The 61,390-nt window shown below is 34.8% G+C and overlaps 4 protein-coding genes and 2 pseudogenes across 4 annotated transcripts; 5 read left to right on the forward strand and 1 right to left on the reverse strand.

Annotated features, from left to right (window-relative positions):
- Positions 1-3,197: 3,197 nt before the first annotated feature.
- LOC120193590 lies at positions 3,198-4,064 on the reverse strand (annotated as a pseudogene).
- A 2,506-nt stretch (positions 4,065-6,570) lies between these two features.
- LOC120193591 (long chain base biosynthesis protein 1-like) lies at positions 6,571-7,167 on the forward strand. Its single transcript, XM_039196058.1, has one exon. The coding sequence runs from the start codon at positions 6,571-6,573 to the stop codon at positions 7,012-7,014; it is 444 nt and encodes a 147-aa protein (XP_039051989.1). The 3' UTR covers positions 7,015-7,167.
- A 26,707-nt stretch (positions 7,168-33,874) lies between these two features.
- Positions 33,875-35,701, forward strand: LOC120193592 (annotated as a pseudogene).
- Positions 35,702-43,628: 7,927 nt separating this feature from the next.
- On the forward strand, positions 43,629-45,750 carry LOC120193703 (zinc finger CCCH domain-containing protein 12-like). Its single transcript, XM_039196138.1, has 2 exons — positions 43,629-44,672; positions 45,300-45,750. Exons 1-2 carry the CDS (start codon positions 43,895-43,897, stop codon positions 45,584-45,586), a joined length of 1,065 nt encoding a protein of 354 aa, XP_039052069.1. The 5' UTR covers positions 43,629-43,894; the 3' UTR covers positions 45,587-45,750.
- A 453-nt stretch (positions 45,751-46,203) lies between these two features.
- Positions 46,204-47,213, forward strand: LOC120193705 (RING-H2 finger protein ATL29-like). Its single transcript, XM_039196139.1, has one exon. It carries the CDS (start codon positions 46,267-46,269, stop codon positions 47,206-47,208), a length of 942 nt encoding a protein of 313 aa, XP_039052070.1. The 5' UTR covers positions 46,204-46,266; the 3' UTR covers positions 47,209-47,213.
- A 2,254-nt stretch (positions 47,214-49,467) lies between these two features.
- Positions 49,468-51,217, forward strand: LOC120193706 (transcription factor bHLH71-like). The gene is made up of 3 exons (XM_039196140.1): positions 49,468-49,968; positions 50,391-50,816; positions 51,106-51,217. Exons 1-3 carry the CDS (start codon positions 49,567-49,569, stop codon positions 51,202-51,204), a joined length of 927 nt encoding a protein of 308 aa, XP_039052071.1. The 5' UTR covers positions 49,468-49,566; the 3' UTR covers positions 51,205-51,217.
- The last annotated feature ends 10,173 nt before the right edge of the window (positions 51,218-61,390 follow it).

The following is a 61,390-nucleotide window of genomic DNA, read 5'->3' on the forward strand; positions in this document are numbered from 1 at the left end:
ATTGACTGCTTCTGCCCAGAATGATTTTTCTAGGCCTGCATCCCTCAACATTGCTCTTGTTCTTTCTAACAAAGTTCTGTTCATCCGCTCTGCCACTCCATTTTGTTAAGGAGTGTTCGCCACTGTGAACTGTCTTTTGATGCCTTCTTTCCTGAAAAAGTCATCAAATTCTTCGCTTGTGTATTCTCCTCCATTATCTGTTCTGAAACACTTGATCTTATTTTCAGAATCAAGTTCCACCCGCGCTTTGAAGTTTTTGAAAGTGGAAAACACATCTGACTTCTCCTGGAGTAGTCATCAATAAATGAGACAAAGTATTTTGCTCCGCCTAGGGATGTAACTGGTGCTTGCCATACATCAGAGTGAACCAATTCTAGAACATTTTTGCCTTTAGAATTTGATGTGTTGAATTTCAACCTGTGATGCTTACTTGTTATGCAATGCTCACACAAAAGAAGTGATACCTTTGTTAAGCCTGGAAGTAGCTTTTGCCCCACAAGGACTTTCATCCTTGTTCTGACATGTGTCCAAGTTTCTGATGCCATAGCATTGCCGAATCTGAACTACATGAGGCAACAGAGGCTTCTGCTTCTACCAAAGTCTCTCCCTTCAGCATGTACAAGTTTGTAGCTATCTTTTCACCTTTCAGCACCACAAGCGCTCCACGGAACACCTACATGATTCCTTTCCATGTTTTAATCTTGCTTGCATTATTATCCAACAATCCGTAGGATAATAAATTTTTCTTCAGGCCTTTCACGTGCCGCACATCTCGAACAACTTTAATTGTTCCATCATACATCTTCAATTTGATGGTTCCCACGCCAATGATCTCTAAGGCATGATCATTGCAACTATACACATATCCTCCTGAGAAAGGTTCATAATGATGGAACCATTCTCTTCTTGAGGTCATGTGATATGTTCCTCCCGAATCAATGAGCCATATGTCTGCATATCTCTTTCTACCTTCCACGGTGGTTGACGCTTAACAACATAGAGCATCTCCATCATCTGAAGTGTTTGCAGTATTGCCTTGTGGATTGAAGTTTTTATTTAGACTCCAACAATCCTTCTTCAAGTGACCCTTCTTTTCACAATTGTAGCACTTTAAGTTCTTCTTGCTTCTTGACTTCGATCTACCATGTTTGTGACTGCTGCTTTGGCCACGTTCTGTCGATCTCCCTCTCATTGTTGTCAACGCTTCTGCTTGTTGTAGATTTACTTGTCTGTCTTCCTTATTCTTGCGTCGATTTTCTTCTTGTAGAATAACAGCTGCAACATCATTGAAGACTAGACTGGTGACATTACTATTTGTCAAGTTGATGATGAGTTGATCATACGAATCCGGTCGACTTTGAAGTAGAAGTTCAGCACGTTCTTGTTCTCCTATTTTACAACTTAAGGATGTAAGCTGAGAAAATAAAATATTCAGTGTATTTAAGTGCTCCGTCACTGAAGTAGATTCTGGCATACGGAGAGTGTACAATTTTCTCTTAAGGAAAATTTTATTGTGCAGCGATGTGGCCTCGTATAATTTGGTGAAATGATCCCATATCTCCTTAGCTATCTTCTTCTCCTCGATGCTTGACAATACTTCATCTGCTAATGCTAGATGAAAGTTTGCAATAGCATTCCCGTCCATTTCAATCCATTTATTGTCATCTGTAAAATCCACCGGCCTTTCACTGATAGCTTCTAGACAACCGTCTTTCCTCAGGATGGCCTTCATCTTCAATTTCCACAATGAGAAATTTCTCCCATTGAATTTTTCAATATCAAATTTCGTTGCCATAGCTTCTTTTACAGATAGCTCTCACTATTTCACTATCGTGAATAGTTCTCTAGAACCTTCAAAAAATGGGTAATAACTTCTTATTTTCTTATGTTGGAGGATCCACCTTTTGATGGCAACCACAAAGACAATAAGCATATATTACACACTCAAATATGGCTCGGATACCAATTGTTGCGGAAGACGGCTATCGGATAGAGCAAAATCGTAACTGATAATTTGAGAAAATAAAAAATGAAGATAAAAAGAGACAAAATTTACGTGGAAAACCCCTAAATAAAATAGGGTAAAAACCACAGGCAACGGTAGAAGAATTTCACTATGAGAAAATAGGAATTACAACTTCTCTCGATCTATCAAGGAGAAAACAATGATAATTCTCTCTTGATAAAAAGGAGAAAACAACTCTCAAGAAACTCTCTAAATTCTCTCTAGTATTGGAAGAAAGCTAGAATGCTTTGGGATAGTTTTGAAGCTAAATGAGCTAGGGTATTTATAGTTGAAGCTTAAAGACTAATTTGTAAATACCCTAAATTTTAGTGACTAGAGTTTGTAATTTGCCCATATAAAAAATCAACAATTTCTACACCTAATTTTCGGTGCCTACAATTGTTGACAAAATTCAATATTTTTTCTCTTCAAACCATGCACTTTCGGTGCATTGATTTTCAACAATCTCCCACTTGAAGATTTGATTGGAACAATCATATCTTCACACCATTCTTTCTACCATGTACCATCATGTTGTTTATGTCTCTGACAGGCCACAAGAGGATCGACACCAAGTAAATTTATCAGTATTGATCGCCTTCGTCATGAAATATGCTATGTTGTCTTTGGTATGGATCTTCTGCATATCTACTGTCCATTCTTCCACCTTTTCACGAATGAAATGGTACTGAACTCGTATGTTCTTTGTCCTTGAATGAAATGCTGGATTCCAGCAGACTATTGTACTAGATTTACTTTTCTCGTACTCTTTCTCCACCTCTTCTCTCTTCCTTCTCATAACTAGGCCATTTAGCATTTTGGGCGTTTCTTATCTTCCTCGCTTAATTTGTTTTTTTGCATAAAGACCTGAACTTTCAACATTGCCATCTAAAGGACCCAAATTTAGGTTGTCTTGGTTCCTCACTTTCTTTATTTCCGAGCCATCTAAAGGACCCAAAATGCTGAACTCGTATGTGCTTTGGTACTGAACTCGAATGAAACGGTAGAAGAATTTCACTATGAGAAAATATGAATGTCACAAAACAGTAACTTGAAAAATAAGAAATCCAAATTTCTGTCGCTGAAACAAACACATGCATTTGCAGATAAGATAAATTTAGATCAAACTATTGTACTATCCAAACTAGATTAGTTGCACTGAAGTCCTCCAGTAATACATAGTGAGATTTCCTGGTTCATCCTGCAATAAGTTTTAACATTGTATTCAGATCATAGTATTATTGGCCGGTAATGTTAATCTTATACTAGAACCAAGATCGAAATATCAGACAGAAATTATCACCTTCACATCAAATGGGAGATTACCAACAAAAGCAGTCCTCTTGTTATCATATAGAGGAACATTCTCTGCTTTCAACTTTTTCCTCGGAGGGTATGCCCTATCAACACGAATGTGATTTCCTGCAATCTATATCCATGATAGCATCTTCACCTTAAGCATTACAGTTGTTCAGACATCAATAATAACAAAGAATACCACTGCCATGTTATTGGCTAAAGATGCCTCTGCAGATTGATCGGTGTTGAAAACAATGTATTCATGAACACTGCAAAAGAAAAAGTTTATCAATATATGTGAGTTGAGTGAAAAAAATAAAAACAAAGTAGTCCTCCATTTCTGATTTAACAAAATACCTATAAGTTTTCTCATTAATTTGCTTCAACAATATAGCTCATTTTCTTGGCTTCTTAGTCCAACAGGAAAGAAAACAATTAGTAAAATCATTTATTAAAGAATTTGAAGACCCAAAAGAGCAGAAAGAATCACATAACACCTCTTAGAGGAATAGATCGAATTCTAACAGCAGACTCAATCTCTCCAAACTTACTGAACTCCTTTACCAACACTTCCTTCTTGACTTTAATAGGCAAATTTCCTACAAAAAAAGTCCTCAAAAGTTTACTCTCATCATCAAAACCTTCTTTTGGTACCAAAGCAACCACCCCAACGTCCTCTGGCTTCTTCCTCTTCTTCCCCAGGACCACCTCCTCCTCTGCACCTGACGCTTCCGCCCTTCCGCCGCCACCGCCGTCCCATATTTACTTTCCTCGTACTCTTTCTCCACATCTTCTCTCTTCCTTCTCATAACTAGGCCATTTAGCATTTTGGGTGTTTCTTATTTTCCTCGCTTAATTTGTTTTTTTGAATAAAGACCTGAACTTTCAACATTGCCATCTAAAGGACCCAAATTTAGGTTGTCTTGGTTCCTCCATTTCTTTATTTTCAAGCCTCTGTTACTTCTTCGCTTGAAACCAAGGTCGTCATTTCAACCTTCTCTTTCTTATTTCGCTTAATGTAACACCCCAAATTAGGGGTAAAATTACGAGTTATAGAAATTTATAAACAGTTTTAGAAAGTATAAAATATTAGGCGACCTATTCTTGAATTTACCCATTTTCTGTTAAAGTTGGAAAATAAACATCTCCCCGATCATTTTCTCCAGTTGAAAATAAAACACTCAAAATTATCTCCCCCACCGACCCTTTTTGTCACTTGATTCCTCCGTCTTCCGGCCATCGTTCGTCTCTCTGAAGCTATCAATAGACTCACCGTCGAACGGTGAACAAAACCAGACTCTTAGCCCATCATGAATCGCCGTTGTTCGCTGTGAAACTCTCTGGGAAGTTTCGTCGAAAACCATCCGTCGCCTAGTGTATCTTCGTTGATTTCGGTCGCGTCCGGCATTGTTTTGACTCACTACCGCCTCCACTGCACTCACCGTCGTCATGCGCTCAAAACCCGACTGATTTTGTTCGGCGTCGACGCACTGTCGCCGATCACCGATATGGGTAAGTTACCAATCGATTTTTTATTATTTTGTTATGTTTTGCGTTGTAATCTGAGATGATTTTGGTTTGTTATTGGTTTTCGTTGTTTTCCGATTAATCGGTCATCCAAACCGACCTTTTTCACCGCCGCACGCGTTGCCACTCGCCGGCAGGGCGCGTGGACTTACTCTGCCAGCTCTGTAAATGTTCTAGAACTGGTCCAGCCGGTCTAGACCAGTCTGAATAATCCCAACCCGACCCGTCTGCCCGATCATCTTGACCCGACCCTAACTATTTTGACATGACCCGAACTGTTAACCGGTCAGACTGTTGACTTTGAATGAGTCAACCCATTGGTCATTGACGTTGACAAAAAAATCAACTTTTTCGAAAAGATCTTATTTTATGTTTTTCGACGTGCTGGGTTTGAATCTAAAGTCTGTTTTTCCAAATTCGCACCTGGCGAGCCGTTTTTCAATGTTTTATCTTCGGATTCAAGTTGGTTTCTAAATTAAGTTCAGTTTCTGACGTAAATTTGGTTGTTTGGCATCCGAAGGATTATTGGACGTTGAATTCAAGTTCGAGAGTGATCAAATGGAGTTTAAAAGGGTTGATCGATATGGCATAAAAATCAAGGTAATATTCTACTATCATTTGTATGCTTTTTAGAACCAATTGATAATTGGTACGAGCATGCATGGAATTGATTGGTCCATTAGATGTAATTAATTATCATTGGATTGAGGCGGAAATTGGATTAAGGACAGAACACTGTAAAAGCCTAAGATGACTCGAAAAAGAAATAGGTAGAATGACCGAGAATAAACCTCAATTCAATGATTTAATCAATAAATCTCTGAATGTGTAAATTCAAATTAATCTTGTTAAAGGTTAAATGTTGGAAATTTTTGGATATGAAATTACCGATAAGAGTGCCATATATAAATTATGAAAATACCCCTAAAGTGTAAAATGACCAAACTGCCCCTAAAATGTAAAATGGCCTAAAGTACCTCTAAACCCTGGAATAACTAATACCCTCAGCTCTGAAATGAACAAATCCACCTCGAATATCAATATGACTTTATTATTATGACTAAATTGAACTGAACGGAAGTATCATATGTATCCTAATTTTAGAAACGTCCGAATTAATCTGAAAAACTCTGAAATGACCGGGATAGACTTGATTACTAAATGAACTAAGTAGCCTCAATAATTGAGGATTAAGTAAGTGATTTGGATAAGTCTAGAAACGCGGATGAACTTTCATGATGTATTGTTCCTATGGGTTAAGAACCATAAATCAAGTACGTCGACATTTTCTGATATTGTTACAACATGGAAATGAAATAAAGACCATTGAGACATTTGTTCGTTACCTTAAGATATATCCAACTATGATTCTAAAGGTGATCTATGGATAAAAATTATTAGTATTTGTAGACACTCGTTTTTGTCCGGGTTTTAAACTTTTTTTTATATTAATAACATTATTATTTATTATTATTATTTTATTTTATTTTGCAGGGCCCATGTTCAATCCTATTTCCAACAAACTCTCCACCATTCCACTACCCACTATCATCTAAAATGTCCACTCAAACACTACCCAACAACTTTTCCCTTCCTTAAGCCCCACCACATATAACCATTCCCAAATTTAAAACAAATGCAGCCCACGTGCTTGAGGGAGGGGATATTTAAAATCCTTTTCACCTAATAGAATTGGAGAGGTGACCAATCATTCGTGGAGACATGCCTTACAAGTAGCAATGGAAGCATCTGCTTTATGTTTGGTTAATGCTACTTTAAATTGGGTCACTTGGGCTTTGAATGCCCCCTCTGCCCGAGCTGTAGTGTTTGGAGTCCATATAGGCGGGCATTTATTCGTTGAGGTTCTTCTTTTGGTGGTCATTCTTTTTATGCTTTCGCAAAAAAGTCACAAGCCTCCTAAGAGGCCATTAACTAAGAATGAAATAGACGAGCTCTATGATGAATGGGTCCCGAAATCTCTTATTCTTCCTATTACAGAAGAGATGCAGAGTGAACCTCCGGTGCTGGAAAGTGTTGCAGGGCCTCATGCTAGAGTCAATGGAAAAGAAGTTGTGAACTTTGCTTCTGCAAATTATCTTGGATTTGTGGGGCATGAAAAACTGCTTGATTCTTGTACCTTTGCACTGGAGAAATATGTTGTCGGTTCTTGTGGTCCTCGTTGATTCTACGGAACAATTGATGTCCACCTTGATTGTGAGGCCATAATAGCAAACTTTTTGGGAACGACTGATTCCATCCTCTATTCTTATGGGCTCTCCACCATGTTCAGTGCAATCCCATGTTTTTGTAAAAAAGGCGATATAATTATTGTGGATGAGGAGGCAGAGATACAACGCTTATGCGAGGAAGTTGGGATAGCCAAGCGAGTGTTCGTCGTTTGGTTGAACAATAACCGACACCAGAGATATCTGCGTCCCAGTACATGTCATTTGGCTCAAGAATGGGAGATGATTAATGATCTAAGAGCTGATATGCAGTTGGAATTGCAGCGATCCATCAGACAAGAAGTCTCTACGGCTTTGAATCGTTCAGCTGGTGAAAAAGGTTCATAAATCCTTTCAACATTTCTTACGTGGAAAGCATTGTTTCATATTTTTTGTGGTCGTTTTGATTGTTTATGTGTACTTTAATTTGTAACAATTTGATCCCTACTGATAATTTATCTTTTTTGCAATTAAACCCTTTTAACTTCTTATTTTTTTCTTGCAGCCCATAATTAATGTCAATTAAGCCTTTAATGTTTAGTTCCTTTCAATTTAATCCTTTAATTCGAATTTTATTTTTTTTCTTTTATTTCATTTTCATTATTAGTTTATTACCCTTTTAATATTATTTTTATTTTATTTTTTATTCTTACTGTTAACATAATTTTATTTATTTTTTTTCTAATTTTTTTAACCTTTTTTCCTCTTTTTATTTAATATTTATTTTTTAATTTAACATTCTTTCTTGACTTTTTCAGTAGTAATTTCAATCGATCAAAGGTGAGCAATTTGAATTGAATTTTTAAATTTTAATTTTAATTTTCTCAACTAAGACAACCGACAAATTAATTGGTACCGAAAGGGCAGTACAAGGGTGCTAATCATTCCTTAACTGTAACCAACTCCCGAATCTGACACATTTCTGGTGAAATGCAGATCAGGTAAGATGGTGTCCGACCCACCTAAATTCGTTTTAAAATGGTCGGTGGCGACTCTAACCCAATTATTTCAAGTCGAAGCCCAATTCCGGGTCCAAAAGAAAGACGGTCGCGACAGCTTGGCGACTCTGCTGGGGACAAGTAAGTGAGTCAGGCCGAAATTAATTTTCGGTTATCTTTTCGAGCGAAAATTGCAAATTTAAATTTAAATTTATTTATTTGATTCCAATTATTTATCTTTGATTATTTTTCAAATAAATAGTGGTACTGACGTTTTTCTCAATGATTTCATATTTTCAAAATTTTCATCTCAAGCTCTATACCCAAGCTTCGAACCCTGTTTAAGTGGGGATAAAAGCGATGCCTTCGTGGGAATTTATTCTCCGTATGGGCCTAGCAAGTAACCTTCGGGATTCATATACCTTATGTCTTCGTGTGAATTTATTCTCCGTATGGGCATAAGGGAATGTCTCTCATGTTTAACTTAGTCCACCCAAGCTTGTAATGAGCTTAGGACTAAGGGTCTGGTAAGCCTAAGGGGGTACCAGCAAAGAGAACTCGGGTACCTTTTTTTAGAACCTAAACCGGGAGACTACAGGAATTACAACTCACCTCAAAACCTCATTTCAAACCCTAGGCTACTTTGATATTATTTCCTGCTTTATTTTATGTTCAAAGCATGTGAACTAGAAATTTATGCGGTTAGGACTTGTTCAAAATCAACTTACGGGATAGAGATCATGTCCGGGTAGGAATAATAAGAATGTTGGGTAGATATCATATGAGGTGGGACTTTTTATTTTCATTATTATTTTTTTATTATCCTTATCTCATTAATTTTTTTTCTCCTTTTATTTTCCTTTTTTTTTATTCTTTTTTATCATGTAAATCATTCAAAAGGGGTGTTGATCCACTAAAACATGTTTGTTAAACATAAATAATTTGCATTAATGGAGAAAGGGTTTGTAATACAATAGATGAAAATGCAGAGGACAATCTACAAGGCGACTATGTGTCACATTCAATCCAGAAGACGTGGTGCCCACAATTGAAGTGTATATCACTCTACTGCATTATAAAGGACTCAGAATGAACCGGGTCTACATCAAGAATAATGAAAGTTTATCTTTGACGAATTGACTAGCAGAGGTTCTAGAGGCAAGATAAAGGTTACTGATCTTGGGAGTCCCTTCAAAGACAACAATGGCAAAATGATAGCTGAAATTGGAGACCATTGCTGACGAAATCAAGAAATAGACAAATAAACTTCACATAGTTCCTATCAATTAAGGGCTCCAATGACGTATTCGTTGGGAACATGTTCAACAAAAGATAAATGCCAGAGATGCAGTCATTTGAGACTTCTTGGACCAGTACAAAAAGCAACTCAACATTTGCACGGTTCATCCAGAGAAGCCGAAGCGGTTCGACAAGTTATTCAACAGGTGACAGACGAAGGCAGAAGACTAGTCAACATGTCAGAAGCTGTCAGGATATTTTTTGTCTCTTAAAAGATAAAACACTTTTGTCCCCAATAAGGATTATTTATAATAACAGACATGTTTTCGTATCAATGCATCGAGCATTTCATGCGTTTTTTCATTTATATTTCATTTTAAAGCATTTTCATAAACATAAAATTTCTTCATGGAGGATTCGATGAAGTGGTCCTAATCACGTGACACCACATGGAATCGAGATTTTAACAATTAAAAAAATTGAAATCAATACAGTGGAAGCCTGATCAGCTAATTGTAGGATAAAGCCTGCCAGGATGATCTGAGAATAGAATCCCCATATCCTAAGGGCTACGATGTTGAAGCTGTGTGTAGTTACAACATAGGAAGCTTCAGACACTCCTCAAAGAACTATAAGGCACCGAAGCGCAAGATCCAAAACCTGATGGATTCAGGGGCATGGACAACCGAAGAAGGGGGCATTTTATATACCATTTGCACTTAGAGCATTGTTTTGTTTCAACACGTCTTTGATCTTTCATGTTTGTTTAATCTTTTAAACGATTGAATTTGTGCTACCTTCTAAGGTGGAATAATTGAACAAATTTTAATATTTAGTTCTTCGAATATTAAATGAATTAAGGATTCTTTTAATTCTTCAAGAATTATAGATTTTTGACATATGGCAAGATTAGACATTTCTTATCCTGCCTCAAATCCCAAAATAAAATACCTTGATTCTTTACCCAAAATAATTCATGATCATTACCATAAGACAAGATTTTGACATTACCACCCTTTGAAACTTTTGAATCTTTCTTTGAGTCAATAAAGTCACACCACTGTCTTTTTAGACTCAAAATTGACTTTTTTTATACCACTAATACCTAAGGCATTGAGTTATTCATTTGAACATGAGGTTTCTTCTAACTCGGGGTATTTCGCAAGGAGCCTGAACATTAAGACATGTCGGGACCAAGAAGCAAAAAGAAGAATTCATTCGAAATAATTCTATCATGCATTAATTACACTATTTTCATGTAAATGAAATTAATCCTGAAAATCTATCCCCCTGGGATACCTCTTCTTTGAAAACTTCCATGTATGAAATGATGAACGACTTTCTTTCTTTATCCCTTCACAACAGGAGAAAATATATATCCCTTGTGTCCCCTTTTAAGCCTATAGTATTTTTCTTCTAATTCAACCCTAACCAAGGATCACTCCACACTAGGGGGTAAGGTGGAAGAAATCTACTCACATGAGTGAAGACATCAATCCAAAGGAGATACCAAATGCCAAGTGCGAAGATTCAATCAAAACAAAAAGAAAAAAGAGAAAAAACAAAGAGAAAACAAAGAGAAAATAAAAAAGAGAAACAAAAACAAAGGAAAAAGTGAAGAAAAAGAAGACAAGACGCATATGCAAAGATTCACTCGATTCAAATGACGCGTCGAGATTCAAATTATAAGATTGATCAAGCACAATTATTCTGGAACCACTTCACTCGAAGATCATGGAACATCCAAAGAAAATCAAGAGAAACACATACGAGTATATTCAAATTGGGTAAGACAGGATTGAAGGCATCAGAATGAATTGATCATTGGTTCGATACCCTAAAACACTTGTTTGGGCCTATATATCATTTTCTTTCATAACCATGAACCATGACCTACATTACGTGTCTTAAAAGTCCCTTCTAATCATACATGAAGTTCTGAACAGAAGAGAATATCCTCATATTTCATCCCGCCCATCAGGATTAATCTTTATTTGCAAAAAATAATGTAAATACATGATAGAGAAAAATAACAAAGGGGGGTTCACTACGTAAATTTCGAATGACGTCTTAAAACCAAAGGAGGATTCGAGTTGAAAACCTGAAAAGGTGGCTCGAATATAAAAATTGGACAGCTGAGGCGATCACACAAATTCCTTGATAAGGCATCGCACAATCCGAGCGTGACCATGAAAGCTGGGAGTCGGAGAAAAATTCTAGTAGAGGAGCATACAAGCTACCCTATCATCAAATAAAAAAAATGTCAAACCTTTGACCAAACACAATAACCTGAGACTTTTTTATCCTTTCCTTATTTAACCATTTCCCAAAAATAGCTTTGATCTTGGCACGTGTCAAATAGCTATAATTTATTGAAGGATTAACAATGTAATTAATTCTTTGATATCCAATGAACTCTAGTTTTATGATTCGTCTTAATTATAAAACTGTGAAAGGGGCAATATTTTCAAAACTTCTGATTAAACATTTTTCGAAACTCTTTTAATTGATATTTTCAGAACTTTGAAAATAAAAGAGAAAGAAAAACATTTTTTCAAAAAGACAATCTCTCTAGAGTGGAGTTGAGTTAATCGATTGACAAAATCGGCCAAGAGGGGGTGAATTGGTAATTAAAAATTTGGTGGAAGCTTTTCCAGAAAATTGAAAGTAATTTCACATCGATTTAGAGTGGTTCGAGTTTCTCAACCAAAGTCTACGTCCACTGCCTTAGCTATCCACACTAAGGATTTTCCACAAATTCACTAATTTGTCTTTCTTTTGAGGAAAAAGAGTAACCTTACAAACCCTCAAGAATTATACCCTAAATTCTTGAGAACACTCTCTCCCAAAGAGAACAATACAAATTTGCAAACTTACAAGGAAATCCTCATAAGGTAGATTGTTTGCACAATTCTAGAACAAAGAAAAGAACACTCAAGAATGAATACAATTGAGTACAAGTAGTGTTCTTGAAAGCAAAATGAATATTGAATGAAAAATAGGCTTGAAATGCTCAAACTTAAGGTTTGATGCTTTCTCTTTGATTCTCTCTTGATTCTAGTTGCTTGTTGTTTCTTGTTATTGATCAATAGCTTTTAAGCTTATTTAAATACACCTTGAATCACTTCTGAACGTTGGGGATCATTAATGAAGTTATTGGAGCCGTTTAAGTGTGAAAATAATTAATATTTCTACTTGGAGCGTGGGGGGAATCGGTACCCCCTCATGGGGAATCGGTTCCCTAAGTGTAAAATTCAAATATTTCGACCGTTGATCAGGGGGAATCGGTACCCCCTTGAGGGGAATTGGTTCCCTCCGAGCATACTGGAATTTCTCGGAGCCAAACCATTCAGGGGGAATTGGTACCCCCTTGGGGGGGAATCAGTTCCCTCTGAGCAATCTGGAATTTTTGGCTTTGAAATGGTTCGAAATATTTTGTAAAATTGTTTTGAAATTATTTTAAGATTAAAACTTAATTTTACACTTGAGTAAGGATTAAAAATGACATTTGAAAGATTTGAAGTAATATTTTGATATTCGAATAATTATATCGAATATACTTAGAAAATCTTTTTGGAAAATCTTAAAATTCATTTAACTTAATTTGTTATATCGAAATATCAAAATGTTTTCAACAATCTCCCCCTTTTTTATATAACAAAAAATTTGAGTAATTTTAAGATTTTATTTTGAAATCAAGTTTCAAGTTTGAAATTACTCTCCCTTACTTTAACACTACTCCTCTTTAAAACCCTTTTAACATTTCTCCCCTTTTTTGTTAAATAAAAAAGACTCGTAAAAGATTTTAAACAAGGTTTTGAAATCATTTAGCCAATTGATTATATATATATATATATATATCTTAAGCTGCTAAGATCACAATCAAGAGAAACGTTAGCCATTAGTTTCATAATCAATATTCATAAACAATGTGACATGGCAAAATTGGTCATATAGCTAACATGATGTAAATGATGCAATAATGAATACATTTAACCACACCAAATATATAGAAATATAAGTTCAAACCATCCATAAATCCAAACAAATTCAAAGTTAATCAATCCACAAATTCAAACATTCCAAAATATTCAAAATGTTAAAACAATAAGCTTTTAAGTTCAAAGTACTAAAACATAACACAGAATCAAGCATCCGTAGGAGGATCGGGAGGAGGAAATGAGCTCGCGTAGCGGCCATCTCATGTGAGATTGCATCAATGCGTTCATTCATAGAAGCGTTGTTTGTGCGCATCTCCCGGAGAATTTCCAATTGTTGAGCTCCCATTGTGGATAAATGAGATTCTATGGAAGTGAAGCGAGAATCCATGGAAGCATATCGGAAATCGAATGTCTCCATAAAGGATCGAAAGTATGGAGGCATTTGATCCTCTGGTTGTGCTTGTTCCTCTGCTCGTGCTTGTTCCTCGTGCTGTTCTGGTTCATCGTCAGAGTCGTCAACTTTATGCGGTTGCTCACCGGTACGAACCCAAAGACCAGTTTCTTCATTGATCTTCCATCCTGATTTAGTTAAAGAAAAAAGATTGATTTGGTTTTTGTGGGGAAATGAAGCATCAAGACCAACTCTAAGCCCAACCTGCTTAAACAGATTACTAAGAATACAACCGTAAACTAAAGAAGAACACAATTTCTTATTGGGAACAAGATTTACAGTTTCGATAAGTTTATCAAAAATAATCTGTGGAAGGTCAATTTTGTGATTATTTTGGACACAATGAAGCTAAAATAGATCTAAGGCACGAAGAGTAGAGTAACGACCCCCGGATGGTCGAAATCACCAAGAGATCATTAGGTGAAGAAAACTGTCATGAAGGTCTAGAACACTTGCACTATTCCTTCGTTTATACTGAGATCGTACCGTAAGTTTTTCATTATCTAACCCTTCATTATCTAATCCTAATGCTTTGGCAATGGATTCCGAGTCAAGATGAAAGAATCATCCTAGAAGATAGGATCGGATCCCTATGGTTAAGGTTTTCTCTCGGTTTTTAATGCAAACATCATTAGAGTAGAAGATACGAACAAGTTGATGGTAGACAATGGGTTCAAGCTCAAAGAGTTTGTCAAATTTCCACTCATGAAGAGTAGGAAGATGAAAAAATTGATGTCTAACATGGCTTGAAGAGATGGGATACGTTCTTCCCGGATTTTGTAGGACTCAAAGTATTGACAAAACCTATAGTAGAGATTTTGTTTACGACCGGGTTCATTAAAACAAGAATTGAGAATGGTCATGTTTGGATCATCGGGATTAGGAATAGGAATTTGTGAGATAGGTGAAGGATTTGGAGGTGAGTTTGGAGGTTGGCTAGAACGACTAGAGGCGGCCCTAGAACGTTTATGAGACATGGTTTAAGATAATTGGAATGAAAAGATAACCTGCATTTTTAAAAACATATGTATGCAAAATAATCAATCCCAAAACTCAATTGAGTCCTCAATATTTCAAGGTTCTCTAAACCAATCCTAATGGGAAAAGTTTTTGAAAAACTTATTGAAAAATAAGGTTTTGAAAATCAATATATGTATATTTTTCATAACAACAACGTAATTCAATCAAAACACAATAATTTGAAAAATAATTTTTTTTTATTTCAAAAATTTCAAAGAATTTTGGAAAATTCTTGTGTTTTTTGATGAAATTAGTTGTAAAATCTAGTTTCTAATCACTAAACAATCAATGCCAAATCTAAAGTTCAACCTATAACTAATTAAAACTAGTTCTAAAATCAAAAATTGATGAAATAGAGGTTTTAGAAAAATACCTTGAAGAATTTCGGATTTGAGTGAGATTAGATGAAGTTTGCACGTTTTTGATTATTCCAACAGGTTTAGGAGATGATATTTGAAGAGAATTCCGATTAAAAACGATGTTTTGATGAAATATGGAGATAGGGTGAGTGTAGAGAGGAGAAACGGCGTGAAGAGAATATTTGAGGGTTTGAGTTTTTGGGTGTTCTACCCGTGTTAAAAACCAGAACCCCAGGGGGGTATCGATTCCCCTAGGGGGAATCAGTTCCCCTTCAAAGGGGGAATCAGTTCCCCTGTAAGAGGGTATCAATTCCCTCTCCCTCTGCCCTATAATTCAAAAATCTGTATTTTAAACACTCAAAATGCTAAATTAATCTTCTCTAGTGGTATTGGCAACTCATATATAAAAAATTAATTATGCTCAATCAATCAAATTAATCCTCAAACTACATTTGAACATAAAGTTAATTTTTCATCAAGAATCATAAACTCCCCCTAACTAATAGCAATGAATGTAATCAGAAATTACTTTTAGTAATCAGAAATTATTTTAAACACTTAGTGAAGATAGGTCAGTTAAACCTTATTCTCTCCTAAGTGTCCAAAAACGTTCCTTGTCTAAAGGTTTTGTAAAGATATCCGCTAATTGATGCAAAGTATCAACAAATTCTAGAACTACGTCTTCCTTAGTGACATGGTCTCTAATGAAGTGATGTCTTATTTCAATGTGCTTAGTTCTAGAGTGTTGAATGGGATTTTTAGTGAGACAAATAGCACTAGTATTGTCACACTTGATAGGAATGGTACATACTTCAATTCCATAATCAAAAAGTTGTTGTTTCATCCATAAACTTGTGCACAACAACTACCAGCTGGAAATATATTCCGCTTCAGTGGTAGATAATGCAACACAATTTTGTTTCTTTGAAAACCAAGAAATCAACATATTTCCAAGGAATTGGCAAGTACCGAAGGTGCTTTTCCTATCTAATTTGCATCCTCCATAATCCGCATCAGAAAAGGCATGCAAGCTAAAGCTAGAATCTCTAGGATACCAAAGTTCTAAACTAGGAGTGTCCTTAATGTATCTAAAGATTCTCTTAACAGCTAGTAAATGTGATTCCTTAGGGCATGATTGAAATCTAGCACATAAGCAAACACTAAACATAATGTCCGATCTACTTGCAGTTAGATAAAGTAAAGATCCAACCATTGACCTATATAATTTAACATCTACACATTTACCTCCTTCATCTAAGTCAAGCTTTGTTGAAGAGCTCATTGGAGTGTCATGAGGCTTGCCATTTTCTAGTCCAAATTTCTTGAGCATATCTTTGACGTACTTACCTTGATTGATGAAGATGTCATCTTTTCTTTGCTTGATTTGGAGTCCCAAGAAAAATGAGAGCTCCCCTATCATGCTTATTTCGAATTCGTTTTGCATTAGCTTAGAAAATTCTTGGCAAAAAACATCATTAGTAGAACCAAATATTATATCATCAACATAAATTTAAACTACTAATAAATCTTTACCTTTATGCTTTAAAAATAATGTAGTGTCAACCTTCCCTTTTGAAAAACCTTTTTCAATTAAAAAGTTTGACAATCTTTCATACCAAGCTCTAGGAGCTTGTTTTAAACCATAAAGTGTTTTTGTCAATTTAAGAATATGATCCGAGAATTTTGAATATTCAAAACATGGAGGTTGTTCCACACACACTTATTCTTTTATAAAACCATTTAAAAATGCACTTTTAACATTCATTTGATATAATTTAAATTCATGAAAACATGCAAATGCTAATAACATTCTAATTGCTTCCATCCTAGCTACGGGAGCGTATGTTTCACATAGTCTATGCCCTCTTCTTGAGTATACCCTTGAGCAACAAGTCTAGCCTTGTTTCTCACTATATTACCACTCTCATCAAGCTTATTCCTAAATACCCATCTAGTACCTACAGTAGATTTATTACTAGGCCTTTCAACTAATGTCCATACTTTACTTCTCTCAAATTGATTTAACTCTTCTTGCATAGCCATAATCCAATGTTCATCATTTAATACTTCTTTAATATTCTTAGGCTCTATGCATGAAATAAATGCAACATAATTACAAATATTTCTAAGAGAAGATCGAATTGTTACCCCTTTGGATGGATCACCTATAATCTCACCATCCTTAACATAGTTGTACTCTCTTGGATAAGATACTTCCCTTTCTTCAATGGTTGGATTCTCGAGGATCATGGTTCCTCATCTTTCGTTTCTTCCTTTGATGATGATTCTCCAACGTCATGTCTAACGTCATTCTATTATAATACCTACATCATCATTAACACAAGAACCTTCCTCGGAAGGAGATTATCATCGAAAACAACATGTATAAATCTTACAACTAAAGTTCTTTATTAAATACTAGATAAGCTTTAGAATTTAAGGAATAACCCAGAAAAATTCCTCATCACTTTTAGCATCAAATTTGCCAAGGTTTCTTTACCGTTGTTTAAAACAAAACATTTACATCCAAAAGGATGAAAATAGCTAATGTTATGCTTTTTATTTTTGAAAATTTCATATGGAGTTTTCTTTAAAATTGGCCTAATCATTACTTGATTTACAACATAACAAATGGTATTTGTGGCTTCCGCCCAAAAATATTTTGGCAAATTATTTTCACAAAGCATAGTTCTAGCCATTTCTTCTAAAGTTCAATTTTTCCTCTCAACAACTCCATTTTGTTGAGGGGTTCTAGGTGCTGAAAAATTATGGCTAATACCATTAGAATTACAAAACTTTAAATCCAAGATTTTCAAATTCAGTGCCATGATCACTTCTAATAGAGTGTAGTTTTTCGTTTTGGATTACTTAAAAAATGTGATGAAATTTTCTAATGCTTCTCTTAGTACTTAAGAATATAACTCAAGTATATCTAGAATAGTCATCTACCAAGAAAAAATGCATATTGTTTTCCACCCAAGCTAGTAGTCCTAGTTGGCCAAAAAGATCTATATGGATCAATTGTAATACTACTAGTTGACACAGTAACCTTTTTCGTTTTGGATTACTTAAAAAATGTGATGAAATTTTCTAATGCTTCATCTTTAGTACTTAAGAATATAACTCAAGTATATCTAGAATAGTCATCTACCAAGAAAAATGCATATTGTTTTCCACCCAAGCTAGTAGTCCTAGTTGGCCCAAAAAGATCTATATGGATCAATTGTAATACTCTACTAGTTGACACATCATTAATGGATTTAAAAAAAACTCGTCAAATTTTAGTTTAGGCAGCCCTCGAACCAATTCTCCTTGAACTAACCATTGTAAAACACTCATGCTAGCATGCCCTAGTCTCCTATGCCATAACCAACTATCATGCTCATCCCTAGCAACTAGGCACAAAATAGTCATATAAAATCTAAATGCATCATGTATATATCCCTATTTTATGACCAACAAGCATAATCGAAAATAGATGCAATGTAAATCAATTTTGCAATCATTTAAAATAAAACATTGCATATTTTATCAAATTTATTTTTCAAAAGATTATGCTTTTAACCCATTCACATATAAAACATTATGCAATATTGATTATAGAGATTAAGAGCACATGCATAAAGTTTTTGAAAATGTTATGCATTACAAATTTATAATATTTAAACAAAAATCTATGCATAAACATTAAGAAAATTTTCAGGTCAAAATTTTGCAAAACCAAAGTTCTTGAAAATCGATATCAATTGTTAACGAGATATCAATTACATTTTAAAAACAATTTTGACCAAAAAATAATATGATGAACTAGAGTTTATAAAACATTACAAAAAATTACCATGTTCATCATACAATAGTTTTTTTAACATACATGAGATAAAACATAATTCAACATTTTAAAACCTCATGCATACATAAACTAAATGAGCAACCAAATAATAAAAACATTAAGTTTAGAGGTTACCCACTCCCTTTTTATGTGTGGCTAGAGTATCTTGAATATCATCATCTTTATCACCATTGCTCTCACACACCTACAAGAGATATTTAAGTAGATTTTGGCATCCAAATTGTTTTGGATCCTTGAACATTAGTTTAAATGCCTCTTGTTCCTTTTGAAACCCATACTTGTCTAATTTTAAATCGTTTTCCTTTCTTTAAAGGACAAGTATGTTTCTTATGACCATGATAATGACAATGTGAACATATTGTCATTATTGAACTAGATGAATTATTTAGAATGATCTTTTTTTCTCTTGTTAAACATTCAAGCTTGTCTTTCAAATTGAAATTTTCTTTTTCAATACTTTCAAATTTCATTTTTGAGAGTTCTAAATCATTATTAAAGATTTCATTTTGATTTTCAAAATCCATTTTCATTTCTAGAAGAAGTTTGTTTAATTTGAAAATTTCTTTTTCAAAGTTTTCAGATTTTATTTTTGAAAGCTCTAACTCCTTTCTCAACATTTCATCTTGATTTTCCAAGTCTGTTTTAGCTTTCAAAAGAAAATCATTTTTAACAATAAATTTATAAATCAATTTATTGTATTTGGAGTTCATGGTCTCAAACTCCGAAAATAATTTATCATAAGCATCTTGTAACTCATTAAAAGATTTTGAATTTGATATTTGAGTTAGAAGATACTTTGGCTCTGTGAGAGCTAATAGAGACATCACTTTATGGTTTCTTCTTCCTTGTCTCTATAGATCTCCTCAAGCTTATCCCATTTCCTTGGCACTTGAACAAGAAGAAACTCTTTTATATACATTAGGATCAATTGCACAACACAACATGTGCATAGCCTTTGAGTTTTATTGAGCTTCCTTTCTTTCTTGAACACTCCACTTCTTTGCCTTCTTAGTAGGAGAGGAATATCCTTTCTTGATTATCATCCAAGCTTTCATATCAAATACTTTGATGAATATCATCATACACCTCTTCCAATGACGATAATTTGTTCCATTGAAGTGTGGAGGCACGTCAATAGGTCTGGATTCTTCCATGAAGAATGAACTGGAAGTAGACGACATCTTTATCGATTTAAGTGAGGCTCTGATACCAATTGTTGAGTTAATCGATTGACGAAATCGACCAAGGGGGTAAATTGGCAATTAAAAATTTGGTGGAAGCTTTTGCAGAAAATTAAAAGTAATTGCACAGCGATTTAGAGTGGTTCGACTTTCTCAACCAAAGTCTACGTCCACTACCTTAGCTATCCACACTAAGGATTTTCCACAAATTCACTAATTTGTCTTTCTTTCGAGGACAAAGAGTAACCTTACAAACCCTCTAGAATTATACCCCAAAGTCTTGAGAACACTCTCTCCCAAAGAGAACAATACAAATTTGCAAACTTACAAGGAAATCCTCACAAGGTAGATTGTTTGCACAATTCTAGAACAAAGAAAAGAACACTCAAGAATGAATACAATTGAGTACAAGTAGTGTTCTTGAAAGCAAAATGAATATTGAATGAAAATAGGCTTGAAATGCTCAAATTGAGGTTTGATACTTTCTCTTTGATTCTCTCTTGATTCTAGTTGCTTGTTGTTTCTTGTTATTGATCAATGGCTTCTAAGCTTGTTTAAATACACCTTGAATCAATTCTAAACGTTGGGGATCATTAATGAAGTTATTGAAGTCGTTTAAGTGTGAAAATAATTAATATTTCTGCTTGGAGCGTGGGGGAATCGGTACCCCTTCATTGGGAATCGGTTCCCTAAGCGTAAAATTTAAATATTTCGACCGTTGATCAGGGGGAATCGATACCTCCTTGGGGGGGAATCGGTTCCCTCCGAGCATACTGGAATTTCTCGGAGCCAAACCATTCAGGGGGAATCAGTACCCCCTTGGGGGGAATCGGTTCCCTCTGAGCAATCTGAAATTTTTGGCTTTGAAATGGTTCGAAATATTTTGTAAAATTGTTTTGAAATTATTTTAACATTAAAACTTAATTTTACACTTGAGTAAGGATTAAAAATGACATTTGAAAGATTTGAAGTAATATTTTGATATTCGAATAATTATATCGAATATACTTAGAAAATCTTTTTGGAAAATCTTAAAATTAATTTAACTTAATTTGTTATATCGAAATATCAAAATGTTTTCAACAAGTGTATCTTGGTAAATGACATGTGGCTCTCAGACACAAAACTCATGCTTAGAATCAATACTGAAGCAAGAAAAGAGAAACAATGGGGGCATCTTTGAAGATTCAATATCGAATATTAGGGTATCTTTGGTGATTCAACATCCTGATGCGAATTATCTAATCTTCTGAAGGTATTTCCTCAACATGCAAGAATAAGCTGACAAAGAATGAGGCTCCATCCAGGAGATAAAAAAGAATTAATTCATGTTGCATGCATCTTAGACATCACATTTATCATTTTTAGCATACATAATTTTTTGTAGCTTTCTGTGTCAAGTGTCAACTTCAAAACGTCAATTCAAAAGCACATTCAAAAGTTGAGGGTGGTTGCTCGACCTCACAGCGAAGGGGCGACTATCTGACGACAAAACAACTTTTCGAGTCTCGTTCAGAGTCAATTTCAACTTCACAACGAATGATATTGGACTCAAAGCGACATAATTTGCTCGAGATTGGATTTCAACTTCACGATGAAGGATATCTAACTCCAAACAACATTCAATACATGGATTTCAACTTCACGACGAATGCTATTCAAGTCAAAGCTCAACTTCACGATGAAAGGGCCATCCACGATTTCAACTCCATGACGGATGATATCGTACCCATGGATACACGATTTCAACTCCACGACGGAGGATATCGTGCCCACACAACCACGATTTCAACTTCACAACGAAGGATATTGTGCCAACTCTAGATTGGATTTCAACTTCACGACGAAGGATATCCAATTCAAAGCTCAACTTCACTGCGAAAGGGCTTCCCAGTTTCATTCAGAGCCAATTTCAACTTCACGGCGAAGGATATTGGACTCGAAATAATACAAGCTTGGATTTCAACTTCACGATGAAGGATATTCAAGTCAAGACTCAACTTCACGATGAAGGGGCCATCCACGGTTTCAACTTCACGACGAATGAAATCATGCACACAAGCAGCATTCATCTTTAGATTGGATTTCAACTTCACGACGAAGGATATCCAATTCAAGGCTCAACTTCACAACAAAGGGGCCATCCACGATTTTAACTTCACGATGAAGGGAATCGTACCCACCAGCAACATTCATCTTCAGGAACAAGCAGATAATCGATCGCCTTTGAGATTGTTTCTCTCAAAACAAAGGGTCGTCTCGCTTGAGACTAATTTACTCAAAACAAAGTTTTTTCTCTTTTGAAAAACAAATTCTCTCTCTTGAGACAGTTTCCCTTGAAACAAATATTGTCTCTCTTGAGACAGTTTCCCTTGAAACAAAACCTTTGAATATGTTTTACATTAAACAAATTTTGTCTCCCTTGAGACAGTTTCTTTTGGAACTAAGTTTTGTCTCTCCTGAGACAGTTTCTCTTGAAACAAATTTTGTTTCTCTTGAGACAGTTTTCCTTGAAACAAATTTTATCTCTCTTGAGACAGTTTCCCTTGAAACAAAGTTTTGTCTCTGTTGAGACAGTTTCTCTTGAAACACCAATCCTTGAATATGTTTCTCTTGAAACAAAATTTTGCCTCCTTTGAGACAGTTTCTCTTGAAACACACAAAAAAAAACCTTTGAAAATATTTCTCTTAAAACACCAAACCTTCGAGTTCGATTACACTCAGCTCCAAGGCACACCATTTGCAACATAGATCAAGGCAAGAAGGGCTATTTGACAACCAAAGACCTTCGAGTTCGACTACGCTCAGCTCCAAGACACATCATTTGCAGCATAACTAGATTATTTGCACTGAAATCCTCCAGTAATACATAGTGAGACTTCCAAGTTCATCCTACAATAAGTTTTAACCTTGTATTCAGATCATATTATCATTGGCAGGTAATGTTAATCTCATACTAGAACCAAGATCGAAATTGTAACATCCCAAAATACGGGTTAGTGACTAAATTGTAAAACTTTAGAATTTGGTGATTAAAGTAGAATAATTGAATAATTCAATGATTTATCTGGAAGTATTGTTAGTAATTATTAAAAGAATTAAAGGGAAAAATGGTCATTTAACCATTAAATGATTAAATTGTATTATGTTGAGGATATATACGGGGGAAAGGGATAAGAAGAATATCTCTTATTCTCCTATTTGTTCTTCCATACGAGAGAAAGCCACAGCAAAGGTGAATTTTCTATTTTCTTGGTTATTTGTTGTTTTAAAAGTTGGGTTATGATCACTAGATGATAATTAAGCTTAAGGAAAGCTTAATTTGTTCTAAAACAAAAAGATGAAGAAGTTATAAGAGATTTAAGAAAATGAGTTTTTATATGAAATCATGGAAAAGAGTTGATAAGTTGAATTTGAAGTTAAATTTGACTTGTCATCATGCTAATTAAGGAATATGAAGTGTTAGAATGGTATTTAGAACATATTGAAATTTGATTATGATTCTTGAATTACATATGAAGGATAGGATTTTGAAGTTATAGATGATTTTCATGGATATAAGTTGGTTTAAGTAATGGTAGTTGAGTTTAATGACATGATAAGGGTTTAAAATAGAAGAATTAAGTGAAGAATTGATGATTTTTGGGGTTAAAATACAATTTATGGGTAGAGGGAACCGATACCCTATGAAGGGAATCGATTCCCCCTTTTGGACGAAAATTCCAGAATGTACAGGGGGAACAGATTCCCCCCTGGGGGTATCGATTCCCCGGGAACAGATTCCCCCTGGGGGGTATCGATTCCCCCTAAATGAAAAAATGGAATTTGATTCATTAAACCGGTTTAAGTTATTAACATCAAGTTTAAAGTTTAGGCTTCTGATAGTTGTTTTGAAATGATATATTTATGTAGATATTGAGCCTAAACAAGTTCCGGAATAATCAAAGGATTATAATCGAATCAAAGCAAAGCTAAGGTGAGTGTAATTTTAATTGTACTTATATTATTGAACAAACATTGGCTTGCGATGAGCCAATGATGGAGTTACTATGGTAAGAAGTGACTCCTAAAATGTTATTTGATATATGATTCTTTTATGTACATGAATACATGATATGCATAAACATAAGAGCATGAAACATAAGATATATGATATGATATACATGATTATATGCATATGTGATATATGCTATGAGATATGACCAATGTGAAATGAAATAAGCTATGTGAATATATGAAATGACATATAAATATGCAATATGTGATATGATATGAAATATATGGTTACACATACATGTGGTATGTGACAGAAGAGAAAGAACAAGTGATGAGAAATATATTCATAATAAATGCCCATAGTATATGATAGGAGAGCTATAGGTATAGTTGGCATGCCAAGAGTCGAGGGTATTGTAGTTCTTCGGGATGTAGTCCTTCGGGACGTAGTGGTCCTACGGTACATATATAGCAGTCCTTCGGGACGAATACTAAACAAATGTTTAGTGCCCCATGAGGGAATTTATACGACCTGTGGTGAAAGCATTGGTGCACAACCTCAATGTACTCACATACCTCTATTCTCAATAATATACATGGGCAACAACAATAGCAACTGAAATATAAATTAAAGTGAAAGTGATTCAAAAAGGTAAGTTTCATGTGTGCATGACTTGATTATATATGTCATAGGAAATATATCCATGCATATTGAAATATCATGATCAAATGGTAAGAATGCATTTTCATGAATCTACTGTTACATGTTTATTTATTGCCTCACTAAGTCTATGACTTAGCGTGTAAGTGATTTACGCGTAGGTACCAAGAAATGTGAAGAGCAAGAATAGAAGTGGCAAGGACAATATTATTACTAGAAGATCAGATCAGAAGTAATCGACAAAGTATGTATTTTGTTGTGTATAGAGTGTTGGCATGTAATAAGTTGTTAATTATGAGTACTCTGATCAAGTTTGTATTTTGTGGTCTCTTTTATGTAAATTAAAGTATTTTATGTTAAACAAGTTTTAAATTCCCCGGGGTTTTTCTTTAAGTGTCAAGGTTTGAAAAGTCAATGTGACACCTCAGACTCGTATTCGGGTCGGGTACGGGTTGGGGTGTTACAGTTAATGGCATCAAAGCTAAGGTTTAGTCGATTCTCGGCATAAACCGGAGTCATGAGTGTTTTATAAGGTATACATGCCAACAAAATAGTGAAAACTTCTGATCTGATGGAATAGTAAGTATATTGTTGTGCTAATAGAACTATATGATTGTATTTTTATAGATGTCTGGACAAGGTAGTTCAAGAAATGAAGTGGGAGATGATATATCCGCTGAAAGTAATAATTCACCTGCCCTGGCCAGGCAGAGTGAAGAACAGACACCCTCTGGAGTGCATGTGAATGATTAAGATGTATTCTTTGGAACTTTAGATGCGGTATTGACGCGTTTTCAGCCTCCTGTTACTTCAACTCCAAAAATGAATGTTGCGAAAGAGTTGAAGGGATTAGGAGCTCCAGAGTTTAGAGGGCAAGTCGATGAAGGTCCTGTTACTGCGGACCTTTGGCTTAATGACGTGAATGTCATGCTTACGGGACTTCATTGTTCCGATGCTGAGAAGCTAGATAGAGTAATTTCCTTGTTGAGAGGACAAGCAAGGATCTGGTGGACCAATGTTACATTGAGGATGACTAACGCCCAAGTAACTTGGTCATTGTTTTTAGAAGAATTCAAACATAAGTACATCGGAGATCAATTTGTTCGTCAAATGAAGCAAGAGTTCATGAATCTGAAGCAATGGAATCACACTGTATATGAGTACGAGTGTGAATTTAATAAGTTGAGCCGCTTTGCTGCCGAGCTTGTTCCTACTGAGAATGATGCTTGTGAGTGGTTCGTAGAGGGGTTACGTCCTCGGTTAAAGGAGATGTTGATTGTATTGAATCTATCCTCATTTCAAGAGGTAGTCAATCGTGCCAAAGCTTTGGAAAGAGCTCAGAATGAGAGATTTGAAAATTTAAGGACTCAAACAGTTAAGAGGGTAAATATGGTGATAGTGACGAATCCGTTAGGACACAGTGCTCGGGTAAATATGGTGAGTCGAGGGTATCCCATACGAATTCAGGGAATTGAATTCCCTGCTAATTTGATGGAATTACCTTTTGAAGAATTTGAAGTGATACTGGGAATGGATTGGTTATATCGTTATTATGCTAATGTCAACTGTAGACTGAAAAGAGTAATATTGAGAAGTCCAGAAGATATAGAAATCGTGGTGTTTAGTGAAAGGTGGAATCCATTGGCAAATATGATCTCAGTGATGACGGCAAAGAAGTTACTGTTACAAGGATGTCAAGGGTTCATTGCTAGTGTGTTGGATAGAAGAGCCAAAGACAAAGAGATTGAAGAAATTCCTATCGTTAGAGAGTTCTCTGATGTATTTCCTGCAGAATTGCCAGGTTTACCTCCGGACAGAGAGGTAGAATTTCATATTGAGATAATGCCGGGAACAGCGCCCATTGCAATGGCACCATACAGGATGGCTCCAAAAGAGTTGCAAGAATTAAAGATTCAATTACAAGAATTGCTGGACAAAGGTTTTATTAGACCAAGTGTATCACCTTGGGGAGCTCCAGTTTTATTTGTTAAGAAGAATGACGGTTCAATGCGTCTCTGCATTGACTACAGACAACTCAATAAAGTGACCATCAAGAACAAGTATCCACTTCCCTGAATTGATGATTTATTTGATCAATTAAAGGGAGGTTCAGTGTTCTCAAAAATTGATTTACGTTCGGGTTATCATCAATTAAAGATTCAAGAGAAAGATGTTACAAATACGGCGTTTAGAACAAGATATGATCACTATGAGTTTATTGTAATGCCGTTTGGAGTTACGAATGCACCAGCTGCTTTCATGGATCTAATGAACATAATTTTTCAACCTTATTTGGATCATTTCGTGGTGGTTTTCATTGATGATATTTTAATATATTCAAAGTCAGAGGAAGAGCATAGTTCTCATTTGAGGATTATCTTACAGAATTTACGAAACAAGAAGCTTTATGCTAAATTCTCTAAATGTGATTTCTGGTTGAATGAAGTGACATTTCTTGGACATGCAATTTCTGCAGAAGGAGTTCAAGTGGATCCTCAAAAGATTAAAGCTATTCTGGAGTGGGAAGTTCCAAAGAATGTGACAGAAGTTTGAAGTTTTTTGGGGTTAGCTGGTTATTATCGAAGGTTTGTTAAAAACTTTTCGATCATAGCATTACCCCTAACTAAACTGTTGAAAAAGGAAGTAAAATTTGTTTGGACTCAAGAATGTCAAGAGAGTTTTGAAAAGTTAAAGAAGATTTTGACAGAAGCTCCAGTGTTAGTTCAACCTGAGTCTGGCAAGGACTTTGTAGTGTATAGTGATGTGTCTCATAATGGCTTGGGATGTGTATTAATGCAAGAAATCAAGATGGTGGCCTATGCTTCGAGACAATTAAAACCGCATGAGAAAAATTATCTGACACGCGATCTGGAGATGGCTGCAGTAGTGTTCGCTTTAAAGATCTAGCGTCATTACTTGTATGGTGAAAAATGCTACTTCTATACGGATCACAAAAGTTTAAAGTACTTGATGACTCAGAAAGAGTTAAATTTAAGACAGAGAAGATGGGTGGAATTTCTCAAGGATTATGATGTTGTGATTTATTTTCATCCCGGAAAGGCAAATGTGGTAGCGGATGCCTTAAGCCGAAAGACGTTTGCAGCCTTACGAGCTATGGATGCTAAACTATCATTAGGTGGAGATGGTGCAATTTGTGCGGAATTGACTATCAAACCATCATGGTTAGATAAAGTTAAATAATTGCAAGCTAAAGATGAAAAGTGTTCAAAGAAGTTGCAACAAATAAAGAATGGAGAATGTACAGATTATGAGATGAAAACTAATGGGAACTTATATTATCAAGGGAGGCTAGTGATTCCAGATGTTAATGAATTAAAGAATGATTTATTAATGGAAGCTCATTGTAGTCCATTGACGATGCATCCAGGAGGAAACAAAATGTATATGGACCTCAAGAGTCGATATTGGTGGATGGGAATGAAGAAAGACATTACGAAATTTGTATCAAAATGTTTGATTTTTCAGCAAGTTAAGGCTGAGCATCAGGTTCCGTCGGGACTGTTACAATCAATTTCAATTCCTCAATGGAAATGGGAGAATGTAATAATGGATTTTGTGACGGGGTTGCCTTTAACTCCAAACAAAAGATATTCAATATGGGTGATTGTAGACAGGTTGACTAAGTCAGCTCATTTTATTCCGGTACGAACTGATTTCTCTATGGATAAATATGCTGAGTTGTATATCAAAGAGATTATACGGTTACATGGTGTACCTGTTTCTATAGTTTCTGATCGGGATCCTAGATTCACGTCACGATTTTGGAAGTCTTTACATGGATCATTGGGACAGGACTGAATTTTAGCACAGCGTTTCATCCTCAGACAGATGGTCAGTCTGAACGAACTATCCAAATTTTAGAGGATATGTTAAGAGCTTGTGTTATTGAATTTAAAGGATCGTGGGAAAAATATTTGCCACTTGTTGAATTTGCGTATAACAATAGTTATCAGTCAAGCATCAAAATGGCTCCATATAAAGCTTTATATGGAAGAAGATGTCGTACACCCTTGAATTGGTATGAACTTAAGGATCGAGAAGTTATTGGTCCTGATTTGATTCAGGATACGGAAGAGAAAGTTCAAGTCATTCAGAATAATCTGAAAGCTGCAGTTGATAGACAGAAATCATATGCTGATTTAAAAAGGAAAGAAATTGAGTTTCAAATCAGAGATAAAGTGTTCTTAAAAGTGTCTCCGTGGAAGAAAGTATTGAAATTTGGACGTAAAGGAAAATTGAGTCCTCGGTTTATTGGACCATATGAAATAGTTAAGAGAGTAGGACCAGTGGCATATCAATTGGCTTTGCCACCTGAAATGGAGAAAATCCACAACGTCTTTCATGTCTTCATGCTTAGGAAATATCGATCCGATCCATCTCATATTGTGACTACCGAAGATATCGAAGTTCTTTGACTTATAAGGAAGAACATGTTCAAATATTGGCTCACGAAGTCAAGCAATTAAGGAACAAGACTATTCCATTAGTCAAAGTGTTGTGGAGAAATCACAAGGTGGAAGAAGCGACGTGGGAACGTGAAGAGGACATGAAGATTCAATATCCCCATCTCTTTGTACAATGAAAATTCAAGGACGAATTTTCTTAAGGGGGAGAGATTTGTAACATCCCAAAATACGGGTTAGTGACTAAATTGTAAAACTTCAGAATTTGGTGATTAAAGTAGAATAATTGAATAATTCAATGATTTATCTAGAAGGATTGTTAGTAATTATTAAAAGAATTAAAGGGCAAAATGGTCGTTTAACCATTAAATGATTAAATTGTATTATGTTGAGGATATATACGGGGGGAAAATGATAAGAAGAATATCTCTTATTCTCCTCTTTGTTCTTCCATACGAGAGAAAGCCACAACAAAGGTGAGTTTTCTATTTTCTTGGTTATTTGTTGTTTTAAAAGTTGGGTTATGATCACTAGATGATAATTAAGCTTAAGGAAAGCTTAATTTGTTCTAAAACAAAAAGATGAAGAAGTTATAAGAGATTTAAGAAAACGAGTTTTTATATGAAATCATGGAAAATAGTTGATAAGTTGAATTTGAAGTTAAATTTGACTTGTCACCATGCTAATTAAGGAATATGAAGTGTTAGAATGGTATTTAGAACATATTGAAATTTGAGTATGATTCTTGAATTATATATGAAGGATAGGATTTTGAAGTTATAGATGATTTTCATGGATATAAGTTGGTTTAGGTAATGGTAGTTGAGTTTAATGACATGATAGGGGTTTAAAATAGAAGAATTAAGTGAAGAATTGATGATTTTCGGGGTTAAAATACAATTTCTGGGTAGAGGGAATCGATACCCTATGAAGGGAATCGATTCCCCCTCTTGGACGAAAATTCCAGAATGTGCAGGGGGAACAGATTCCCCCTGGGGGGTATCGATTCCCCCTAAATGAAAAAATGGAATTTGATTCATTAAACCGTTTTAAGTTATTAACATCAAGTTTAAAGTTTAGGCTTCTGATAGTTGTTTTGAAATGATATATTTATGTAGATATTGAGCCTAAACAAGTTCCGGAATAATTAAAGGATTATAATCGAATCAAAGCAAAGCTAAGGTGAGTGCAATTTTAATTGTACTTATATTATTGAACGAACATTGGCTTGCGATGAGCCAATGATGGAGTTACTATGGTAAGAAGTGACTCCTAAAATGTTATTTGATATGTGATTCTTATATGTACATGAATACATGATATGCATAAACATAAGAGTATGAAACATAAGATATATGATATGATATACATGATTATATGCATATGTGATATATGCTATGAGATATGACCAATGTGAAATGAAATAAGCTATGTGAATATATGAAATGACATATGAATATGCAATATGTGATATGATATGAAATATTTGGTTACACATACATGTGGTATGTGACAGAAGAGAAAGAACAAGTGATGAGAAATATATTCATAATAAATGCCCATAGTATATGATACGAGAGCTATAGGTATAGTTGGCATGCCAAGAGTCGAGGGTATTGTAGTTCTTCGGGATGTAGTCCTTCGGGCAACAACAACAGCAATTGAAATATAAATTAAAGTGAAAGTGATGCAAAAATGTAAGTTTCATGTGTGCATGACTTGATTATATATGTCCTAGGAAATATATCCATGCATATTGAAATATCATGATCAAATGGTAAGAATGCATTTTCATGAATCTACTGTTACATGTTTATTTATTGCCTCACTAAGTCTATGACTTAGCGTGTAAGTGATTTATACGTAGGTACCAAGAAACGTGAAGAGCAAGAATAGAAGTGGCAAGGACAATATTATTACTAGAAGATCAGATCAGAAGTAATCGACAAAGTATGTATTTTGTTGTGTATAGAGTGTTGGCATGTAAGAAGTCGTTAATTATGAGTACTCTGATCAAGTTTGTATTTTGTGGTCTCTTTTATGTAAATTAAAGTATTTTGTTTTAAACAAGTTTTAAATTCCCTGGGGTTTTTCTTTAAGTGTCAAGGTTTGAAAAGTCAATGTGACACCTCAGACTCGTATTCGGGTCAGGTACGGGTTGGGGTGTTACAGAAATATCAGACATAAATTATCACCTTCACATCAAATGGGAGATTACCAACAAAAGCAATCCTCTTGTTATCATAGAGAGGAACATTCTCTGCTTTCAACTTTTTCCTCGGAGGGCATGCTCTATCAACACGAATGTGATTACTGCAATCTATATCCATGATAGCATCTTCACTTTAAGCATTATAGTTGTTCAGACATCAATAATAACAAAGACCTGAACTTTCAACATTGCCATCTAAAGGACCTAAATTTAGGTTGTCTTGGTTCCTCCCTTTCTTTATTTCCGAGCGTCTGATGCTTCTTTGCTTGAAACCAAGGTCGTCATTTCAACCTTCTCTTTCTCATTTCGCTTAACGTAACACCCCAAATTAGGGGTAAAATTACGAGTTATAGAAATTTATAAACAGTTTTAGAAAGTATAAAATATTAGGCAACCTATTCTTGAATTTACCCACTTCCTATTAAAGTTGGAAAATAAACATCTCCCCGATCGTTTTCTCCAGTTGAAAATAAAACCATCAAAATTATCTCCCCCACCGACCCTCTTTGTCACTTGATTCCACCATCTTCCAGCCACCATTCATCTCTCCGAAACTATCAATAGACTCACCGTCGAACGGTGAACAAAACCAGACTCTTAGCCCATCATGAATTGTCGTTGTTCGATGTGAAACTCACCAGGAAGTTTCATCGAAAACCATCCATCACCTAGTGTATCTTCGTCGATTCCGATCGCGTCTGGCATTGTTTTGACTCACTGCACTCACCGTCGTTATACGCTCAAAACTTGACTGATTTTGTTCGGCTTCGACGCGCTGTAGCCGATCACCGATATGGGTAAGTTACCAATCGATTTTTTATTATTTTGCGTTGTAATCTGAGATGATTTTGGTTTGTTATTGGTGTTCGTTGTTTTCCGGTTAATCAGTCATCCAAACCGACCTTTGTCACTGTCGCACGCGTTGCCACTCACCGGCAGGGCGCGTGGACTTACTCTGCCAGCTCTATAAATATTCTAGAACCGGTCCAGCCAGTCTGGACCAGTATGAACCGACCCAACCCGACCCGTCTGCCCGACCATCTTGACCCGACCCTAACTATTTTGACCTAACCCGAACTGTTAACCGGTTAAACTATTGACTTTGACCATGTCAACCCATTGGTCATTGACTTTGACAAAAAAATCAACTTTTTCAAAAAGGTCTTATTTTATGTTTTTCGACGTCCTGGGTTTGAATCTGAAGTCTGTTTTTCCAAATTCGCACCTGGCGAGCTGTTTTTCATTGTTTTATCTTCGGATTCAAGTTGGTTTCTAAATTAAGTTCAGTTTCTGATGTAAATTTGGTTGTTTGGCACCCGAGGGATTATTGGACGTTGAATTCAAGTTCGAGAGTGATCGAATGGAGTTTAAAAGGGTTGATCGATATGGCACAGAAATCAAGGTAATATTCTACTATCATTTGTATGCTTTTTAGAACCAATTGATAATTGGTACGAGCATGCATGGAATTGATTAGTCCATTAGATGTAATTAATTATCATTGGATTGAGGTGGAAATTGGATTAAGGACAGAACACTGTAAAAGCCTAAGACGACTCGAAAAAGAAATAGGTAGAATGACCGAGAATAAACCTCAGATCAATGATTTAATCAATAAATCTCTGAATGTGTAAATTCAAATTAATCTTGTTAAAGGTTAAATGTTGGAAATTTTTGGATATGAAATTACCGAAAAGAGTGCCATATATAAATTATGAAAATACCCCTAAAGTGTAAAATGACCAAAATGCCCCTAAAGTGTAAAGTGGCCTAAAGTACCTCTAAACCCTGGAATAACTAATACCCTCAGCTCTGAAATGAACAAATCCACCTCGAATATCAATATGACTTTATTATTATGACTAAATTGAACTGAACGAAAGTATCATATGTATCCTAATTTTAGAAACGTCCGAATTAATCTGAAAAACTCTGAAATGACCGGGATAGACTTGATTACTAAATGAACTAAGTAGCCTCAATAACTGAGGATTAAGTAAGTGATTTGGATAAGTCTAGAAACGCGGATGAACTTTCATGATGTATTGTCCCTATGGGTTAAGAACCACAAATCAAGTACGTTGACATTTTCTGATATTGTTGCAACATGGAAATGAAATAAAGACCATTGGGATATCTGTTCGATACCTTAAGATATATCCAACGATAATTCTGAAGGTGATCTATGGGTAAAAATTATTGGTATTTGTATACACTCGTTTTTGTCCGAATTTTAAAAAAATTATTTTTTTATTTTAATAACATTATTATTTATTATTTTATTTTATTTTATTTTGCAGGGCCCATATTCAATCCTATTTCCAACAAACTCTCCACTATTCCACTACCCACTATCATCTAAAATGTCCACTCAAACACTACCCAAACAACTTTTCCCTTCCTTAGGCCCCACCACACATAACCATTCCTAAATTTAAAACAAATGCAGCCCACGTGCTTGAGGGAGGGGATATTTAAAATCCTTTTCACTTAATAGAATTTGAGAGGTGACCAATCATTCGTGGAGACATGCCTTACAAGTAGCAATGGAAGCATCTGCTTTAAGTTTGGTTAATGCTACTTTAAATTGGGTCACTTTGGCTTTGGATGCCCCCTCTGCCCGAGCTGTAGTGTTTGGAGCATGGTTTTCAGAACCGGACCGGTTAGAGAACCGGTCATGTTATCAGTTCACTGGTTCAACCGATCGAATCGATTTGATCGGTCGGAAAAACCGGAAGACGTAATAATTATTTAAAAAATTAAATAAAAATACTAAAAATATTTAATAAAAAATAATTTTTTATATTACAAGTCATATTCAAAGCAAGTCATAACATATATAAGTTAAAAACCATAAAATCAAGTGAAACAAAATGATTTAAATTAACTACAACATAATATTTAAGGTAAAACATATTAAATAATAAATATAATTATATAACTATAATTAAAAAATAAATTTGGTGTTAAAAAATCATAACAAAATGATATTGTTTGGTTTAATTTTTTTTTAAACAATTCCACATGGCTAAGAAACATAGAAGAGCATCCCAAAAGTCTAAAGAGTAAAAATATGAGAACAAAACAATCTCACATTGCTAAGAAACATAGAAGCGCATCACAACTAACTTCTATAAATAATAGAGGTAATTTGGCATTCAAAATCATGGAGCCTTTTGGTGAGCATTGAGTGAACTATTCTTTCACTTCAATCAAGCTCGAATTTTAGGCTTCAATCGAGCTTCTAATTTTTTTTTGAGTTCAAGCCTTTTTGAGTTCAAGTTTCAATATTATATTTCGAGTTTGAGTTGAACTTGATAATTTTTAGCTTGTGAGTTTGAGTTGAGTTGAGCTTACTTTTAAAGTTTTCAAGTTCGAGTCGAGCTCAACAATACTCGAGTTCGACTTGGCTCGTTTAACAAACAACGTTGTTTGGTTTAATTTTTTTTAAAAAAAAACAAAAATCCCTGTTTTTTTCAGTTTTCAGCCGGTCCGATTCGAACGGTTCAGCAGTTTTGGCCGGTTCACTAATAGTGGTTCAACCGGTTTAGATTGAACCGGACTAAGCAACGGTTCCAGTTGAACTGGTTGAACCGGCCGGTCTGGTCCGGTTTTCAAAAGAGAGGTTTGGAGTCCACATAGGCGGGCATTTATTCGTTGAGGTTCTTCTTTTGGTGGTTATTCTTTTTATGCTTTCGCAAAAAAGTTACAAGCCTCCTAAGTGACCATTAACTAAGAAGGAAATAGACGAACTCTATGATGAATGGGTCCCGAAATCTCTTATTCTTCCTATTACAGAAGAGATGCAGAGTGAACCCCCGGTGCTGGAAAGTGCTGCAGAGCCTCATGCTAGAGTCAATGGAAAAGAAGTTGTGAACTTTGCTTCTGCAAATTATCTTGGATTTGTGGGGCATGAAAAGTTGCTTGATTCTTGTACCTTTGCACTGGAGAAATATGTTGTCGGTTCTTGTGGTCCTCGTGGATTCTACGGAACAATTGATGTCCACCTTGATTGTGAGGCCAGAATAACAAACTTTTTGGGAACGACTGATTCCATCCTCTATTCTTATGGGCTCTCCACCATGTTCAGTGCAATCTCATGTTTTTTTAAAAAAGGCGATATAATTGTTGTGGATGAGGAGGCAGAGATACAACGCTTCTGCGAGGAAGTTGGGATAACCAAGCGAGTGTTCGTCGTTTGGTTGAACAATAACTGGCACCAGAGATATATGCGTCCTAGTACATGTCATTTGGCTCAAGAATGGGAGATGATTAATGATATAAGAGCTGATATGCAGTTGGAATTGCAGCGATCCGTCAGACAAGAAGTCTCTACGGCTTTGAATCGTTCAGCTGGTGAAAAAGGTTCATAAATCCTTCCAACATTTCTTACGTGGAAAGCATTGTTTCATATTTTTTGTGGTCGTTTTGATTGTTTATATGTACTTTAATTTGTAACAATTTGATCCCTACTGATAATTTATCTTTTTTGCAATTAAACCCTTTTAACTTCTTATTTTTTTCTTGCAGCCCGTAATTAATGTCAATTAAGCCTTTAATGTTTAGTTCCTTTCAATTTAATCCTTTAATTCGAATTTTATTTTTTTTCTTTTATTTCATTTTCACTATTAGTTTATTAGCCCTTTTAATATTATTTTATTTTATTTTTTATTCCTACTGTTAACATAATTTTATTTATTTTTTTCTAATTTTTTAAAATCTTTTTTTAACCTTTTTTCCTCTTTTTATTTAATATTTATTTATTTTTTTAATTTAACATTCTTTCTTAACTTTTTCAGTAGTAATTTCAATCGATCAAAGGTGAGCAATTTGAATTGAATTTTTAAATTTTAATTTTAATTTTCTCAACTAAGACAACCGACAAATTAATTGGTACCGAAAGGGCAGTACAAGGGTGCTAATCATTCCTTGACTGTAACCAACTCCCGAACCTGACACATTTCTGGTGAAACGCAGATCAGGTAAGATGGTGTCCGACCCACCTAAATTCGTTTTAAAATGGTCGGTGGCGACTATAACCCAATTATTTCAAGTCGAAGCCCAATTCCGGGTCCAAACGAAAGACGGTCGCGACAGTATTAAATAGTGAATACCCTAGAAGGGCAACGAATTGACCGATTGACATGCATTAGTTCTGGGAGTTGTTCAGCTCGAGATACTCGATATTTCGATAGATAGACACATCATAAATTTCGTTCTGAATCTTCGTTTCTCTCTTACTCGAGATACTTTGATGCAAAGGATTATGAATACCTTTATGATTATTTAGTGCCTCCGAAAAAAGTCCCAAAACTATGAGTTTGATAAATCACATTCTGAATAACTGATTGTTCTGTCAGTTTATAAACTCTTTCAATAGTGATTTTAATTTCCAACATTCTATCGATATACTGAAGATCCGTGTTTCTCTGCCCGATAAGATTATCCAGTATCTCTGAATAATATCTAGAACCTCTAGTGTGTTCTCTGATCACATGAATATTTTCTCTAATTTCTGATATCTTTATTTACTGACTAAAAATGTTTTATTTGGGGTACTCTAGGATCTGGTATGAAGACTCTGGCAGGTTCAGTCGCTGCGGGTAATTACTTGTATAGGTTATGCATCGACCGGTAATTCCTATCTCTGGTAGGTTCAGTCGCTGTTGGTAATTCATTTTATAGGTTCAACATCGACTGGTAATTCCTTATGGACCTAGGGCGACCCTTGGGTAGGCTTTGAGGCCCCGAAAATCTTTTTTGGGTAGGCTCTCAGGCCCCAAGGTGCTCCTTTAGGATACGTAGTTCTGGGGAGCTACATATGACGTTCGGTTGGAGGGCCTACTATGGTTTTGAAAACATGTTTTAAATGGTTATTGTTTTAAAAAGATATGTATATTTTCACTGGTTTTGTGGGAACACACTAGATATCCTATTCTGATCTCCTAAAACCAAACATTCGAAATATTTCCCTCAGAACTGAAAGCTTATTGTCTGTTGCTACCTAAGATATCAGTGGGACCTCAGCTCAGCCTAAAAATCTATAGATGTCTGAACCAATAAGGAATCATATGCTTATATGTTATCTGCATATTCTTCAGCATCATCTAGTAGTTCTGTATTACTGAGCTTCCCAAAGCTCATTCTGTTACTCATCTTTTCAGGTTAAGAGAATTGAATCAGTGCAGCTATCGATATCAGTAAGAGAGTACAACCGACGTTGCTTGTGGAGTACAATGTATATGTTTAGGGGGCATGTAGGTTGTATTTTGTTTTTATATCTGAGTCTGAAAATCTGTTTTATTTCTAAATACTGGTAAATTTTACTTTTGTATTTATAAATGGTTTTATTACTTTACGTGTTTTAACAGAAATTTTATTTTTTTTCGTGATTTTTACGGTGGGTCACTCCGGTGTCCCTAATGTGACACCCCGGATTGGATCGGGTCACCCGGATTGGATCGGGTCACCCGCATCGGTCTGAAGGGGTTACACTTCCCATGCTTCAACTCCGATGAACCCGAATCCAATGAATCGATATTTTTAGAGTCATCAACGAATTCAATGGGTTTTCTTTTGAATGGATTACCATCGGAGAAAAGGGAAGATTGAGCTGAAACGGTGTCTGATACGGCCACCGGTACCGGTTCTTTAGATTTCTTCTTATCCATGATTGAGGCGAGCAGAGGAAGATTGAGAGAGTAATAATTTTAATGAATCTTCCTTGGTCGAAGGGCTAGACAACTTGGTTCATTGCTAAGAAAAAGCCTATATAAATCACTCTTCTTTTCATTCTCTTTGATCTCCAAATGATTCGAATCAAATCTTTCATACGTATTCTTAATGATGAATTAAACGTCTGTTTCATACGAAGTTGAGGTTATGTGAACGATTTAATCCCTAAACAGCTTTGTTTACTTCATAGATTCAGTTTTTCTGTTTCTTTCTCTCTTATTTTTTATGGTTGGTTTGTTTTGTTTCTTCGTCGTTCTCTCCATCTGTTACTGATATTTTCGTTAAGTTGAATGAATGGTTGAAACCCCATTCTTCATTCAAGATGAGACAGCGTTTATTATTTCTATTTTCGTTTAGTTTTAGTTTAATTTATGAGTAAAATATCATGTATTAGTTATGTTTTGCATTACATCCATATGTTTTATATGATTTTTATTTTCATAATTAATTAATTATTTAATAAATGTTTATATAATTTTGTGTAGATTATAATAATTCTAAACGAAAATAAGAAAATTTAGAAAAAACAATGAAATGATTGAATTAAAAACGAAACTTTTGAATATTAATACTCATAAACTTCATAGAATCAAGTTCCGTGTGAATTTAAAATGATGGGAGTTAATCTAATATTAAAATTCAAGATTTTTCAAATATTGAATTCCTCGGCCATATCATTTACTGCAAAACTTATTTCTGACCTCATAGTCTTAATGTATAGGTTTGAAAGAAATTTATTTTACTGAAACACTTTATAACTTTATTTTATTTTGGGTTCTAGGAGTAACAATTATACTTATTTGAAATATTTATTGTTAAATAGTTTAAAATTTTTAAAATAGATATTAATATTTATAATTATTCTAGATTTATAAAACAAATTGTATGCTTTATTTTCTTCATAAATTAATAATTTTTTTAATTAAAAGATGTTTATGCTTTAGTTCTTTAAGTAATAGAGATTCAATTATTCTTTTATGTTCTTTATTCTCCTATATATATATATATATATATAGTTGGTACAACAATTGTTACAAATAGGGGTGTAAATGAGCCGAGTCAAGTTTGAGTATTACTGAGCTCGACTCGACTCGAAAACTCTGAAATGGAGTTCGACTCGAAAACTCGCAAGGTTAAAATTTTCAAGCTCGACTCAAACTCGAAATCCTGAACTGAAGCTCGAGAGTAGCTCGAAAAGGCTCGAAATAAAAAAAAATTCTTAAACTTAACTCGATTGAAGCCTCAAACTCAAATATAAATTTTAAATATATGAAATCTTACTGTATTTTTAAAAAAAAATCAATATATAAATATTAATACTATTAATAATTTTTAAAAAAAATAAAATCTTAATATATTATATTTTCGAGCTGCTCACGAGCTTTTCGAGTCGAGTATCGAGTAAGTCGTTTTGGCTCGTTAAGAAATCAAGTCGAGTCCATTCGATCCGAGTATTTATCGAGCCTTGATCGAGTCGATCCCGAATAACTCACGATCTGTCTCATCTCATTTACAACCCTAATTACATCATCAACACGTCAACGCCTTTGGTGTCAGCTTCTAACAAGTGAGTCAGCTCTGCAGGTGGGGTAGGCAGGCTGATGGTGGGGTGGGCAGGCTGATGAACTCTTCCTTCTAGTTAAATGTGCGTTTGGTTCACAGAATGTAATAATATTAGTGAAAATGTAAGATTATCAGGGAATATGATTACTAGGAATGTTGTATTTTGTGTTTGGTTGGTTTAACGGGAATGTAAGATTATCGTGTTTGGTTAAAAGAATAAAATATTATTAAAATGTATATTAGATCAAATTGTCCTTATTATATATTTATTTTTTTAACAAATTAAAAAATATTTATATATTTTCTTTCAAAAATTTAAATTCATAAAATTTATATATATATATATATATATATATAATTTTTGATTACATAAAAAGATTTAATGAAAATGTAAAATTTTATTTTAATTATTGAATTTTATATGATATTTTAATTATAGAATTTTTTATAAATTTAAAATAATTTAAAGATAAATTTGTAATTTAACCTTTATAGAATTTCTATTATTCAATGACAGAATAAGAATATTTAAAAAAATAATTTTAAGAATATTTTAATCCAAAACGCCAGTAATCTAATAATACATAAAGAAATAGAGGTAATGTCATTCCCGGTAATATACCCAAAAAAATATACTATTGATAATAAAACATTATCGGTAATAAAATTTCCGACCAACTAAACATGAAAATATGGATTATATTACATAGGAATCTCACGTTCCTTAATCCAAACATCCCCAAATGCCATATTGACCAACTGATCCGCACACCTATTTCCTTCGCGCCAAATCACTCACCCAGCCTTCCAATGGGAGTTCCTGCCAATCCCTTCTTAACGTGTCGGTTTGTTGATCATCTGTCTGGCCATCCTTCAAAAGGTCGACTACCCACTTAGCATCCATCTCAACGATTAGGTTATTTGCTCTAAGGGACTTGGTTAAAATCAATCCCTGACGTGCGCTCCAAGTTCCGTTGTTGCGTTGTTCGTTTGCCCTATACGTAACATGAAACCTCATAACCACACTCCGTTTTCATCCCGGATAAGACCCCCTGCTGTCGCTAAGCCTGACGTTGCCTTATAAGCCCCACCCCACCAGTATTCAGAATCCATGACCCTTTCGGTGGTTTCATCCATTTTATCCATCGTGGCTCATTCGTTATCGTTCTGTGAGTAGCCGTGTAAGCTAGCTTGGTATCTCTAGCCAACTTCCGGGCGTAAGAAATCAATTGATCCGTTCTATTCTCTTGTTCGATAAAATCTTGTCGTTTCTACCCCTCCATAGACCCCAGACTGTCGTCATGAACAACATGCCCCATTCTATCTCATCCTCCGTTTCACCACACGATCGACTGTTCCTCTACATCCAGCTTTTCATATCTCTAGATCTGAATTGGTTATCAAAGCGATGGGCTTCCAGCTCTCTCCAAACATCCTGCGCTAATCTACACTTCCGTAGAACATGTTCGATTGTCTCAACTGCTTCTGCACACTCATTACACGATATATAAATTATGAACATCCTATAAATATATCCTTTCAACTACCAATAAAAGATAAATTATATGATTTATAAATTGTCTATTTTAAAGTTTAGAGATTTTATTTAGAGTGTAATAAATTAGGGTTTAAATTTAAAATTTAGAATATAGAGATAGGCCTGTAAATGAACTGAACGTTTAGCGAACCGTTCATGAACCATGCGGCGGGAAGTTCGTTTATGTATGTTTATTTATTAAATAAATGAACATGTACAAGATTTTGTGTTCGTTTAATTAAACGAACGAACATGAACATAGGTCTTGTTCGTTCATTTACGTTCGTGAACGTTAGGTTATGTTCGTTTATGTTCGTTTGGTTATGTTCGTTTATGTTCATTCATTTATGTCTAACCCAATCTTCTTAAATCAATTTTGATGATCAATTTGTAAGTATCTTAAAAATATTAATTAATCTGATATTCTGATGACCAACTCCATAATTAATCCAATTTTATTTGGAGATTAAATCCAATATGTTAACCCGTGAGGCACTTCGCACCTATATTCATTTTCTCCCTTTTTTTCCCAAACCCTAGTGTTCACTGGAGAGTGGAGACAATCTCTGAAAGCTTCAAAACAAGTTATATTATAGTGCAATCTGAATTTTTACATGTCTGTTTTCATCTCTTTCTTTGTTTTATTTGACTTAATAGTTGATATGTAAAGTTATTGCGAGTATCTTCATATCTAAAACTCAAGAAAACATCATACTTCTTTCTAGAAATAGATGAGAATATAAACGTAATAATCGGAAGTATATGAGCATCATTAAAGAAAAAAATATATAGAATTTGTCAGAAAACAAAACAAAGGTTTCTATGCAATTTCTGAAAAAGAGTGTAATAGCGGAAGTAATGGGTTTTTCAAGAAGAACTTATTAATAAGTAGAAAATACACTTTGATAATGAACTTTTGTTTTCATAGTTCTTGTGTGACCTTAGTTGTGGAGTATACTTTAGGTACGTTAAAATTTTAAATGGTGGTTTAACAATAATATCAGTTACAATATGTAACATCGAATGGATTTCGGATCTATGTGATTGCCTTGTAGTTCAATTTCTACCGTTCGAAATCTTTATGATGTTAAATTTTCTACTCTGCCAACGAAAGGACCATTATTAACAAACATCACTAAAGTCTGATATTGATGTCACAAAACTTTTAGCCGACGAATTTATTAGAATAACGTAGTGGAAAATGATTGTTCATATGTAATCATGGACCACTAAGATAAATGTTATAGCGTTAAATTAAAGTCGTGCAAATCATTTAATATCTTTAAAAGATCGATCAAAATATTTGATATCTTCAAACATTTCATCACTGCTAATAAGCTCTTACACTATTTATCATTGTAGAATTGGTTGATTTGCATTGTCGACTATTTTTCATGAAAGAACAATGGAAGGTAGGGTCTCCAACGTTTATGTTCGTGTTCATTTATGTTCGTGTTCGTTTATGTTCGTATTCGTTTATTTATTAAATGAACGAACATGAACAAATTATATTCCTTAATAAACGAACATGAACAAAAAAATTTGTTCGTTTATGTTCGTGTTCGTTTATGTTCGTTTATTTATTAAATGAACGAACATGAACATACCTCCGTTCGTGTGCGTCGGTTCGTTTACTTGTCTATACAGAGATAATGTAAGATTTTAACTTTAAGATATTAAAATAAATAAATTATATAAAATAAATTTGTTTTCAAATATTTATCTTTAATAAAAAGCAATAAAAAAAGACTAGCTTTTTCCCCCTAAAAAGTAATCATTACTTATTTGTATTAATAAATACATCAATTTATACTTACAATTATTTAAGCACATTTATGAAATTTGGAAACTAAAATGTTAGTGTAGTAAAATATAAGGATAAACTATGTGAATAGTCTCTTTTATTTTAAGATATTATTTGGTTATCAATTTAAAAATGAAGGATACATGATCCTAACGTTATTGATCTATTCGATTTTAATCCCTAACATTACTGATTCATTCGATTTTAGTCCCTCAGCAATTAACTCTCGTTCGATTTTGATCCCTCAGTTATGTAACATATTCTTTAAGAGTTAATGGCGGAGGGACTTAAACTAGACAAATCAATAGTGTTAGGGACAATTTACCCTTAATTTTAAATTAGTGATCAAAGTCAGAGAAACCCTAAATAAAATGGACTATTCGCATAGTTTACCCTAAATCCTCCTTTTAACATAGAAAAAAATTGAGATAAGAAGGTAAAATGAGAGGAAAAAAGACAAAAGCGACGAGTTTACGCATGGTTTCTTTATGAGTTTACCTCTCCTTCAGACTCTGCTTGCAGAGGGTGTCTCTAATCTTCTATTTCATACATAAAAAGATAATACTTCAGTTTTTACACCTTCATTGTCTTCATCATATTTTTAATGTTGTAGATCTATCTCCGATTCTTTCGTCTGACTTTCCCCTTTCCCTTTATTTCTGTTCTTGTTTGATCTATTGCAGCTGTTTCCATTCTTCTTCTTATATTCCATGAAAAAAAGTTGGAAATTTTATGTAGATTTTAGTATCTTCGGATGTGTAACCGGATACCAATTTCTCAAATCATTAAAATCTCACATTTTAACTTCAGTTTAATCCAATCGATGTAATTTTAGCTTCTGGGTACATCTACTCCACGTTTTCTTATTAAAATTAGGGCTTTTTTTAAAATAAAAAAAAAGTTCCTTTTTGATCATCCTTAAATAACATGGATTACGGTAGAGAAAATGTAGTTCATGTGATTCCCACAAATGGACCCGATAATTGGGTTCCAAATTCGACAGACCCTTCAGTTTGGGCAACGGAAGAAGATTACCGTGCTTGGAACAACGAAGAAACATCCACAAACTCCAGCTACGACCGAAGACAACCTCAATCATGGTCCAATTCCGAGCTGCCACCGAACAAGAAACCAAGAAATTCCCAGGATTTAAATTCCAGGTCCAAAGCCATAGGCAAAATGTTTTTCAAGACCAAGCTTTGTTGCAAGTTCAGAGCCGGTACTTGCCCCTACGTTACAAATTGTAACTTCGCTCATAGCATTGAGGAGCTCCGACGCCCTCCTCCTAATTGGCAAGAAATAGTGGCTGCTCATGAAGAAGAGAAAGGGATTTCGTCAGAGCCAAGAGAAGAATTCCAGATTCCTTCTTTGGGGTCTAATATTTTTCCAGGGGAAACGCAGAGGTCGTACAAGGGAAGGCATTGCAAAAAGTTTTACACAGAGGAAGGGTGTCCTTATGGTGATAGTTGCACGTTTTTGCATGATGAGCAATCGAAGAATCGAGAGAGTGTAGCTATAAGTTTAGGACCTGGAGGGTTCAGTAGTGGTGGTGGGGGAGGAGGAGGTGCTGCTAGTGGCGGTGGCGGTGGCGGGAATGTTTCGAATGTTAAGCCTTCTAATTGGAAGACCAGGATTTGTAATAAGTGGGAACTTACTGGTTACTGCCCATTTGGAAATAAATGTCATTTTGCACATGGAACTGCAGGTATGGTTTATTCATTGATTGATTGAGTAATCGATTTTACTTTCTTTTAATCCCCTTTCGGTTTAGATTATGGAAATCATTTATGGCTGTAACTTGTCAGCTGAAAAGCTCCTATTTAAGGACAAGTACCATTAATTTTCAGTTCCCTCGGGTATGCTAGAATTCTGCTTGGTGAGCATGCTTCTCTGTTGCTTTTGTTTTGAAGTGGCTAGAATTCGAATTTAAAACCAGTACGATTTTACTTTTTCCTGGATGGCAGCCATACTTTTTTATCAATGAGTATCAAGCACATTGAATGCTAGTTGATGTTGGACTGTTATCATGGTGGTATGCACTTGTTAAGTGAGAATCATGAACTTAGTACTTACTGTAGGCATATGCTTGTAGCCTTGTTATTACCGTGCCTTTGAAATTCGAGAACCTTGGTCGCACTTCTACTTTTAAATTTAACTTAAAGCCTGTGCTCCATTGATGAGTAGCTAACCTGATAGATGTTTTTGTTGTTTATTTGTAGTTTTTATTCTAGTTGCGGGCATCTTCTGTTTATTTTATTTGATAGAAATAAGGTTTATATGGATTTTGGTCTCCTTTTGCTATAGGGATATATGTTTTTTTGTGTGAATGCAGAGTTACACCGATACAGAGGGTCCGTTGCAGATACAGAGGTTAAGGATTCTTCTGCTGCCCCTTCTGATTCAAATCAAGTGGTAGGAGGAGTTCCTTCAAAGACTCCAACAGATACTATGGCTGCATTAATCCCTTCAGTTTCACATTCAGATGTTTATCATCTCGGAGTTACTTCACAGTGGACATCTATCGTACTCCAGAAACCAGGACAGAGAACTCTCCACAAATGGAAAGGTCCGGATAAAATTAGTCGGATATACGGAGACTGGATCGATGATATTGAATAAACACCGTTCTTTCAAGAGCCGAGAAAAACAAAAAAGGAAACGAGAGCTGAGAGCTGAAATTCCTTCCACTAAGAAACTTTTCCTGGGAAAGTGAATAATTTTAGATATTCCTAGGACAGTTTGTGTCATGTACCCTTCAGCTTATTCACATCTCGGCTGCATAATTTTTATGTATGAATATTTCCTCCCTGGCTGAGGATATGAAGCTTGTGCGACTGCTGTAGACTTTGCCCTTATCAAATATGAATTAAATGTCTCTTTTTAATCTGAAAAAAAAAAACTTTATATCCATTATGCGAAATTTATCATAACTACAAGCTAATTTGCAGCCATGGCCTCTCTAATAAAAGAAAATTTCAAGTTAAAATCTTCGTAATTACTAGGATTAGCCAGCTAATTAGATGGATTAGTACTAAAAGCAAGTTTAGAAATGATACTTCGGTACTTGGCTTGAACCAGAACCAGAACAAGAGTACTGTCCGTAACCAAATACTAAATACGGAATGTTGTGGTTTGAATAATCAATAATAGTAAACAGAGTAAGTCACACAAAGGACTCGCTCAATAGCCATAAATATAATGCTTACCAAGCATTAGCTTTCATATTGACACATTGACATGCTGCCTTGTTATTCTCTTCTTTCTCCGCAACAAAAAAAAAATCTTTTTTTCACTCGTCGATGAAAATTTACGATGCCGGAGCGATCTACATTCCGGTCATTGCTGCCCTTTTTATTTCTCTGTCACCGTCTTCCGGTTATGCCAAACCTTTCTCCTCACCAGACTTCAACTTGCCACCTCCAATAACAATAGCTGTAATTTTCCTCGTTTCGTTCTTCTTCGGTTTCTTAACATTATACTTTTGTAGATGTATGGTGGAAATTCTTCTACGCCTATGGCATAATCGGCATAGCCCTTCACCTCCTGTCAATATTGCTTCCACGGCAGGTGAAATCATGAATAACGGCCTTGATCCTGAACTAATACAGACTTTTCCAACATTCTATTATTCCACTGTCAAAGAGTTCCGAAGCGAAAAGTATGGCCTAGAATGTGCGATTTGTTTGGAAGAGTTCAACGACGACGATATGCTTCGACTTTTGACGATTTGTTGTCATGTTTTCCATAAAGGGTGTGTTGATCTTTGGCTAGAATCACACAAAACTTGTCCAGTTTGTCGTGGGGAATTAGATGTGCCAAGGAAATCATTCGAGAAATCCCCTCTATTTGTTCGTAGCAATTCCATGCGTGAAATGGTAACAAATCAAAGTTCAGTAGAAGATTCCGTTTGTATCAACATTAAAGATGATAACGACAACAAAGTCGACAGAACAGAAGACGAACCAGAAGCCGCTTCAAGTACAAGTGAAGAACAATTTAGGAGACGTGAAAGGATGGAAAAATTTTCAAGGTCACATTCCACGGGGCATTCCATAGGTAGGAATAGAGAAGATGATAGATACACTCTTCGATTACCTGACGAAGTCAAAATAAAACTTGCTAGTGGACACCACGCTGTAAAAAGTTGTATTGTCTTTGGTGAATTCACGAACCCGTTGAACGACAGGAACAGCGGTTCCAGTGAAGCATCGGAGACTCGCCGAGGAGATCAACTTGGATAAAAGAAAAAAAAAGCACTGTGATCTTGACATTGTCTTAGGAAATTCTGATATGAATTACTACAAGCATTGCGTGACATTATGTTAGGAAATTCTGATATCTATACATACATATATACCTTCCTTGAACCGATAATTAGAGATAAGATTGAGTGAACTGGAATCAATTCAATTCAGTCATAAAATGTGTATGTTCCAAACAAAGTTGCAGGATTTCGTATCTGCATTTGCCTTTATCAAGCAGTGTGTGGTGCCTTTCAGCAGTTTCAGCAAGTGCCAGCATTTCACTGTTACCGTCTATTGAGATATGCTCCATGGTGAAATGATTACAACAAATATAGCAACTTAATAACAGGAGGTTTTTCATACTTTTATTTACAGTTCACACAAACAGAGGTAATTTTTTGAGGTTACCATGGAGTAAAATTTTACATCAAGTATACAAATTTCCTGTTACACGACTTGCCTGTCTAACGCTGGTAAGGCATTTTCAAAAGCACTGAAATTTCTATGTATGACCAAAACAAAAAACAAAAATTTTCTATGTATGGCCATACCATCCACCATAGGTGAACTGTAAATGCTTACAAAGATGCTTGGTGTTACGATTGATGGGCCACAAAAGGCAAAAATAGAAAAAGAAAAAGCCAAAAAGTAAGAGAATAATTTTCAAATTCAACTTATGTATAACATCATCGTTTTCAAACCAGGCAATGGTGACATTAGATAGGCATTAAGGCTTCAAAGCATGTAAGAAAATATCGAGCATGACCATGATCATGCACATGCATGCATATGTATATATCATTTAACACATTTCGTAGCTTTAGTATATAGATGTCTATTGGTAATCGTACAAATTATTGGAGTATTTGAGGTGTAGAGTGTAGACATGGTCATATATTTATATAAAAGAACTAAAAGACTAGCAGAGAGGAAAGCTAGGCAAAGCTTAGCCCAATCAGTATGAATTACGAGAGGTAAAAGCAGAAAAAAGGGAAAAGGTAAGAGATTAGATTATGGAAGACTGCAGAACTTTTGTACTACTTTTTAAGTATAGTAAGCTGACGGTCACATGGATTACCCTGCAATGTGTCTGACAAAATTGGTCCATGACTGGTCCACCTCCATCAGTCCTCTTCACCGGTACTTAAGCGCACATCCCTCTGTGGCCAAGTTATACATGAAAAACATTATTGTTTTGGTTGGAAAATTGAAGATTAAAACTGGGTTTTGATTGAAAATAAGCACCACTTTATTGCTTTCATGTTCTGCTAATGTGTTGATATCACTTTGATCATCTTGTTTTGATGTTTGATGCAAAGTAGCAATTCCACCTAGACTAATCAATGATTGACATTCTGTAATAAGTAAAATTTCAGCACATCATGAGCAAAAAGTGATTACATATGTCTGTCGGCACTTTTCTTTCAATGCTTCACTTGATGGATATTCGTATATATGCATTAGTATAGATACATGTATAATTTGGTGGTTATGACGATCATTGCAATAGCAGAGAGGATTTGCTGGTGCATGAACAGAGATCGAGGGGGAAGGGATATGCACGGGAGGCTAAATGGCTAGTCCATTGTGCAGCTTCCATTTCATGGATTTCTGATCACTTGCATCAAAAGCTGCCGTGTCGATAATTGACATCACGGTTTGGTTGGGGGTGGTGATGATGGTTCATTAAAATGCTTTTAAAAAACACGTCTTTTTTTAACCTAAGCCTATGCATCATGGGTTTTTTCAGTACTCTGCAGATTCTCACATTTCCATATGTATTTTCTTGCATGTTTCCGATCATTGGCAAGTCGAATGATAAACAGCCTAGGTAAAACCCAATTTCCATGAAATCAAACAAGTAAACTAATGGGTTGTCATTTGTCAAGCACATGATAAGTATGTAAAAAATATATAATGTGTGTGAGAGAATCTAGAGTGAGTGCTTGAGCCAGTCCATTCAACACAGATTTGAATGTTGAAATGAAGAGTAGCTTTTAACCAGCTGGTTTTTGTGTTGTTGGTATGCATATTTCTATATAGATTTGGGTCCCCCCACCAGCACACTCTCTCCACTGCCAGAGGCTTTGCCAGTGTTGTCAGCATCTATGAGAATCGTGAAGACAAACCCAAAATCTAAAACAGGGTTTAGAGTTTTGAGTTTCTTTCTTGCCCCTTTCACGTGTACCGTATCTCTCATTTTAACCTCTTGAATATAAATAAATTTGCCCTTAAAAAACCAAAAACCATCTTCATTTTAACCTCTCGCGTTCTCTCTCTCTCTCTCAAATTTTGTCTCTTGGAGAAACTAGAATTGCAGTTCATATTGTTTGTGCTTCTGCAGATTTTACAGAAATGACGCTTGAAACCCTTTCTTCCAATGAGCTCTTGAACTTCGTTATCTATGATACTATATCTGCAACCCCATACAGCAGCAATAACTCTTTCGTCACCACTTTTTTAATGGAAAATAGTCTCACTTCCCAAGAACAAGCTAGAAGTACCGCTTTGAATTGCTCTCCAATGGTGGCGACTCTTCCTCCACAATGCAGCCGCTCGACAGCAGCGGAGCGGAGGACAAACCTGGCGGTTCAAGGGAGGAAAAAGAGGAGGAGAAAGCCAAGGGTTTGTAAGAACAAAGAAGAGACTGAGACTCAAAGAATGACTCACATTGCTGTTGAGAGAAACAGGCGAAAACAAATGAATGAGCATCTGGCTGTTCTACGCTCGCTCATGCCTGAATCTTATGTCCAAAGGGTATCGTCTTCTTCTTTTCATTTCATCTTTTAATCTTTGGATTATTCAAACATGCATAGTTAGTTCATGGATTGTTGAATCCGACTGATTGAAGTCTAAAATTGAATTATAATAGTTCAGACTTCAGACCAAAAAGAAAAAGGTTGAATAATAGTTCAGCAACATGTTGCTGCAAAATCTATCAGAGCTTGTCAAGGGTAAAAAGTTTCAACTAGAATTGGCAAATTTTTAAAAGAAATCTATTATTGCCGCCTTCTTTTCTATTGGATTTTCTTTTGTTTGCTAGTCGTGCAAAAGCTGAGATCATACAAGAAAAAAAAACTGTCGCTCTATATTATGGTAAATGGTAATATCAAGGATTCTGCAAAAATGAGTTTTTTGCCTTTGTTTAACATAAATGAGACTATTTTCTGCATGTGTAGGGTGATCAAGCATCCATAGTTGGTGGTGCCATAGAGTTTATGAAGGAGCTTGAGCATCTTCTGCAAACCCTTGAAGCTGAAAAGCTTCGGGTACTGCAACAAGTAAGACTAGAAGCTGCCAATGAAGAAGAAACCACCAACACCAACACCAAACTGTTGTCGTCACCACCATTTTCACAGTTTTTCATGCATCCTCAGTACACCTGGTCTCAGATCCCTAACAGGTACACATCAAAGACAAAGGCATCAACGGCGGATATTGAGGTGACATTGATCGAAACTCATGCCAATCTTCGAATCCTCTCACGAAGAGGTCCCACGCAACTTTCCAAGCTTGTTGCAGGTTTCCATTCACTTTACCTGTCCATCCTCCACCTCAATGTCACCACCATGGATCCATTAGTTCTCTATTCCATCAGCGCCAAGGTATAATAGCAATTAGCAACCATATGTTTTGTTATTAGTATTGCCATATAGTATGGTTTTCTTCAGACATCCTACGAATACAAAGAGATGGACATCTTCAATTATTGTCATATGGGGGAATGTACAGATACTGTCTTTTCCTCTCGTATACTTTCGTTTTTTCTCCTTGAAATGGCAAAATGTCATTTTCCGTAATTTTAGACCAACCCTGCTTAGTTATTTTATCTTCATGTATAATTGAAGAAAACCATGGAGTTTTGGGCTAAAATTCGATACATTCTGAATGCAGGTTGAAGAAGGATGCCAACTCAGTTCAGTAGATGACATAGCAAGGGCAGTTCACCACATGATCGGAATAATTGAGGAAGATGCCTCTGCCTTATGTTGATCGATCCAAATCACCAAAATGCCACCCACTTTTTTTTCATTTTTATTTTTGGGTCTGGGTTTGGATTATGTTTAAGAGTTTCTGCAATTTTTTTACTGCCATTGTATGTATGTAGGTTGAGTCAATGTAGTAGTAGTATGTTTGAAATATATAGAACTTTGTTACTACTTAATGTTTACATTTAAATGTCAATGGGATCGTTGTTGAGGTCTCATGCATGCCTACATGAACCACGGTTGATTCTTCTTAAATATTTTAAATTTTTGGATAAAAGCCACGGATAGTAATTTGTGCCTTTCTTCTCCAGCCAATCAGAGTAAAGAATTGTAACATATTTGGACGATTTTTTATCTGATTAATACTACGTTTGGCTGTTATTTTAATAATTAAATTTAAAATAAAAAATATAATAAAATTTAGTTTTGTTAGTAAACTTGCAAATTAGGTCATTTGCGGTTCTTTCTATAAGTTATTTGGTCGTTCCTTTCGTTTAATTTTCTCATGATCAAATTTGACATTGCCTCAACTGATCAAGGTAGCGCTTATTTGTTATCATATTGATCTTTCTTACTTTAGACTTTCGGATTAGATTTAGATATACTGTTTGCGTTTAGGGATGTTTCACGAAGTTCAACTTTGATTTACGATTGTCGGTGGTCTTTCAGTAGTTTTATTTCATGTTGTAGTTCATTTGTCAATGCAGTCAGATCTATTCGTATCGATATTTCTCTTCGAATTTTTTAAACGAGCTTGTGGCATTTTACTTGTATGGTCCTTGTATGATCTAAATGGTTGATTTTTTATGTAATAATTATAAGAAAATGTCTTAATTATATGTATAATTTATGTATATAATTATAAATATTTACTATAATTTAAAATATCTTTTTAATAAAATAAGTGATTTCTATTTACGTACAAAATTAAAAATTATTTCAATAAATTAACCTATATTTTAGCCGCCGACGCTAGCCATTTTCATTCATCCACCCATAGGCCATAGTTACGTTGTCACTACAATACTAAACGATTTTAGTGATAAATGAATAAGATTAATTCTTATATATATATTAACTTTTATTAAGATATTTTTTGTGTGATTATTTTTAGAAGCTGTTAATTTTATTAAAATGAAAAAAGTATTCATAATTAAAATATTTTTATAACTATTGACACAAAAACTAACCACTCAATATTACACAAGAACCATACAAGGAAAATGTTAAAAAATCTAACCAAAAATTAAAATAAAAGATAGATACGAAGAGTATGATCACATCGCAAATAAACCACAAAAGAATATCAAGTTACTGAAAGATCATCGACAAATCGTAAATCAGAGTCGAGTGATGTGAGAAAACTATCCACGAACGTAAATCTCGTATCCAAATCCAATATGATGATCTAAAGCATGAAAGGTCATCATGATAACAAATAAGCAACATCTTGATCAATTGTGGCGATCTCAAATCCAACCTTGAAAAAAATTAAACAAAAACAACGATCAAATAACCAAAATGTACCAAAAAAGTACCATAAAAACAAAAAAATCGTGTCCTATAGATAAAATTATTATAAATTAAAAAACAAAGAAAAAAAATAAACGATATAAAAATAAATAAATAAAGACATCAACGGTAAGCGACTAGCATTAAAGTTAGTACTACCACTGCCGATGGCTACCAGCAAAGATAGAAAAAGATACAAGCAGGGCGCAAAGAAAAGGGCAAAGAAAACTAGGGCGAAACGGTATCAATATTTGTGATGTATTTTTATCTTATCATTGTTATAATAGTAAATGTGATAATAATATTTTTTATAATTAAATTCTCACTATAAGTCTATAACTCTAACATAACATTAAATATCATTAGAACTCTAATATTTAAATTAGAGTCGATTACTTTTCTTGACAAAAATAATACGATAATGATGACATGTTAATTGATCGTTGTTATTTTATATTTGTTGTATCAATAAAATTATTTTCATTTAAAATTTTACTTTCTGTTGTGATAAATTTTTATATTAATAAAAATTATATTAATAATAACAAATATAAAAATTATAGTTATCATAAATTAGTTTGTTAAAAGGTAAATTTGTATCATTAGTCTGTAGATTATGTGTAAATTTTAGTTTTAGTCACTATACTATAATTTGATCAAGTTTAATCCTTATACTTTTCAAAATTTGAAACTTTAATAGTAAGCCAAACGGTTCAATTATAATATAATTAAATTATAAGGAATAAAAACAATTAAATTGAAGAACTGATAATATGATAAATTATTATAATTTAATTTTAAAGGAAGTTAAGGGTTATAGACTAGATTTTTGGAGTTTATGATATTTTTCTTTTATGAAACAAACATCATATTTATGCTGAGGAGGCCATAAAGGAGTAGACTTAAAATTTTAGAATCCAACAATATCGATGATGACAACGGATCGCAGTCGACAATGACCAACAACAATGGAAAACTTTGATCAAATTAAGGGGTTAAATTGATATTTGATCTAAAGTTCAAGAGTTAAATTGATATTTTAATCAAAGTTTAATTGTCAAATTGATATTTTTGTCTAAAGTTCATGTATCAAATTAAAATTGGTGATTAAAAGTGAATAAAGATGAAAAAGAAGTCACTGTTTTGATACTTTGCCCAAATTATTTAATATTGAGATTGGATCTCTCATTCCGGCCTCCATTTTTGTTTGTTTATGTAAGCATGAATCTGTACGTTAATTAAGATTGTGTCTTCATGTGTAAACCAGACAGTGACGTCGGATCAATCATTACCGTCTCTTTTTATTTTCTGAATCAAACACATTTTACATTGGGCGTTTTTTTTCGAAAAATCATCGGTGATCGGTATATTTATCGATCTAATATCTGTTATATTATATTTTTTGATTTAACATCCTTTGCAGTAAAGCGCGCCTCCTGTACCGCGTTATATGTTGATTTGGTGCCACGTGGGGTAAGGCGCGCCCTCTAAACTGCGCTATATGCTGACATGGAATACACCTGGATATAGCGCGGCCCCTGAAGCGCGCCTTACGCCACGTATGGCATAGCGCGGGTCAGGGGCAGCGCCTTACCTTTAATTCTCTGACATAATTATATATAGCGCGGGATAGGGGCCGCACCTTGTATAATTATAGCAACTTTTCTCGGCTCTAAATACCCTTCTCTCCCGGTTAAGTTCCTCACATTTCTCCTCTCAACTTATAAATTAATACAATAATTCCGTCAACGAGTCAATAATTCTGACAATTGTCTCATATTTGATTCAGACGTTCGTGTGATTTTTCGTTATAAGGTAATTTTGTGATAAATTTTTTATTATACTTATTGTTTATTATGATTATTTGAAAAAAAATTATACTAATTATTGTCAATTAATTTTTGTGTTTGTAAAATTAGAAAGCGGGAATATACGTCGAAATAGTTTTGCAGTACAAGTAATAATATAAAATTATATTATTTAAATTATTTACGTTTATTTGTAAAAATTTTATTCTGTTATATTTTCGTTCATATATTATTTATTTAATCAGCATTGTTTTAGTTGTTTTTTTGCAGATATAATATTGTCGCACTTTTAAACTAAAAGAATGACGTCACTTTCAACTATTGTTTATTATGATGGTGAAATTCGAGAAGATGAAACCGACGTTGTTTTCATATCAAATGTGCGTGTTAAAACATCATTGAAGAGAAACATAACTCTTGAGGAGCTGATAACGAAGATTTCGAGGAAGATTCATGTTGGAAGTAGTAGAAGAATGTCGTCGTTGCAGTACAGATTTCTAACATCATTGTTGTCATTAACTTATACATCGCTTGAACTTTTGAACAATGATGATGTTGAAATGATGGTTGAAGCTAAAAGTAATTATTCAGACGCCGATATTGAGATGTATGCAAATTTTATTCAAGTGTGTGTCGTTCGAGGTCAATTATTAAGCTCCCACTATGGGCTGGCTGAACAAGTTGATCAAGTTGATAGCCCTACGACAGTAATGTGTAATGATTTTAATATCATAATGGGGAGACATTCATCCGTAACTCCTTACGATATGTACCGAGGTGGGTCGATGAATAATCCGTATAGCAACATCGCGTCCAGTTCAAGGGGAAGGCATTCATCTGCAAATCCATTTGACCTTAATATGGAGATGCCATCGACGCAACCATCTGTGCAGTTTCCATTTGACACGATGACTTCAAGCTCCAGGGGGAGGCATTCGACTGCGAGCTTTTTCGATCTCAATGTCGATATGCCTTCTAGTTCAAGGGGAAGTCGTGCAAGTAGTAGGTTCTTCGACCTAAATGTGGAGCGCATGGAGGAACCATCATCTCCACCAGAAGAACCGCTTCGTGAGCCTGGTGTGGATGGTACTGAGACTGGACTATTTATTCACCCAGAATCACCGCAATTCAACTCCGATGATGATGAAGTTCCAGGAAATGTGGCACAAACTGACCCTCCTGCACACATGTATGAAGCTGATTATGGTGCAATGTACGGGCCAGAATTTGCGGATATGCCTCATCTCGGTGACTATGGATATTACTCATCAATAAATAATGATGAGTTATATTTAGGCATGGAGTTTTCAAGCAAAGAAGAAGCGATGATGGCTATAAAAAATTACAATATCCGTAATTTTGTTCAATCGAGAGTCGACCGCTCCACGACAGAAAAATATGTATGCTACTGTACCCGACGCGAAAACAGATGCAATTGGATGGTTCGCGTATCGAAGAGGAAGAGGAAAAACAACATATGAGAACTAACAGTATACAACAGTCCTCACACATGTTGTGTTGGAGGGGTCAACCAAGATCATCCCAACTTGGACTCGGAAGTGATATGCCAAGCCATCATGCCCATGGTAAAAGCAAGCTCTACGAGGAAAGCGCCGATGTCGATCTTCCCACAACACGACCCACTCATGATGCCTCACCAGCCAATCTGTATCTGTCTTGCCACGTCTATATGTGCTATGCAACTCGTCCATATTGCGAGGTGCTTCCGGAATTGGTTGAAAACAACCAAATTGCTGGAGCACGCGATCAGTGGAGTGCCACTCGACGGTCGCATAACAGATCAAGGGGACCATCGCCATCCAAACATCTGATGAGACCTTCAACTCAGGTGGGATCACCGCCCTCATATCATCAGAAGAATATGGCACCATTTCAAATCTAAAACAAATATATATAATTTTTATCAAAAGAATAATCTAATTATATAACTATAATCTAAAATCGATTTTTAAACATTAAAATTCATACCTGTGTGTCAGCCTTCTGATCGATTAGCACCCTAATTTTTTCTAAATCATCAGGTAGCTCTTGATGATTTTTCCTATCAGTAGACCACCTATTCAAGGAAAAAAAATTATTATACGCTTTATAAAATTATTAATATACGAAATCAGTTTTATAATTACCTCAGGAGTAGTTGAAATATGAATGGGTTCTTCACAACGGAACATAAAAAGGGCAATCGATACCATGCCCAAGACTGCAGCAGCAGGAGACATCCGTCGATAGCATTACGCCTGTAGTCAATGGCTCGACATATCTCACTGAACAGCAAAGCCAAAACTGCAGAGCCCCAACTGAATGATCCGACCAGGTGAAAGTCGCTCAGATGTCGCAACCACATGCAGTGAACTTGGTTGCGCGATTTGTCCGGCATCAGGAACCCTCCTATCAGTTACAATATGCATGTCCGTGCATACATTTTAACTTCATCCTCAGACGCGTCCTCGTTCAACTCCCAAAAATTAACATCTAACCAATTTATCGGTATCCGACCACCATTAAAACTTTCCGGGACACGTCCTATATTTTCCCTGCACAAAGTAGTCCTACAGGAACCCTGCGCGATCCCTGATATAACATCCCCATCCACCGAAAGCCCCAGGTGCATAGCAATATCCTCAAGTGTAATCGTGCGCTCTCCACACGGAAGATGGAATGTGTGGGTCTCCAGCCTCCACCGCTCTACTAAGGCAGAGATAAGATCTGGTTCTATCTTACAGTGACCCTGATATCTACCCATGTAACCAAATCCAGCCTCTACTAAATACGACAAGATACAGCTAGGTATCACTAACTTAAGGTTCCTAATAAAAAGATCTAATACACGGTCATTCTCCTAAAAATAAATAATTACAAAAATTAATTCTTAATCTAATAATCATGCATTAAATAAATCAACAAATTATTACTAATAATTAAATTAAATTAAAACGTTAAAATGTTATCGTATCAGCAAAGTGTCGAGATATATGATTTTCATCCAAGCGAAGTAGACTGCCTTCCATTATATATCTGGAAAAAAAAATTATATAAGTAAAATATTAAATAAATTAAAATACTTAATAAATTAAATACAAAATATTAAAAATGTAATAAAATATACCTTAAACAGAGAATATAAGAGTATTTGAGAGAAGTTGAGAGAAATTGAGAGAATTTGGTGTGATGAAAGTGATTGAGGATGGGGGTATTTATAGGGAGGATTGGGGTGTGAAGCGTCGGGGTAGGGGGTAATTAAGCATATAGTGCGGGGCAGGGGGCGCCTTTCTGACACGTGGCAGATACACAGGTAAGGCGCGTCCCCTAATTCGCTCTATACCCACGTGTATCACATGTCAGCATATAGCGCGGTGCAGGGGCACGCCTTACCCCACGTGACTCCAAATCAGTATATAGCGTGGTTCAGGGGGCGCGCTTTACAGCTAAGGATGTTAGATCGGGAAATATAGTGTGACCGGTGTTAGATCGATAAATATATCGTTCACCGATGATTTTTTCGGAAAAAACACCTTTACATTACCTTTAACCTGTGTTAAATATATGTGCGAGTTTTATTAAAAAAACTTTAACCTATGTTAAATATATGTGCGAGTTTTATTAAAAAAAAATTGGTTTAAACTTTCATTAAGGGTTGATTTATCTATTCGTATAACTTAATTAAAAGTGTTTATATTTAGGGTAAATTATATCATTCGTCACTAAACTTTACTCTCTCTTATTTAGCTCACTGTACTTTCATTTTTTTCAATTTACTCACTGAGCTTTATAGATTGAATTTTTTATCACTCAACGATGATATAGATTATTTTATTATTTTTATCTATGACATGTCATATTTTTATTAATATTTTAATATTATATAGGATTATAATCAAAATAAATTTAAAAATATTAAATTTTACACTCAAATCTTAAATTATTAAATTATACTTGTAACACCCTCAACCCGTATCCGACCCGAATATGAGTCTGGGGTGTCACATTGACTTTTCAAACTTTGACTCTTGACAAAATTCAAAGAAAATTTAAAATTTTCATTAAAATAAAAGTTGTTTATTTACATAAATTGACCAAAATAACCAAAAATTGATCAGAGCCTATACAACTCACTCAATTAGTACATGCCAACTATATTCAGATTAACCATACACATTTAAATCATCTATTTTTTGATCTGAAACTTTGTAAGGAAAATGCTGACATGTCTTGCTCCTCTTAGCTCTTTTCTCTTCTCACTTCTGTAACCTACGTGTGAAACAATCACACGCAAGTCGTTGACTTAGTGAGGCATAAAATATATAATAAAACTCTAACTCGTAATCATGCTTGAACAATTTCTACTAACATATCACACACAAGCATCACACCCACATATACATATAATAATTCCTACTATGCACCTTTCATATATTAATCTATATATATATATATAATCCACGCATACATATAATTATCTTCTTTCCTATCATTATCATATTATCACCTTTCATATTTCTATTCTCTTGTTTATATGATCAATTAAGCTCATATCATATATCTTATAGCATATACAATAATCACTAACACACATATATCATATACATTACATTCAATGTTATCTCATATTAGCCCATGTGCACCTGTGAGAACTGTAGATATGTGAGTCTATTGAGGTTGTACACCACTATGTTGTCACCACAGCTCATATAAATGTCCCGAAGGACCTATCCAGAGGTCATAAAGATCTTCGGTAACTATCCAGAGGTCATAAAGATCCTCGGTAACTGTCCATATCTCTCGAAGAACCTAGGTAAACTATTCATATGTTCCTTAGAACATAGGTAAACCCTCGACTCTTGGCATGTCAACTATACCTCTAGCTCTTAATATACATAACATGGGCATTTTCACTTATGCACTTTCATTGCTCTTATGATTACATATTACTTTTCTTCTATCACAAATCACATGTGCATATAGTCACATAATTTACTTTCATGTAATTCATGTCACTTTTCATGTAAACATATGATTCACTTTCACGTATCACATATACTTTCTATTTCATATAACTCATGTCTTATGATCATATAAACACGTATCACATAAAATAACATGTCAAACCTATCATTCCACTGATACAATATTCTCATATATTCATGTAGTTCAGTATCATATATCATATGAATCATATAAATCATGTCACATATACTCATACATATATAGAATTCATAGATCAAATAACATTTGACGAGTTACTTATTACCATAGTAACTCTGTCACTGGCTCATCGCAAGCCAATGTTTATTCTATAACATAAGTACAATGAAATTGCACTCACCTGAGCCTCACTAAGTTCCAATCCACTTTTATGATTTTTCCTTTCTTTCGATCGAATCTTAACTTGATGATCGTTTCGAAACTTGTTCATGTTCGATATCTACATAATCACATATTGATACATATCAGTAACCAATTGATATACTCTAATATATCATTTCTTAGACCAAAAGAAATGTTTATTTCAATTTCCCCTTGAAGTGCATCGATGCATTCTTTAACATGTGCATCGATGCACTACCCATGCATCAATACACAAATTACCTTCGATGTTTTCATTTTAAGGGGATGCATCGATGCACTCCTTATGCATCAATTGCATTCGATGTTTCTTTTTTAAAGAGTGCATCGATGCACATTGAATATGCATCGATACACCTTGACCAGAATTTGCATTTAAGCACGAAAATCATCAACTCTTCCTTTAATTCTTCTATTTTAAGCCTCTAATATGTCATTAAACTCAACTACCATTACTTAAACCAACTTATATCCATGTAAATCATCTTTAACCTCAAAATCCTATATTCCTTATGAAATTCAAGAATCATACTCAATTTCTAACATGTTTCAAATTCCATTCAATTACTTCTAACTTCTTAATTAGACCCTTGACAAGTCAAATCCAGCTTTAGAACTTCAAAAACCTTTCTATAACAAAAGTCCATTTCTACACTCTTCATATAATTTCCTTTTTAATTCTCTATTCTTGATGTTTAAGGCTTATATAAGCTTTCCTTAAGCTTATATAATACTCAAAGAATCAAAATCAACTTATAAATCCAAGAATTAAACAGCTGAAATTAAACTCACCTTTGCTCAGCACGTTGGAGAAGAAGGAAGAAGAAGAAGAAGAATAGTTTTCCAGATACTCCTCCCCCCACAAGTGTTTATCTCTTCTTAAAGAGATAAAAATAAAAATATCTTTTATGACAAATGACCACTTTGCCCTTAATTCCTTTAATAATTACTAACAACTTTCTGGAAATATTCCCAAATAAATCATTGAACTATTTCATTCTTCTACTTTAGTCACCAAATTCTAAAACTTTATAATCTGATCACTAACCCGGTATTGAGGATGTTACAATACCCAAAATCCTAGACCCCAAATTAAAATCAACACTCTCATGGCTAGGGATGGCAATGGGTCGGGTCGGGTTTTTGGGCCACCTGACCCGACCCGAGAAGAAAGGGTCCTCCACCTGTGACCCGACCCGAATATATGACTTAAAAATCAGACCCGACCAGAAATAATAAAAAAATTATTTTTATTCAATAAAAACAGTGACTTAATTGAAAAAAAATTATATATAGAGGGGTATTATTGTAACCCCCCAGACCGATGCGGGTAGCCCGATCCGATCCGGGAAGTCACATTAGGGCCACCGGAGCGACCCACTGTAAAAATAGCGGAAAATTTAAATCTTTTTATCCAAACATGTAACTTATAAAATCAGTTGTCACTATTTAAAAATAAAACATATTTCCAGACTCGTATATAAATCAAAATATAATTACATGCCC

This window comes from Hibiscus syriacus, unplaced genomic scaffold (assembly GCF_006381635.1).
Source record: "Hibiscus syriacus cultivar Baekdansim isolate YM2019G1 unplaced genomic scaffold, ASM638163v2 tig00116996_pilon, whole genome shotgun sequence".
Taxonomy (NCBI): domain Eukaryota; kingdom Viridiplantae; phylum Streptophyta; class Magnoliopsida; order Malvales; family Malvaceae; genus Hibiscus; species Hibiscus syriacus.

What these genes read in the sequence shown, in the direction of transcription:
- LOC120193706 (XM_039196140.1), top strand. Translation starts at nt 49,567, where the DNA reads ATGACGCTTGAAACCCTTTCTTCCAATGAGCTCTTGAACTTCGTTATC. An exon ending in CTGAATCTTATGTCCAAAGG is followed by an intron (nt 49,969 to 50,390) that starts GTATCGTCTTCT and finishes CTGCATGTGTAG; the next exon opens with GGTGATCAAGCATCCATAGT. An exon ending in TCTATTCCATCAGCGCCAAG is followed by an intron (nt 50,817 to 51,105) that starts GTATAATAGCAA and finishes TTCTGAATGCAG; the next exon opens with GTTGAAGAAGGATGCCAACT.
- LOC120193591 (XM_039196058.1), top strand. Translation starts at nt 6,571, where the DNA reads ATGGAAGCATCTGCTTTATGTTTGGTTAATGCTACTTTAAATTGGGTC.
- LOC120193705 (XM_039196139.1), top strand. Translation starts at nt 46,267, where the DNA reads ATGAAAATTTACGATGCCGGAGCGATCTACATTCCGGTCATTGCTGCC.
- LOC120193703 (XM_039196138.1), top strand. Translation starts at nt 43,895, where the DNA reads ATGGATTACGGTAGAGAAAATGTAGTTCATGTGATTCCCACAAATGGA. An exon ending in TTTTGCACATGGAACTGCAG is followed by an intron (nt 44,673 to 45,299) that starts GTATGGTTTATT and finishes GTGTGAATGCAG; the next exon opens with AGTTACACCGATACAGAGGG.